Source organism: Lactuca saligna, chromosome 1 (assembly GCF_052625555.1).
Source record: "Lactuca saligna cultivar CGN05327 chromosome 1, ASM5262555v1, whole genome shotgun sequence".
Taxonomy (NCBI): domain Eukaryota; kingdom Viridiplantae; phylum Streptophyta; class Magnoliopsida; order Asterales; family Asteraceae; genus Lactuca; species Lactuca saligna.
Genome location: NC_136417.1, coordinates 20,046,678 through 20,118,766, shown reverse-complemented (window position 1 = coordinate 20,118,766; position 72,089 = coordinate 20,046,678). Strand labels below are relative to the sequence as shown.

The 72,089-nt window shown below is 35.7% G+C and overlaps 3 protein-coding genes and 1 pseudogene across 3 annotated transcripts; all 4 read right to left on the bottom strand.

Annotated features, from left to right (window-relative positions):
• Nucleotides 1–29,915: 29,915 nt before the first annotated feature.
• On the bottom strand, nucleotides 29,916–31,420 carry LOC145026551 (phospholipase A1-IIdelta pseudogene; annotated as a pseudogene).
• Nucleotides 31,421–33,541: 2,121 nt separating this feature from the next.
• On the bottom strand, nucleotides 33,542–37,504 carry LOC145026534 (nucleic acid binding protein). Its single transcript, XM_078976847.1, has 5 exons — nucleotides 37,189–37,504; nucleotides 34,415–36,635; nucleotides 34,250–34,331; nucleotides 34,111–34,158; nucleotides 33,542–34,041 (listed from the first exon to the last, which is right to left on the bottom strand). The coding sequence occupies exons 1-5, from the start codon at nucleotides 37,481–37,483 to the stop codon at nucleotides 33,838–33,840; spliced, it is 2,850 nt and encodes a 949-aa protein (XP_078832973.1). The 5' UTR covers nucleotides 37,484–37,504; the 3' UTR covers nucleotides 33,542–33,837.
• Nucleotides 37,505–37,927: 423 nt separating this feature from the next.
• On the bottom strand, nucleotides 37,928–40,417 carry LOC145026518 (perakine reductase-like). The gene is made up of 7 exons (XM_078976846.1): nucleotides 40,168–40,417; nucleotides 39,408–39,578; nucleotides 39,087–39,290; nucleotides 38,842–39,014; nucleotides 38,661–38,757; nucleotides 38,431–38,584; nucleotides 37,928–38,338 (listed from the first exon to the last, which is right to left on the bottom strand). The coding sequence occupies exons 1-7, from the start codon at nucleotides 40,228–40,230 to the stop codon at nucleotides 38,154–38,156; spliced, it is 1,047 nt and encodes a 348-aa protein (XP_078832972.1). The 5' UTR covers nucleotides 40,231–40,417; the 3' UTR covers nucleotides 37,928–38,153.
• An 18,591-nt stretch (nucleotides 40,418–59,008) lies between these two features.
• LOC145048519 (uncharacterized) lies at nucleotides 59,009–60,675 on the bottom strand. The gene is made up of 4 exons (XM_078997041.1): nucleotides 59,992–60,675; nucleotides 59,654–59,863; nucleotides 59,368–59,499; nucleotides 59,009–59,249 (listed from the first exon to the last, which is right to left on the bottom strand). Exons 1-4 carry the CDS (start codon nucleotides 60,640–60,642, stop codon nucleotides 59,157–59,159), a joined length of 1,086 nt encoding a protein of 361 aa, XP_078853167.1. The 5' UTR covers nucleotides 60,643–60,675; the 3' UTR covers nucleotides 59,009–59,156.
• Nucleotides 60,676–72,089: the final 11,414 nt, after the last annotated feature.

Genomic DNA, 72,089 nt, shown 5'->3' with positions numbered 1-72,089 from the left:
CATAAGTAACGGGCCCTGCCCAAGAAGTAAATGGGCCTAACCCAACCTCAACTGCCAGGAGTCATATCCTGGTATTCCTGCAAATGTTAGAGGTCATACCCTAGTCTTTCATATAATACATAAAGTTATATATAGTCGGGAATCTGATAGAAATTCGAACATATGATCCACCCAAGAGCGAACAATCAGATAAGAACCTTGCAATAAGGCATTAGACCAAGATTCTCAGCCTATCCAACTTAAACTACATAGAACCAAAACTATCACTACCACATAATCAAGTAACATAAACACATAATAGATACCAACAAATCCATATCCTTAGTAACTAGCCTTACCTAGTTACCATACCATTGACCACTTCTCAATTAAGTCCTTCACTAGTTAGCCATACATAATACTGATAACTAGCTACCCTACTTACAAGCATAACTTCTAACAGTACCATATGACCACATGCAAAATACTACCAGTTTAGCATACCAAGGCACCAAGTATCCTACACTGCATGAGCATATTAATGAGTTATCCTAGCCAACTAGCATACTTGTATTCTAATAGTACCTCTACCCTACCATGAAAATGATATACAATGGGATACATGACATAGTGCGTGAAACTAACAAATAAACCCACACACGCAAGTCCTCAAAGGAATTAACCAGTACAATACACCTGTAAACAAGTCATCTGAGAAACACTACAAACATGATCTATATGAGCTTGTATTTCTCCTAATGCCTACAACGCATCAATAACGCCTAATTAGTTCATTCCTCAAGTATCACTTAATAATACTTAATATATTACACTTTATTACTACTTCTTAAATCATTATCATAACCGAAACACAAACTGATTTACCCCTCTTAATCCCAACCCCATGAAAGGTTGATATTAATTATTAATAACATTCCCTTAGCCTTAAATATATGTAAAACACATGATTTAATTATTTTCCCATCAAATTCTAATGATTTAACAAATGAACTATAAAAATTGTCCCATGATCTAGACCACTCAGCGAAAATGGTCATCAACACCCTAGAAGGAATAATAATCATTCCATTGAAAAAGTATATGGAAAACTAAGCCATTTCACATAAACTCAACCCTTGGATTCATGTAATTTATAATTTTCTAGATTTATTTACTCATTTTAAAAAATGACCAATTAAAACAACATTTTTTAGACCAATCTGTAAGAAATTCCAATTCCATCCAACTTAGGAATGGAATAAGACCAAGCCCAATTTATCACAAAAACTAAACATAATTATTAACATTTATGGAAAAACCTCATTAAACATTAAGCTTCCTAGATTCATTTATAATTTTTACAAAAAGACTAAAGTGATTAGTAAAATTTTTGGACCAAAATGAATTCAAAGCCAAAATTATACAATTGAGCTCAAAATCAGGTTAATCCATTAATATGGGCGAAACTAGACATTCATACCTTTCCAATGATATATTTATTTCGCAATTTGGATGACGTAATTATTTTATATGATTTTTCAAAGCTAGTGAACAAATTTTAGAATTTTGCAAAACAATGAAGTTTGAGCTTACAATCCACTTAACTCATTAAGTCCTTAATGCTTAAGTCCAAAAACAATCAAAACAGTTAAATATGGTCTTAAACCAACTATTTTCAATACTAAAGAATAAATTACTCAATGGATTAAGAGCTTGAACAAATTGACTCTGAAACATTACTCTTCTTCAAATTAAGCTCATAAGAAGAGTTGGAGGGTTTATTCCTTAACCAAACATCATTAAACACTTTAATGAGAAAAAAACATGGCTGTAAATGCAAAGTTCATATCAACCCCCATTGATTGGTGGTGACATGGTGGTACTATGGTGGTCCTAGGGTGTTCAAAATCCTCACAACAAATCAAATCTAAAGAATAATGCAACTAGGACTTGAAAGAGGCACATAAACCAATATGAACCAAAGTATTGCACTTAATGGACCTCACTAATACCTAATTGACATCATGGTGGCAGTGATGGGGTATTTTACGGCGAAAGCAACCACCACAGGCAGTGGTGGCGGTGAGTGGTTGTTTGGAAAGCAAATGAAAAAGAAAGTTAGATATGGACTTAAATCTTCAAGCAACAAGCAACAACTTCTAAGACCTTATTCCTCTCCCTCCTTCGAATTTTCGGTGATAGTGGCCGCCTCTTCTAACCAGAGGCGGTGATTTTCTGGGCGGTAGCAACAAGATTTTGACAACTTCATCCTTTTCTTGATTTCTTTCTCAAACTCAGTCTCTCTCTCTCTCTCTCTCTCTCTCTCTCTCTAACTATTCAAACCCCCCCCCCCCCCCCCCCCCGATGCTCCTCAGTGTCATGATGCATGATGCAACGAACAAGGAGACAAAGTCTCTAAATTCGACACATATAGCCCCTAGAGTTTATAAAAAGTTGGCGCTTCTACCCTTATCTCAAACTTCATAACAATAAAATTATTATAATTTGACATAAACGATCACTGAACTTATAATCATTTGATTAACAGAATTAAATTATTATTATTATTATTATTATTGTTGATGTTATTATTATTATTATTGTTGTTGTTGTTATTATTTAACCATTTTTTATTAATCCTTAATAATATGTACTTAAAATGTTCGATTATTCTTCTTATTAAATAAATCCCTAGTTTTGTTATTAATTTACTCGGCAAAACTTAAAATTAGTCTTTAACTATATGATTATTTGCACTATTATTTGGAGTTAATTAATCGGGAATGGGGCGTTACAAAGAGCCACCAACTAATTTTACCAAATATGTACAAAGATAACAAACACTTATGGATCAAATAAAGATTTTTTAATAAGCTAATAATTATTTATTTATTTGAACCTCCTTATTATTAGAGTGTAAAGCTGAATTACTTATTTACCCATAACTAGGAATGTATCCCCATACTACACACGGGTTGGGGTTTATTTTAAAATTGTTATATGGGAAATGCACAATAGGAATTCATAATATTGGAATGTATTTGAAATACATAAGGTTGATGGAAATACAACATTTGAATGTAAGCAAAATTCGATAACTACTATTGCTACCAACCACACCAACTTTGTTTCCAACAGCTAAACAACTTATCATTTGTGAATGACACTTTTATTCTTTGAAGCAAATCCATTAACCTTCCAGAGAACTCTCCCACGTGGAGGTTTATCTACAAATGTGTTCAAACTCTTTAAAAAAATCCATAAAAATGTTCAAGTGTTATCCATTAACATCTTGTGATACATGTAACGTGTAAAATATAATGCACCAAAATGCATTCATATAACTTTGTACCGGGGGATGGTGAAACACATAGAGAAGAAAATCAAATAACATAAAAGGGACATACGAAAATCTATGAGAATAATAAGAGCATACTTTTTTAATCAAATCAATTATATGCTTTTCCATCTGTTCTTCATGCTTTAAGAGATCAGATTTCATAGGAAACACCTACAAAATTTATTTTCACACACTTCATTTTACTTTGTACAACGAAACAAAAATCTACTTTCATTTGTTTATGTTAGTGTAATGTGACACCTTATAATTTGATGAGTCATATACTTTATACGTTGACCACCAACGCCAACGCCTCAAGATTGTATCAACATAAGCGTGAGGATTATGATTTTATGTAATATTTGTATATTAGGCAATTATACAGATATGTATAGAATAAATAGCAGATCCGATATCTTGGTGATAATGATTAGTTCTTATTATAGATTAGATACAATCTCTTGATTGAAGAGATTCACTAGAATAATTTTGTATATAATCAACATTAGGGTGAAACCTTAATGTATTGTTTTTGTGATCGTCTTTGTGACCTTTATTCTCATGGAGAGAACACTCATTTCTTGGCGAAAGACATCTTTGTGATTACTCGTGCTCTTTATTTTTCTATTTGATATTTATTAGTTTGTTCTTCGTTAATTATACTTGAAGTGTATCCAATCGATACAAACCTTCAGTTACAAGTTACGTTATTATACTTACAAAAATCTACCTAACGATATCTAAATTTAAGAAATAGCAATGTACTGGTGGTTGATGTGTAATGGTAACATTCAGGGCCGGTCCTGAGTTATCTTAGGCCCGGTGCAAATACGGAAAAAAAGACCGCTAAAAGTAAGTTTATATGTATATATATATATATATATATATATATATATATATATATATATATATATATATATATATATATATATATATATATATATATATATAAAGGTTAACACGAAAAAAAAACCCTAAAATCAATTTATATAAAAATAATTATATATATATATATATATATATATATATATATATATATATATATATATATCTAAAGGTCACAATGAAATTGTACAAGTAAAAACAAAATTGTTAAATTACTCAAAATGTGAAATTATAAAAGTTTGGAAGGCTAAACTTGTAAGTTATGGAAGTTGATTTATTAAATGGAATTAACTACTAAATTTGAAGGGTTGATATGTAACTTCTATTTATTTAAAAAATGAAAAACAAATTTTTTAAATTACTCAAAATGTGAAATTATACAAATTTGGAAGGCCAAACTTGTAAGTTAAGGAAATTGATTTATTAAATAGAATTAACTACTAAATTTGAGGGGTTGATATATAACTTCTTTCTATTTATTTAAATAAAAAAAGATTGATTTTATTGAAAATATGAAAACTGCGGGGATCGAACCCACATCAAACAACAACAAGCACGCTTTAGGAATGTGGTTTTGCCGGCTAAGCTAACTTACATTTTTGATTTTCTTCTGAACAAAACGATATATATACATACTTATAACTATAGAATTTTTTTAAATTCGGGCCCTATTTTTTCCGAGGCCCTGTGCGGATGCACACCTTACACACCCTTAGGGCCGGCCCTGGTAACATTGTACATTAAACTTATTTAGAGTTAAAACTAAAGAAGTGGCAACATACTTTCATACAACACATGGCATTCATAAATTTGTAAGTTAAAAATAAATCAACTTTTACAATTAGAGGGCAATTTGACTCATTTACCAATAAGCTAAAAAATAAATCAGCTTTCATCATCGTAAGGGCCATTTTGACACTCCAACCAAAATTCGGGTCACATTTCATCACTAATGGGCTAATATTAATATGTTTTTATCATCATAAATAACGTTATTAAGAAAACATAGATTATTATTCTTATAGCACGGTATAAGAAAATTGCAAAATAGATTTACCCTGCTACCAATATAGGCAATCCACTTCATTAGTAACCTTACATTGCTATAATAGCAAACAACAAAAAGTTGAAAGTTGTATTAACCGAATCAACACAAGTACCTTGCTATTTAATATTTATTATCAAAAATATATTCCATAATTTTAGGATGGAAAAGTAGTGAAATGTACCTTGTTCTTTCAATAAAGTTGCTTCCAAACAAAATTGATGAAATCAACGATCACAAGAACCACTACATAGAATAGTATCATTGTCAAGTTGGAATTCTATCTATGCACACCTTACACAAAACATCTGCCAAAAGGAGTGGAAAAAATGCTGTTAAAATCAAAATAAGAAACAAAATCAATAATGATAATAATTGTAATAACTAGAAGCGTCCCCCCCGCATTGCGGGGGTTGGAAATTGTTGGTTTTGTGTACAAGTATAGTACTTTGTCTTAATTGGTAGCTATAATTAAGTATATTGCTATTCTCTACAATTCTGCCTTTTACAATTTGGATGCTTAAAATAATAAAAACTAAAGGACATTGCCCTTTCAAGAAAAGAAAATCTAAAAAACATAAAGCTAAACATTAAAATGAAAATACATTGACCTATTTTAGTATTTTGTTCTAAGATATGCCAAAAACCCACTTAACATCAGTCCAATGAAGCGCATTTGGATGGACCCAATTCAACTCTTCATGTTTCGGTTCCACACATATAAATCTGCCGATCAACCTTTCTATCTCACACGAACCCAATGGAAATATAATTGTTTTTGGGGAAAAATAAAAATATAATTGGTTTTGTGAGCCACACAGAAAGGTTGATGTGAGCCACATCAACCTTCATGTTTCATTTTCCAGAAATTTTACTGATCATTTTAGTCTTTTTGTAAAAATTATAACTAAATCTAGGAAGCTTAATTTTTAATGAGGTTTTTCCTTAAATGTTAATAATTATGTTTAGTTTTTGTGATAAATTGGGCTTGGTCTTATTCCATTCCTAAGTTGGATGGAATTGGAATTTCTTACAGATTGGTCCAAAAAATGTTGTTTTCATTGGTCATTTTTTAAAATGAGTAAATAAACTTAGAAAATTATAAATTGCATGAATCCAAGGGTTGAGTTTATGTGAGATGGTTTAGTTTGCCATATACTTTTTCAATGGAATGATTATCATTCCTTCTAGGGTGTTGATGACCATTTTCGCTGAGTGGTCTAGATCATGGGGCAATTTTTATAGTTAATTTGTTAAATCGTTAGAATTTGATTGGAAAATAATTAAATTATGTGTTTTACATATATGTAAGGCTAAGGGAATGTTATTAATAATTAATATCAACCTTTCACGGGGTTGGGATTAAGACGAGTAAATCAGTATGTGTGTCGGTTGTGATAATGATTTAAAAAGTAGTAATAAAGTGTAATATATTAAGTATTATTAAGTGATACTTGAGGAATGAACTAATTAAGGGTTATTGATGCGTTGTAGGTGTAACGCCCGTAGATCCGGGCTAGTCAATTTAGAGATAATAGGGGTCGAAAATGACTTTTCGACAAAATATTATTTAGAATAAATAATTTGAACCAAGTTGTAGTATATGTCAGAAGGTGTCCGTACATATAAAGAACGCCGAAATCCGAGTTATAACGAAGAAGTTATGAGTCGTTGAAGTTTCACGACGGAACCGGCACAGCACCAGGAAGCGTAAAAAGTGAATTTACAATAGAGCGAGATTTAGCCTTAGTGATCTAAACGAAAGTCGTAGAATATGTTAAACCGAGAAAATACATAAAAAGAATGCCCAAATCTGACTTCGTATGAAGAAGTTATGATTTTTCTAAGATTTGGCTTAGCAGTGTGCAGCCCGAAACTCGAATTTTAGTTCGAGCGGTTTTTGGCTTATGCGACCTAAATGAGAGTTGAAGATCTCATTAATAGGAACTCAACGGTAAAAAGACAGACGAAAATGGAGTCCGTATGAAGGAGTTACGAATTCTTCGCGATCATTTAACAGTCTAAACGCCTCGTACTGTTAAATTTAAGATCGGTCGAGAATTAGCCTACGGAGTCAAAATGAAAGTTATAGATATTATTTTTACCTACGCTTGGATATAAAGAACGTCAAAAACGAAGGTCGTATGTGAAAGTTACGGATTTTAGAAGTCGGAAGTGTGCTGTGCGAAAATGGATGATGTGGCACAATCTTGGCCATTGCTTTCTCCCAAAGTCTTGCCACTAGATGGTGACATGTGGCACCAAGTTCAGCCATTTTCACCCTATAAATACCACCTCTCCCACCCTCATTTTCTTCACAACTTTCCCATTCTTTCTTCTCTTTACTCTCTCTCTAGAACCTCTCTCTAGCCTCAAAATCCCCCGAAAAGCCTAGGGAACCTCCCTAGCACGAGACGGAAGCCCCGGAGTGCTCGACGGCTCCGAGAAGAAGAGCTTTTCGGCTCGGAAACGCTGCTCCAAGCAAATCTTGGTTTTCTATAAAACCCGCTGTAAGTGAGCGACGCCTACGCTATTTTTAATATAATTTTTATTTAATTATATTAACGTTATTAAGAACATATAATAAATACTTGGGCTATTATTATGAGTTATATAAGTATTTTTTAACGCTTATATAATAGTAATAATAGCTAGACTATTAATTAGTCTCGGCGAATAATAGACTAAAATCTATTGGTGATAATATTAGGTTTCGTCGAATGAAATTATTTTAAAGTAAACGAAGCGCTGTCCGAGTACCGAGTCACCACCTTCTCAGGTGAGTGCATGGTCCCTTTCATCTTACACATAGATATGAAGTATTTATTATATAATTTACGTGTTGTGAGTGCATAATTCCCTTTCATCTTACACATAGATATGAAGTATTTTAATATAAATTACGTGTTGTGTGTGCATATTGTCTGAATACTTGCTGTCTATGCTGGGTGAAAGATTTTTATACATGTTTTAAATGATTTAAACTGCATATGTATTTTATATCTACAAAATGTGTTGGGTAAAACATGGGTAGATGAAATAGTTGTTTTGTGATAACACGATGGGAGACATCAGTGTTGTCGGTGATCCAGTCATCTAGTGGAGTATAGATGACGACTATGGACGATACTAGACGGTCCAGTGGAACGATAGCAGGTTCGTAACATGTAGATATTTTTGAACTAGGTGCTCATTAGGTATTTTTGAACTGAGTGTGTTCACTACGTATCTTTGAACTGAGTGTGTTCACTAGGTATTTTGAACTAAGTGTGTTCACTAGTTACTTTTGATCTAAGTGTTTACTAGATGTTTCGGACTACGTGTTCACCAGATATATTCTATAAGCCTTGGTAATGATGGACTTCGTGTCGATTCCTTAGGATGATCCTTAGGAATAAATAAACGAGGAATAGCTGACTCTTAGGGTAGATCCTTAAGACTAAAGAAGACATTGGGGATGGGTAATTGGGTTGATTGTTTGATTGTTTAAATATAATAATTATATTATTGTGGGTTGAAAACCCTATGTACTCACCAGGTTTCCCAACCTGACCCCCTCAGTTTATTTATATCACAGGTGTTGATACGAAGTCACTTTACACTGAGAGATTTAAAGAGATGTAGATCACTAGTGTAAATAAATGTAAGTTCTGTTTATGCTTATGTTCCTGTATTGACGATGACATCCCAAACGTTTTAAAATGAATAAAGTACGTTTCTTCGGAAATGTTTTAATAACGTATTTATCATGTTTTTCTGGGAACAAATTCCGCAACATTTTTATTAAAAGAAGAACTCTGATTTTTATAAAGCATAAACAAAATCGGTCTTTTCTGGCCGTGAAAATGGGGATGTCACAGTAGGCATTAGGAGAAATACAAGCTCGTATAGATCATGTTTGTAGTGTTTCTCAGATGACTTGTTTACAGGTGGATCGTACTGGTTAATTCCTTCGAGGACTTGCGTGTGTGGGTTTATTTGTTAGTTTCACATGAGTTTCTCACTATGTCATGTATCCCATTGTATATCATTTACATGGTAGGGTACAGGTACTATTAGAATACAAGTATGCTAGTTGGCTAGGATAACTCATTGATATGCTCATGCAGTGTAGGATACTTGGTGCCTTGGTATGCTAAAGAGGTAGTGTTTTGCATGTGGTAATATGGTATTGTTAGAAGTTATCCTTGTAAGTAGGATGTCTTAATCACACTGATATGAAATAAACGTGAATCATTAACATTTATAACCCACCAGGAAGAGGTGGTTTAATCCTTGCATCATAGAGTTAGTTACAATCTAGAATCAAAGTTTCATCGTCAATTCATTCAATGGTACCTTGTCGTACCTTAGTCTAGGAGGTCAAGGGCATGAGAAGAAGATTGGATAAGAGAGAGGATAAAATCCTTGCCTTATAAGGCTTTTCATTTGTGACCAAACCAATACCTATAAGTGAAGAATAGACTTTGCTACTAGATTCAACACAAGAGATGGATGACTCATATTGAATTTAATAAAACTTTAATTTGAATAGAAAAAACACAAAAAAAATATCAGGATGACAATTTAGTCTTTTCAGTTTAGACAGGAACCAAAACCTCAAACAAACTTACTGAAAAGGACCACTAATCCAAAAATATAATGATTTGAATATTTTTCCTGAAAATATACATATCATAGAGACCATTTTTTCAGCTTTATCTATTCTTTTTCCCTAGTAACTATTTTATTTTCATTATCTAAATAGTATAGTATAGAGTGATTAATACCTTTTAGTTTGTTAATAAATTCATGTCGGCAAATATTTTTTCAATTTTTACTACTATTGATTTTATAAATAGTATTATTATAAATTTTAACTATATGATTTTATTCCTTGCAAGGCACGAACTAATTAAATAATAGTTAACCATATGTATAATACTACGGTGTAATCTTTCTTTTCTAATAAAAGAGTCCAATTTTGTCCATGTGTTATTATTCTTATAATTTTCATTTTTTTTCTTTTACTCTAAAAAAATGACATGTGTAATTTTCTTTGGCTTTGATTTTAAATTTAAATAAAATCATATTTATCAGCATTTATAAAACAAATCAAAATCTTAATCCCTAATTAATTGGAATTGATTCTAATCATTTTAAATCAATTCAAATTCATAACTCAGAGAAATCCATAAATCCTCTATTTATGAATTTAACAAATGATTACAACTACTGAAAATAATATAGCGTAAATTACACGGATGGTCCCTGTGGTTTGGGGTAACCTTCATGCCTAGTCCATGAGTAAGATTTTTAACTCAGATGATCCCTAATGGTAAAATTTGTAACTTGCCTGGTCCCTCACTTAACATTCCGTCTAGTTGCTCCGTTAAAACACCCCACGTGCAAGACATGCAGGGGCATTTTTGTCTTTTTAATATTCTAGAGTTACCGCCATGTTATATACGAAGAGGCGATCATTTTATCAGTAATCCATCTTTCTGTTTAGAAAATCCAGACAAAAATTTCACAACCGAGATAAGAAAACCCTAATCGTGATATCTTCGTCTATGAAACTCAATGGTGTTGTGCCGTATACGTGCAAATATGGAGGAAATCAATGTTGGACATCGTTACTGTAAGTATTCTTTCACTCGCAATCTTCTATAACTTCGATTTTGTTGAAACCTATCTGAAGTGGTTTATTTCCGACAATCTTTTCCATTAGCTTGTACCATGGTGGAGAGTCCATTAAATTTCCTGGAAGAAAGTACATCAAAGGAAAACAAACGTATGTGGACTTACTCGACATGGATACTTTCTCAGTGCATGACATTGATGAAATAATGGAACAGGTAGGCTATGTTGATGAAGGTATACCTTTGTACTATCACTTTAAACGACCTTTTCAGATTTAGATTTCGGGTTATTTGCTTTGGTTAGTGATCAGGATGTGAGACATCTAGATACCTTCATTTCCGAACATAAGTTGATTGAAGTCTATATTAAGCATGGAAAAACCCAATTACATACGTACAGAATGTCACCAAATCAATAAAAAATTCAAATAAAGGAAATTATTGAACCTCCAACATGTTCTCGTAGGCTTTTCTTAGATTGGTATGATAATGGGGGAAAAATGTTGTTAGAGATGCTTCTAAAGAGGCTAAGGTAGTGGACCTCATTGGAAATGACAATATGGACTTAACTTTTATTGATAATGGGGATAATAACAAGGAAGAAAATCCATGTGTTGAATTTGAAATTGGGAACAAATTTGAGCACACAAATGAAGTTGAATTTGGGGATGGTAAGAAGGATGGAGAAGATCCATGGTCTGAATTTGAAAGTGAGGATAAATTTGAGGACATAAATAAAGATGAATTTGGAAGTGATGACAAATTTGGGGATGATAGTGGTTATGAATCCAGTGTGTCTGATGACATAGACTTTTATGTTGATAATGACAACATCTTAGATGATGTAGAAGTTGACATGAATGATTTCAATGATAACATTGATATGGATGCAGATTGGGTTAGAGGTAAGAATGACAATGTGGTACAAGAAGAGAATGAAGTTGGGGAGCTTAATGAAGTGCTAAATAATGAGGTTCTTTTGTCAGGCTCATCTTCGGATGAAGGTCCAGTTGCTTAACGCAAGAAGAACATCAAAGCTATCCAAAGAGCTCATGAGAATGATGAAGCAAATGTTTTTGAACTATTTTATATCCTTCAAACCTTTAATACAGCCCAAAAGTTTAAAGAAATAGTTAAACTACATGCTATTGAGACAAGAAGGGAACTTGATTTTGAAAAAAATGACAAGAATAGGGTAAGAGTTGTGTGTAGGGGGGCAATACCAAAACTGGGAAACTTAGAAAGTAGTAGGGAAGGTCAACAAGAAGTCAACAATTAAGATGAAGAGAAGTCCCTGTGGAGCCTCTATGCTAGTAAATGGAAACGTGATATAAACTAGATGGTCAAATCTTTCAAAAAATAACATCGTTGTCTCCAAATTCGAAATGTTAAAGCTTGTACTTATAAGTTTCTCACCAAAAAAATTGCAACTCAGGTGGAATCTAACTCGACTGTTCCAATTCGTGCTTTACAAGAACAACTACAACGTGATTACCAAGTGGGACTTTCTAAGATGAAAGTGTTTAGGGCTAAAACGGAAGCTCTTAATTAGGTGCGGGGGTATTATGTTGTTAAGTATGCTCTATTGATAGATTATGTTCTAGAACTTCAAAAACATAACCCAGACACGATTGTGAAGATTGATGTAGAGAGTGGACCAAATCCAAATGAAGAAACTAGAACTTTCAAGCGCATATAAATGTGTCTTGGTCCTTTAAAAAAGGGATTTGCTGCTCGAAGAAGAGACTTTCTTGGTCTCGATGGTGCTTTTATGAAGGGTCCATACCCATGACAAATACTTTCAGCTGTGGTAACCATTTTTCATATGAACTACATTTATATTTTAAAAAAGTTGTATTTTAGGTTAATTGTGAAATGTTTAGTTATGTAGGGAATTGATGGTAATAATGGAACATATCCATTGGCTTATGTTGTTGTGGAATCTAAGAGTACCAACTCATGGACTTGGTTTCTAACTTGTCTAGGGGATGATTTGGGTTTAGGAACCAACTCGAATTTTACATTTATGACAGACAAAAAAAAGGTATTAATTTGAATATCAAATTAATAAATTATATATGATATACTTTTAATACATATTTTCCATGTATACGGAGTGTTACTTACTATAGCAAAGTTGTTTCCATGCGCTGAGCATCATTATTGTCTTTGTCATATCCATGAAAACATGAAAGCTAATTGGAGGGTAAAGCAATTCAAAGACATGTTATGGGATTGTCCAAAAGCATCTACTGTTCAATAGTTTCAACGTTCAATGGACGAACTTAGAAAACTTCATAACGATGCGTATGAGTGGCTTAAAAACATTCCTCCTCAACATTGGTCTCGTTCACACTTTACAAGTAGATTTTAATGTTAGATCATTAGTTTGTAACAATGATTGATGCATTATTAATGATTTATTAGGTAGAGCTCATACGGATACTATGCTTAACAATATGTGTGAATCTCTGAATAGCAAGATTGTTGAAGGTCATGATGTACCGATCATTACATGTTTGGAGTACATTAGAGAGTACTTAATGAAGAAAAATATCATAGAGATGATATGATTAACAACTGCAACTACATCAATTGATCTTAAACCTAACACTACAACTTGTAAACAATTATCCCAAAAAACAAAAATCAACTGATTATTAACAATGTCTTCAGATTCCGATTTTGGACCTCGAGTTCTTAAATTCGGATTTCAAGCCCCTCATTTTTTATTTCCACTACATGACCATGCTTTTCTTTATCTACCCACTTAATAAAGCCAGACCTTGGTCCCTGTACTATCATGTGACATCCCCAATTTCACGGCCAGAAAAGACCGATTTGTTTATGCTTTATTTTAAAATCAGAGTAATGGTTTAAAGAAAATGGTTGCGGAATTTGTTCCCAAAACAAGATATGATAAAAACTTATCAAAACATTTCTCAAAAAGAATGTATTTTCATTTAATAATAAAACCTCGGGATGTCATGTTCTGATACAGACATATAAGGATAAAGATAACTTACATATTATTTACACTAATGATTTATATCTCCTTTAAATCTCTCTGTGAAATATATCTTCGTATCGATACCTGTGATACAAAGAAAACTGAGTGGGTCAGGCTTGGGAGCCTGGTGAGCATATAGGGCTTTCATCCCACAATGTTATATCATATAAATATATATAGAACATCCAAAATTATATAATTTCACCATATAAAAAGCAACTCTTATCCCACCCCATCGATCCTCACAATGCCACGATCTAAACTCTCATATCTAAATTTTTCCTCTTTATCTGATCCCTACTCACGGATCTAAACTAATCTGTCCACCTGATCCATACTCTAGGACCTAATACTAACCTCTTGGTCTAATCCATACTCCCGGATCTAAACTAATCTCTTGGGTTGATCCATACTCCCGGACTAGGGACAATTTAATATCTCTTAATCCATACTCCCGGATTAATGACAAGTTTACCTATTGGTCTGATCCATACTCCCGGATCTAAAACTGTGCCCAATCCATACTCCCGGACTAGGGATAATTTACTATACCTAAATCCTGTTCTGTTCCATACTCCTGGATCTAAACTGTGCCCAATCCATACTCCCGGACTAGGGACAATTTACTATGTCTTAATCCATACTCCCGGATTAATAACAAGTTTATCTCTTTTCCTATTCCATATTCTCGGATCTAAATCCAATCTCTTGATCTAATCCATACTCACGGATCTAAAACTAACCTCTTGATGTGATCCATACTCACGGATCTCATCTATCCATGTCCTACCCAACATATTCGTAGATACAATATATATATATATATATATATATATATATATATATATATATATATATATATAGTTTAACTCGTTAAAACCTATATAGTTCATCAATTCCATACTCCATCTCAAATAAACAAACAATATATAAACACATAGCACGTATTTCATAACAAATACTTAATATTTATGTGTTAGAAGAAAGTGACCACACACTCACCCAAAACATATAGTTAATACATTCAAACAGTACTTGTATTATAATCGTGTTTATGAAAGGGACTATACACTCACTTGATCAGAAGATGATTGGACAGCACTACGGCTCTTCAAGTAGATATTCTTCGGTGAAACCGGGATCACTTCATACACCGGGTTTCTCGCGGGCAGAGCTTCGGTTTGGAAACTCTTTTCTTCTCGGGATCTTCGGGTTTCGGAACTTGCTTCGGGTCTCAGGGTTGATACTGGGGCTTTGGGGGGTTAAAATAGGGCTTAGATGGTGTATTGGGAGTGGGAGAGAAGGGATGGAGCAACCATAGTCGGCTGACCCTTCAAATCTATTTATAGGGCAAATTTGGCCCTTGCCACGTCGTGGGCTTGATCGTCACTGCATGCATCATCCCAAGTTGCATCTGGGGGTTTGCCACGTCGTGGCACTGCTTGCCACGTTGTGGTCTCTGACAGTTTTGGGGTTTCGCGCCCCGAACTTCAGAAATTCATAACTTTCGCATACGAACTCCGTTTTCGACGTTCTTTATATCGACGCGAAGGTGAGATTATGCTCTAAAACTCTCGTTTAGACTCCATTGGCTAATTTTGACTTTATTTTTAATATATTATAATTATATTACTTATATATTATTTTTAGTAGGCCGGGACAGGAAAACTCCGTTATAAACTCATAACTCCTTCATCTGAACTCCGTTTCGTCTGTCTTTTTATCGTTGGACTACTATCGAAGACATCTTCGAATCTCGTTTAGATAACTAAGGATAGATATATATCTACCTTAAATTCACTATTTACGTCGCGCTGGGTCATGCTGGTTCTGTTGCGAAACTTCGACAGGTCATAACTTCTTCGTTATAACTCGGATTTTGGCGTTCTTTATATGCACGGAAACCTTGTGACACATACTACAAATTGATTAAGATTAATCCTTCTAAATAATCTTCCATCAAAAATTCATTTTTGATGCTTATCGTCTCTAATTTGACTAGCCCAGATCTACGGGCGTTACAATTATCTCCCCCTTAGGATGATTACGTCCCAGAATCATCAACGAAATAGGGATTGCATAATGATTCCACACGTTATCTCTTCATCCTAGGTAATAACCGTAACTTCTATTTTTCCTCGATAGAGTATTTAACTCTATGGTTTTCTTGACCGCAGACTATGCCCAATCTTGCATCTGCTTATCGTACTATGTTGTACTTTCAATCATAACTTCCAAGTTACAAAATAAGTCCTTATTGTGGACTCCTTCTTCTTCTCAGGATAAATACTTTCATTTATCTATTGTAACAAACCGATGGGTCGTGTTCTAATGACCTCTCATCGTATGATGCAACGCTTAGACTCAAGTCTCTTAGAGTCAAATTCCAGAATGGAATATACCTTCTTTCATATTCTAATGTGATATAATCACATTTTTACATGTAGCATTTCTAGCTACAAGCTTCCTTAACAACGAACACGATGCTATCGATCACATTGATTTCAATCTTTTTACTTAGGTCAGATGTTACATCGAACTTGGTTCCATGAACCACGTAACAAACTCCTCGTAGTTGGACTCAATTTGATATGACCACTAGGGTCAGAATAACAACCATCTTACTAGTCACTATCGAAACAAGGGTAATGACACACTTAAACAAAACGGAATCAGTTACTAGCTTCTTGGTAACCTTGTGACTTTCCCTGATCCAAGTGCGAGTCCTGTGCTTCCGGTAGTATATGCATCTACTACCTTTCACACCTACTCATACTCGTCCCAAGTATTGTCCCGCAGTCGACCAATTCACCATACAAGAAAATCAGACAATCATTCAACACATCAGTTAGCAAAACTAGGGTTTATATTAATTCCTTGAAACAATTACACAAAAGTTCAAGTTCACCCTATACTATGCCTCTAATAGGCTACACCACATGTTACTTTTCATATCGCTACTTTATAACTTGATATTTGGATATAAAATCCGCATTCCTGATTCCTTGCATTGCCATCTGCTTCATCAAGGATCATTTGAAATGCTCTTGCCTTTGGCCTTGGCGGCACATTTGGCTTTGTAATTTCTTCCCTTCCTGGGCAGTTTTGTTTGAAGTGTCCTTCTTCACCACACTTAAAGCAGGCTTCTCTTTTGTTTAGGCATTTGCTGGCGTAATGACCCGTCTTCCCGTATTTGAAACAAGTCATTTCTTTAGAGCATTCCCCAATGTGCTTCCTTTTGCACTTGTCACACCATTATGCTCCTTCTTCGAGCTTCTTCGAATCAGACTTCGAAAATTTTCTCTTCTCATTGGACCTTGAAGATCCTTCAATCTTTCTTTTCTTTCCAACTTCAACCTTGTTGGCGGCTCTTCCCTTAATCATATCTTCAACAGACTTGGTAGCCCAGATAGCTGCCTCTAGAGTAGGAACCTGACGAACTGGCACTGCATACTCCCATGAGAGTCCCTTTGCGTACCGGTCAACCTTTGTCAGCTCATCTGGAATGATGCGCAAAGCAAACTCCATCTTGTCTATAAAGTTATTAGTGTATTCATCAACTGACATGCTGCCTTTCGTCAATGTCAGAAAGTTATTCTCCAATTCCAACAGATTTTGAGCCGAGCAGAACTTGCGCCTGAACTGCGCCAAGAACTCTGCCCATGACAATTGCAGTGGCTCATTAGGGTTTAAAGTCTTCCCTAGAGTTTTCCACCATCGAATGGCTCCACCTCGGAACTGACGCACTGCATAGGTAGTCTGCAACTTGCCTCTGCAGCCACAAGTCATGAAGGCTAACTCCATTTCGGAGATCCAATCCATCACTTCGATCGGATCCTCCTTTCCAGTGAAGGTCGATGGTTTGTAAGTTAGAAAGTCCTTGTACTTGCATCCCATTCCATCATTCCTTCCATCATGGTTGTTTTGCCTAACTATCGGTGGGTTGGCTTGACCAACCGATCCACTGAAGTTTCCACCTTCCGAGTGCCCTTCATTTAATACGGGCTCTTCCACTTGAATTGATAGTTCTTCACGATTCTGTTGAAGCAACCGTCTAGTCTCCTCCATTTGATGATCCAACATCGTTCGAATCATCAATTGTACACCAGCCATTGTTATCGACTCATGTGCTGCTGCTACGACAGGTATTTGCTCAATCACTGGTGGTTGATTCCTGTTTTCATCAGCGCTTCCAACTCCACTTCTTGTTCTCACCATTTTTTGATCTACACACCCAATAAGGTGAAATTAGATCCTTATTCACGATAGATATTCAAATCATCCTTATCACTCCGAAACGTTTACATGCTAGTTCTAATACCGTAGTTGTACGCTTAGAATCCTACACACATAAGGTTTCCAGATCCGGTCGGCAACAGACCATAGATCCGAACAAATAATAGCATCAATTTAGCTATCACACAAAACAATTAGCACATAAAAGCATTTTAGGCATCATTCATAAAATAAACTAGTGCTTGTGTCAATTTAAGTGTACTACCTAACATATTTTAGACACACTCCTCACAATCATTACTTAGCATTCTAGGTTTAAGTCTAGAAATTTCCTACAAATTCCTAGTTCGCTTAAACTAATGCTCTGATACCAACTGTGACATCCCCAATTTCACGGCCAGAAAAGACCGATTTGTTTATGCTTTATTTTAAAATCAGAGTAATGGTTTAAAGAAAATGGTTGCGGAATTTGTTCCCAAAACAAGATATGATAAAAACTTATCAAAACATTTCTCAAAAAGAATGTATTTTTCATTTAATAATAAAACCTCGGGATGTCATGTTCTGATACAGACATATAAGCATAAACAAAACTTACATATTATTTACACTAATGATTTATATCTCCTTTAAATCTCTCTGTGAAATATATCTTCGTATCGATACCTGTGATACAAAGAAAACTGAGTGGGTCAGGCTTGGGAGCTTGGTGAGCATATAGGGTTTTCATCCCACAATGTTATATCATATAAATATATATATATATATATGTTGAGTGTGTCAAACCCAACAAATAAAGGGGTAAAATAACTCCTTAAACACTACTACTTTGTACTAGAAATGTAATACAAGGTAAGTAGGGTCGATCCACAGAGACACGGAACAAATGTTTATACCTTTTTGCGGAAGGTACAATAATGGTCACATAAATGGGGGGTTGGTATGCAATGATTTAAACAAAAGACTAAAGCAATAAGTAAATGATCAATTAAATGAAACAAATTCAGGATTTGTGAGAACTCCAACTCTATGCAAGACAAATTAGCAATGTGATTCCATGGATGACAAGATATTTGTTTAATTCTATCTAAGTTAGTACTTGAAAGTGTTAACAAGCTCTAACACTTCCCATTCACCACAATAATTAACCAAAACAAGCTCTTTGATTAATCCTAACCTTACCAATCTAATCTAAACAAGCTCTTAGAATTAGGTTGAAAGATTGCATTAAACTTTATGTGAATGTTCCCAACAATAATCAATACTCCTCATAAGCTCGGGAGCATAAGAATGTGTGAATAGATTTACACTAATTTCATTCAATAGAAATCAGATTAGTGCTTGTTACCTAGTCCAATTTACAAAACAATTACGAATTTTGCAATTAGATAACTTGAATGATCTAACCCTAATCCAAATGGCCAATAAGAATCACAATTAGAATCAAACATTCAATTGAGACAAAATCAAATTCACTAGATAGAAAATTGAAAGCAAACATCAAGTCATATGATTGAAATCACATCCAAATGTCAAGACATAAAGTTGGAGAATTTAGGGTTCTAGCCACTCATGGCTAGAACAAGATCGCAAATTTAGAAAATGAAATTAAAGTTCTTACAAAATGAAATCAAATGTTCCCAAGTGTTAATCAACTTCAAAATCCTCAAGAAATTTGCCTTCTCTACTCCAAAAGTCGACCCCCTAAAGTAAAAATTCGGTTCCCCCCTTTAAGAATGGTGAAAAACTGCTTTAAAACCTACGTTTACGTTTACACAGCCCGTGTAAATTAACACTGTCATTTACACGGCCCGCGTAAACGCAAAAGTATACTGCGCAGAAATCTACGTTTACACGGCCCGCGTAAACGCAAGGCTTGCATTTACACGACTGTGTAAATCTCTGTAAAGCCAAAATGTTCTTTTCTTTGATATCTTGCTCCTCGGTGCTCCGCAAGTCCCGAAATTTTGTCCGCAACTTTTATTTACCTCCTCCAACAAGATCCTACCTCCAAAAGTCCCTGAAATATCACAAAAGTATTTGAATGAAATTGCCTCATGAAAAATCCCGAAAAACATGCAAAATTCATGAGTTTAAGCCTATATGCAATGTACTTTTATAAAATAAAGCTACAAAATGGGTACATGAAATGCACCTAACAAATCTCCCCAAGCTTAAACCTTTCTTGTCCTGAAGAAAGAACAAGAAGATTTAAACTGGAGAAAATAAAATAGAATAGATTAAAAGAAAATTAAAGTTCAAACTATTTGAAACTTAATGCATGAAATCAAAACTAACATGAAAGGATATATCCAACCCAATTAACCCTGTTTTGTGCCATAGTTGAGAATATACTTGTCGTGCCTTCAATCAACTTGGCTTTAGTCTCAAAATATTATATAACAATAGAAATAAGACCTTAGCCACTCCCTAATACAACTCAACAGAACCAAAGATCACCGCACTTATTCATTTTCAATATCATCAAGTCAATTCTTGGAACAAATTATGGTCTTACTCTCGTGAAATTATATGTGACAAAACATGCTCAACCATCTTTGTTTCATAAAATATAACAATGTCCGATTCCAGCTATTTGTTGGTCAGCAACAATCTTTTTCTTAAAAATCTTTTTTCTAAAAATTCCATAATATTTATCCAGATTGGTTACAAACTTCAAACCACTTACACCAGTCAAAGTAATTAACATTCAGTCCAATGTCATAAGTTCAAATCCAAGTCCAAGGGAATCTTTTGACAGCCAAGTATTTTTTTTAAACACAATATTCAATTAAACTATAAACACACTTATATATAAACTTCTTAATTATATTTTTTACAAATAAAGCTCATGGCTTTCTTTGAAATCCATGTAACGGGCTTCCAACCAACACATCCAAATCAAATGACCTTAGTGTGCTAGATTTAAAGAGATCCCTTGGGTTTACTTGCCCGAATCTCAAAGGCCACAGATTAGCTTTATTTGCTATTATTAAGTTCATGACTTTCTATGGAACCCGTGTAACGAATTTTCAACTCAATCACTCCCAAACAATTTAGCTTTAGGCGATTAGGTGTAAAAAAACCCCTCAGAGCTTACTTGTTCGAATCCCAAATATCACAGATTAACTTAATAATAGTTTATATATATATATATATATATATATATATATATATATATATATATATATATATATAAGTTACACAAATACAAATAACTAAGTTAACACATAACACTCTTATTAACTTATTTATTTGGCCAATTTCTTTATATTTCCGTCCTTGATTTTTCTATTATGGGACATCTCACGGTCTATTAGCGTGAGGACTTCTAAGACATTTTTCAGGGGACTAAAGGTTAACATGCAAAGACCCGTAAGTATAGTTGAAAGCTATGTCCTCAAGCAGGGTATATAAAAGGGAATGAGTAGAAAGGACTTTTAAGAGCGCTGGAAGACGGGACATTGAGATTTTGCATTCATTTTTATAAACTTTTGAATTTGGCATTTTAAGTTCAATTGAACATTACTACTCATAAGACCAGTCATATGTCCCAAAGAATCGACTCATACCTGCTGTTATGCTCCAGTGTAGACAATCTTCTCATTTTTTGTTTTGCACAAGTAGCTTCGGGAGATGTGCTCGTGTGTGATTAACTTGCTTTTAGATTTTTCAATAAAAAGACCAAGCCAATTTCAAGGCACACAACTCACTTACCATCTCAACTGTTTTGAAAAGATTCGGTTGCTTGGGATTGGATCAAATTTTTTTTTTAAATTTTTTTATGCAATGCAAAAATTTAGATGAAAACAAAATGCAAAGAAAATAATAAAAATTAGAATAGAAAGAAAATCTTTTTGGTTTTTGAAAAATTTTCCATGCAGAAAAAAAAAATGAAAAAGAAAATGAAATGAAAATTAATGCAATATGTACTTTTACATGCAACGGGATTTATACATGGATGGATTCCCCTCCCCAAGCTTAAAATATAGCATCGTCCTCGATGCTTGGAGAGAGGCATAGTCGGCCTATTAAGAGTCGGATGGTGGAGGATGGTAGCTGGGTTGGGAATGGGTCTAAAACAGTAACAAATGCACTATGATTGAATTTTAAGTAAAATATGAACGGTTAAAGATATGGAAAGAATTTACCGAATCGTTCTTGGAGCCTCACAATTATGGTGTGAACCTCCTCTTCATCCTCCCCAAGCTATCCGTGAAGTATTTTTGGATCCGGAGATTCATTTTCTAGGCATAAAAAATAAGTTCAAAACCATTTGGGACATTAAAAAACAATTGAAATTTACCAAAGACTAAGAAGTTTTAACAGAAAGGAAAAAAAAAACCCCCGGGTTGCCTCCCGGTTAGCTGCCCTTGTTTTAAGTCATTGGCTCGACTTGGCCCCTGAATGTGCTTTGTTCTAAGTAGGCGGGCCTTTACAACACATTAACCTTCTCGCCAATTCCTTCAACTGAAAACTTATCTTCTACCTGACCTTTTTTTTAAAGCACCTGCTCACAATATGCTTGGCATAAACAATTAGTAACACCGTGTCCCCGGCAACGGCGCCAATTTGTTGAGCGTGTCAAACCCAACAAATAAAGGGGTAAAATAACTCCTTAAACACTACTACTTTGTACTAGAAATGTAATACAAGGTAAGTAGGGTCGATCCACAAAGACACAGAACAAATGTTTATACCTTTTTGCGGAAGGTACAATAATGGTCACATAAATGGGGGGTTGGTATGCAATGATTTAAACAAAAGACTAAAGCAATAAGTAAATGATCAATTAAATGAAACAAATTCAGGATTTGTGAGAACTCCAACTCTATGCAAGACAAATTAGCAATGTGATTCCATGGATGATAAGATATTTGTTTAATTCTATCTAAGTTGGTACTTGAAAGTGTTAACAAGCTCTAACACTTCCCATTCACCACAATAATTAACCAAAACAAGCTCTTTGATTAATCCTAACCTTACCAATCTAATCTAAACAAGCTCTTAGAATTAGGTTGAAAGATTGCATTAAACTTTATGTGAATGTTCCCAACAATAATCAATACTCCTCATAAGCTCGGGAGCATAAGAATGTGTGAATAGATTTACACTAATTTCATTCAATAGAAATCAGATTAGTGCTTGTTACCTAGTCCAATTTACAAAACAATTACGGATTTTGCAATTAGATAACTTAAATGATCTAACCCTAATTCAAATGGCCAATAAGAATCACAATTAGAATCAAACATTCAATTGAGACAAAATCAAATTCACTAGATAGAAAATTGAAAGCAAACATCAAGTTATATGATTGAAATCACATCCAAATGTCAAGACATAAAGTTGGAGAATTTAGGGTTCTAGCCACTCAAGGCTAGAACAAGATCGCAAATTTAGAAAATGAAATTAAAGTTCTTACAAAATGAAATCAAATGTTCCCAAGTGTTAATCAACTTCAAAATCCTCAAGAAATTTGCCTTCTCTACTCCAAAAGTCGACCCCCCTAAAGTAAAAATTCGGTTCCCCCCTTTAAGAATGGTGAAAAACTGCTTTAAAACCTACGTTTACGTTTACACAGCCCGCGTAAATTAACACTGTCATTTACACGGCCCGCGTAAACGCAAAAGTATACTGCGCAGAAATCTACGTTTACACGGCCCGCGTAAACGCAAGGCTTGCATTTACACGGCCGTGTAAATCTCTGTAAAGCCAAAATGTTCTTTTCTTTGATATCTTGCTCCTCGGTGCTCCGCAAGTCCTGAAATTTTGTCCGCAACTTTTATTTACCTCCTCCAACAAGATCCTACCTCCAAAAGTCCCTGAAATATCACAAAAGTATTTGAATGAAATTGCCTCATGAAAAATCCCGAAAAACATGCAAAATTCATGAGTTTAAGCCTATATGCAATGTACTTTTATAAAATAAAGCTACAAAATGGGTACATGAAATGCACCTAACAATATAGAACATCCAAAATTATATAATTTCACCATATAAAAAGCAACTCTTATCCCACCCCATCGATCCTCACAATGCCACGATCTAAATTCTCGTATCTAAATTTTTCCTCTTTATCTGATCCCTACTCACGGATCTAAACTAATCTGTCCACCTGATCCATACTCTATAACCTAATACTAACCTCTTGGTCTAATCCATACTCCCAGATCTAAACTAATCTCTTGGGTTGATCCATACTCCCGGATCTAAAATTGTGCCCAATCCATACTCCCGGACTAGGGACAATTTACTATCTCTTAATCCATACTCCCAGATTAATGACAAGTTTACCTATTGGTCTGATCCATACTCCCGGATCTAAAACTGTGCCCAATCCATACTCCTGGACTAGGGATAATTTACTATACCTAAATCCTGTTCTGATCCATACTCCCGGATCTAAACTGTGCCCAATCCATACTCCCGGACTAGGGACAATTTACTATGTCTTAATCCATACTCCCGGATTAATAACAAGTTTATCTCTTTTCCTATTCCATATTCTCGGATCTAAATCCAACCTCTTGATGTGATCCATACTCACGGATCTAAAACTAACCTCTTGATGTGATCCATACTCACGGATCTCATCTACCCATGTCCTACCCAACATATTCGTAGATACAAAAATATATATATATATATATATATATATATATATATATATATATATATATATATATATAGTTTAACTCATTAAAACCTATATAGTTCATCCATTCCATACTCAATCTCAAATAAACAAACAATATATAAACACATAGCACGTATTTCATAACAAATACTTAATATTTATGTGTTAGAAGAAAGTGACCACACACTCACCCAAAACATATAGCTAATACATTCAAACAATACTTGTATTATAATCGTGTTTATGAAAGGGACTATACACTCACTTGATCAGAAGATGATCGGACAGCACTACTGCTCTTCAAGTAGATATTCTTCGGTGAAACCGGGATCACTTCATACACCGGGTTTCTCGCGGGCAGAGCTTTGGTTCGGAAACTCTTTTCTTCTCGGGATCTTCGGGTTTCGGAACTTGCTTCGGGTCTCGGGGTTGATACCGGGGCTTTGGGGGGTTAAAATAGGGCTTAGATGGTGTATTGGGAGTGGGAGAGAAGGGATGGAGTAACCATAGTCGGCTGACCCTTCAAATCTATTTATAGGGCAAATTTGGCCCTTGCCACGTCGTGGGATCCTTTTGCCACGTCGTGGGCTTGATCGTTACAGAATGCATCATCCCAAGTTGCATCTGGGGGACTCCCGGAGCTGTCAGGAGATTTGCCACGTCGTGGCACTGCTTTTCACGTCGTGGTCTCTGACAGTTTTGGGGTTTCGCGCCCCGAACTTCAGAAATTCATAACTTTCGCATACGAACTCTGTTTTTGACGTTCTTTATATCGACGCGAAGGTGAGATTATGCTCTACAACTCTCGTTTAGACTCCATTGGATCATTTTGACTTTATTTTTAATATATTATAATTATATTACTTATATATTATTTTTAGTAGGCCGGGAAAGGAAAACTCCGTTATAAACTCATAACTCCTTCATCTGAACTCCGTTTTCGTCTGTCTTTTTATCGTTGGACTAATATCGAAGACATCTTCGAATCTAGTTTAGATCACTAAGGATAGATATCTATCTACCTTAAATTCACTATTTACGTCGCGCTGGGTCATGCCGGTTCTGTTGCGAAACTTCGACAGGTCATAACTTCTTCGTTATAACTCGAATTTTGGCGTTCTTTATATGCTTGGAAACCTTGTGACATATACTACAACTTGGTTAAGATTAATCCTTATAAATAATCTTCCATCAAAAATTCATTTTTGATGCTTATCGTCTCTAATTTGACTAGCCCGGATCTACGGACGTTACATATCAATAGCTTCCATTAGCACATACATATATTAGGATTATAGTAGAAAATCCCCCAAAACAATTACATCATCATACCTCTAACGGGTAAGCATAAAATGCCCTACCTGGGTTTCTTTTCGTAGTTGAAGTCCGTATAATGCCTATCGCACCACAATTGCATTTCACCATATTTGATCGGCTGTGAGAAGAAAGGTGGGAGGAGAAGATTGCGATCGAGAAAGAAATGAGGAAGGAAGACGAATAAACCCTGTTTAAAGACTGGGTGATATGAAAAGACAAAATACCCCAACATGCTTATCACGTGGGGGGTTTCTAACCACAAAACAGACGGAATGTAAAGTGAGGGACCAGACGGGTTACAAATTTTATCATTAGGGATCATTCGAGTTAAAAATATTGCTTAGGGACTAGGCGTGCAGGTTACCCCAAACTACAGGGACCATCCATGTAATTTACCCAATAATATATAAGCTAATATAAGATAATACGAGAATTTTTGTTCATGGTTATAACCATGACTATTCTAACTTTGTGTTCATATTTCATAAGGTGTGTTGATCTAGCACTTAGAAATTTTGGTTATCTATAAAGATAAGTTTATTTTCTTGACTTTATTCTTAACAGCATTATTGTATTTTTATTTCGATTATGTGGGTATTGGATAATTATATACGTGGACAATTTTTTATTTATTTTTATTTCGGTATGAATAGACACATATGAAGTGGTATCCGTAAGAAAACTTTCTGCTTAGGTGTAAGAGATAATGATTTAAAAGGGTAATATATTTTTCGATTTTACACATTTAGTCACTGAGTTTTTTTTTCGTCTATATTTTACCCTTTCAATTTGTTAAACTGTACACATTAGTCCTTTGGACTAGCTACTCCAGGTTCACAGGTAAAAATGATTTAATAGGGTATTATATTTCTTATTTTGTACACATTTAGTCATTAATATTTTTTTTTTCATATTTAGTCCTTAATATTTTTGTTTTGTAAAATAAGTTATTTTTGTTTTTGTATTCATTAAATATTTATGAATGATTTCTTTATGTTTTTCTCACATCTTACGTGGGACGATCATTAATGAGATGTTTTGGGGCTTTTGATGTTTATGTCCATCACGATCTCAACTACTTGGTTGCTTAGGTCATATGTTCTGAACGTCATAACTTCTTCATACGATCTCGGGTTTTAATGATCTTTATATTCATGTGTTCGTATTTTAGTGTACTACAACTTTGTTTAGATTACTCCCGTTAAAAATAATATATTTTTACTTATGATCTTTATATCCATACGTTTTTTATGAATACATGTACGAATGTGTTTTTATAATATCGTAAGTAAAATATATTATATTTTAACGAGAGTAATTTTAACCCAAGTTATAGTAGACTCAAAAATGAACACATGGATATAAAGATCGTTAAAATATGATATCATATGAAAAGTTACGTCGTTCAGGACACAAGACCTAGCCAAACCATAAGACCTACGCAACCAAACAGTCGAGATCGCGATGTACATAAACATCAACAACCCCAAACAGATGATCAGTAATTGTCACACGTAAGATGTCGTGAGAAAACCTAATGAACTCATTCATATGTACTGAATGAGTACAAAAAAATGACTTATTTTGAAACAAAAAAATATTTAGGACTAAATATGTACAAAAATATTAAAGACTAAATGAAAAATATATTACTCTTTTAAGTCATTTTTCTCGGTTATCCTTGAGTAACCGGTCATAAAGACTGAATTTGTATAGTTTAACAAATTGAAGGAGTAAATGTGGATAAAAAAAAACTCAGTGATCAAATGTGTACAAATCGAAAAATATATTACCCTTTTAAGTCATTATCCCTATGTGTAAATATCATTGTAGTAGACTAAACTACAAAGACATGGATATAAAAATCGTTAACATCTGAGATCGTATGAAGAAATTATGACGTTCAGAATACATGACCTAAGCTACCAAGTAGTCGAGATTGTGCTGGACATAAGCATCAAAAGCCCCAAACACCTCATTAATGATTGTTCCATGTAATATGTCGTGAGAAAAAACTAAAGAAATCATTCTTAAGTACTGAATGAATATAAACACAAAAAAAAATTATTTTATAAAAAAAAATGAATGATTAAACGTGTATAAAAATATTAAGAACTAAATGTTTATAAAGTGAGAAATATATTACCTATTAAGTCATTTTTACCAACTAACCTACAGTATCCGGTCATAAGGACTGAACGTGTATATTTTAATAAGTTGAAGGAGTAATGTGGACGGAAAATAAAAACTCGGTGACCAAATGTGGAAAAATCGAAAAGTATATTATCCTTTAAAGTCATTATCTCTGTTGTATATACAAGAGCTGAACTTTTCACATATAATCGGATGAATTTTAACAAATATGATTCGAGTTTATGATATGTAATTCAAAATTTATATCATTTGATTTGAACATTTTTTTGTTGCCAATTTTTTTACGGAAAATGGAAAGCATTGTACATGTTAGTTTTGTTGAATTTTCATTGGTTTTCTTTGATGTTTTTCAGTGGAACAAAATAATCATGTTTGGAAAAGATGTCTTTTTTATATTTTATTATTATAAAGTTATGTATATCAAATTTAAATGTTTTATATTTTATTATTATGTTGTTTACATTAATCATTAAATTAAATAACATTATTAAAATTTTATAACCATTTTAAATATTATTATTATACATAAGAATCGTATCATGTCGTGTCGAGTTCGTGTCGTATCGAAACACTAAACGGGTTGAAAGTGTTTGACCCTAACCCGACTCATTTAATTAACGTGTCGTGTCGTGTCAACCCGTTTATTTTCGTGTCGAGTTCGTGTCGGGTTTCGGGTTAGGGTTATACCTTGAAATATGTCGTGTCATATGAGGTTAAAAGATTGAACATGTTAAAAGAGTAGGAGTTGGGTAGGCGGAGAGGAAAAACTAATAGTTTGGAGGCAGGATAGATGAAGTCATATCAAGTTCAGATGACAAAATTAAAAAAGTGGGAGTTGGGGAGGTGGATGAAAAGGTCGCGAGGATGTGAGAGTGGTGAAAGAAACTGGGTAGTTTAAAAGAGAATGGAAAAACTGAAATTAAGTCTTGATCTAGACGGCTAAGTCATTTCAACATTACAAAACGACTCAATTCGAAGGTTTTCTTTTACTTATGTTTTGGTTTTGTATCTTTCTAGTTTATTTAAATAATTCAAAAAATTTGCATATAAATAAACGGGTCATTTTCGAGTTGAAATTCCCAACCCTAACCTTACCCGTTTAATTTTCGTGTCGTGTCGTGTCAACCCGTTTATTTAAACGGGTTGAAATGTCTTACCCAAATCCATTTATTTCGTGTCGGGTTTCGTATCGTGTTAAGTTTTTTAGTTCTTAACCGTATATGTCATACGGGTTATAGTCTAATGATTGTATATAGTTAACAGTGCAGGTCATCAATGTATGGCCATCCATAAACATAAAAATAAAAATACGTTACAACTTAATTACCGACTTACTAATTATATTAACATATTATTGCATGAGTACAAGACGTATGGCTTCAAAAATTACAACCTCTTGTTTGGTGGGTTATCTTATCTCCCACAGTTTTGCTAGATTTTTGGATAAGGTGATATGTAGAATGATTACTCTTAGCCTTTAATTTCTAGTTGCATTTGGCGTCATTATAAGTAGAATAGAAGCAGAATTGTAGCAACCTGGTAATCTCCTTTCCTTATTGCATTTAGGTTTTTCCCTTATTTTTCCAAGCCTTCATAACCAATTTTTCTCTATTGCTATGAGCACTAAACTACAGCAAACATATTACTTCCAACAAAAATAAAGTTTGTAATACCAATAGTTAGAAACTTAGAATCACAACAAGCATTTATTTAACAATTTGAAATAACAATCTTTAAATTGCATAAAGAAATTCATTTTGAAAGAGTAACGACTGGATTCGTTAGTACACTGGTAGATCTTGATCATTCGGATCTATTGGTGACAAAACCCAATGACCATCATCATTAAGCACCATTCCTTTGTTCTTCTCACCCCACCAAGTCCCTGGTATCTTCAATTCATCCTTCAGATAATCAGTCGACATATTTACCAAACCTAAATCTCTCTTCTCCAAACTCCAATCAAATTCTCCATTCATTCCAATCCAACCACTCAAAGTATGCAAAACACCCTCCAAGTTATGGAAAACCATTGGATGTAGCATTCCATTCAACCCATTTTCCTCCTTCAAGTATGGTGACTTCTTGGTATCAATCAGTATCTCGATCCCAACATCAACGTACTCCAACAAATCACTTGGCACAGTCACCCAATGCTTTTCGTTAACCCATTTCAGTAGCTTGCTTGGCCAAAACGGGATAATATCGGGAACATTCTTTACCCTCAACACTTTAAGGTTAGCCATTTCCTCGATCTTTGATTTGAAAGCCTGGTTACCCACTTGAGGAGACTCGAAAACAAACGCAGATACATTGACACCAACGTTGGCAGCAAGGTCAACCGCAGATAAAGTTGCTAGGCATGCACCAAGGCTGTGTCCGGTGCATGTTATGCTTACTTTTTCATTCTTGTACTTGATCAGCAACTCATTGATTCGTCCCAAGAGCTGTGTTCTAGCACTTGTTTTAAGGAATTCAGAATTTGGGTCACTCGTGTTGTAAATAATAAGCCACCCACCCATGATTTGTGGTATCTTCTTAACTTCATCAGTTAGCGTAGCGCTACTACGATTTACAGGTGGAACTAGTGGCTCAGCTGACACAGGCGTTGCGCCTAAGATGTCATCCATCCACTCGTAAAGTCTAACAGTCCCGCGCCAAACGACACATATTTCACGACGACCAATGGATTTACTGTACTCATCGTTAGAAACTGCTACGTAACCCATCCAGTTTGAATCGAAGGCACTATCAGCTTCACGAGGCATGCGAGGAATGAGCAAAGAAAGCTCGATGCTTGAGGTGGCATAGATGAAAGAAGTGACTTGAAACTTAGATTCAGCCCAAGGGAGCATCAGGCCCTTGAAGAAGGAGCTCTTCCCGTAGTGGCAGTAGCCGCAGTACTTGGAGCCCTGATCGTCATTGAAGGCACGTTCAGCAGCGGAACAGAGGTCACCATAGCCGAGGATGAGAGAGCGTAGACTGTGATCTAAGGGGTCAAGAAGACCATCCCAGTCGTTGCTTCCATGTAGCTCGTCGTAGCTTTTTGAATCCATGAGTTTTCTTTAATTTGATGAACTTTGTTAAGCTGTGTTTATGGCTTTAGGCTGGTGTGGTATATTTTGTAGGATGACTCGCAATATATAGAAGTGTTGACGATGACAACTAGCTTTGATGAATTTCTTATTTCTTATAGTTATGTTTGGTATATGGAACTTTGAGTATATTGTAATTGCAAAAGCGTGTTACATGTGCAACCATAAATTTGGATGTATTTAATATAAATATAAAATATATCTATTTGTAAGTCAACAAAAGTTAAGACTGATCAATGAGCTTTTATCACTTTTAAAATTGAAGTTACGAGCTTAAGCCGATCCAAAATTATAAGCATTAGTTTTCTTAATTTAAAAAAAAAATAAAAAAATAAAAAATAAAAACTTATCATGTGGATGCATTTTAAACGTGCAAGTGGTGGGAGATAGTTTGCTGGCCTCTTATTCTTGATCCAAGTTTTGACCTTTTTGCACTTGGGGTTTGTTTGCTGCCTTGTTTACTCTTTGGTGCTTTTCGGTTTAGTTTTAGTTAATAGTTAGTTTCTCATGCGTTAATCTAGATCTGAAACCATCATGTTAATTTGAAGCACGTAAAACAAATAGAAAAGTGGTTGATTTCTTAAGCCCGACTCAGTTTAATTTTATGCATGTACGAGAAGTTTGTCTCACTAATGTTAGAAGTTTGTCTCACTAATGCTAGGTGAAAATATAAAATGGCCTCTACAACAATTTAGGTTGATCAAATTATAAAACAACACCTAGCTTCAGAAATTTAACAACCTACACCTAAAATCTAAATTCAATAGAAAATGCCGAGTTGTCAAAATCTCACATAGCCGATTATTGCAACAACTTGAGCCGCTGAAAACACCACAAACCTTTTAGAAATGGTTTAATAGAAATCCGACCTCCGCGTTGCGGGGTCACTTTTTCTAGTTATTAGTCATTAATTTTCTTACTTTGTATTATAGATTTAATTAGTGATTTTATTTGTTATACACTAGTTGTGAGACCCATGTATAATATAGGTTAATTTAAAAAAAATAAATAAAACTATCAAAATATTTGAGAACTTTGAATTTATAAGAAAATAAAAAAGATAATGAATTATTACAATGAAAATGTTTTTTTTTTTAATTTAAACAAATAATTTAAATAAATAAAAGAAGTTAATAAACTTTAATTTTGAGAATTTTGAAATTCAAAGGTAAGTTAATTAATGAGATTGATATTCATTTATTATTAGATTTATTGTAATTATTACATTAAAATATTAGATGAAATTTACTAAAATAGAAAAAAAAAAAAAAAAAAAAAAAACATATAAAATGACATTGAAAAAAAAATTAATTCCAAATAACTACGAAATAACATTTAACAAATTCAATGAGAATGTGATGGAAAAAAAATATTTATTTATTAGAAAATATTATTCTTTTAAATATTTTATTAGTAACATTTTGAAACTTTTATATTTATAACGCAAAGAAGTTAAATTTTTGGGCACTTAGTTTTAGGACAACCTCTCCTTACAAGGTTAGTTTAATGTTATTTTTTTTAACTCAATTGTTTGTGTAATTGTGTTAAATTTGTGAACTGTTGGAGTTTTAGAGTTGTTGAAGCTAGATTCTGTGATAATATTCATTCATAGTAGTACAATAATAGTTTATGTAATTTTATAAAAGTTTGTGAATTTTGGCTATAATATCCTATGATTGTTTAGATTTGAATGGAAAATTTTGTGAATCGTTGATATTTAAAAGTCTCTGAAGTTGATCTATTTGATAATACATAGAGAATCTATGAAATTGATCACTTTGTATACGACAAATATCCAAATTTGTACTAATGTTGCATTGGTAGCATGAGCCATTGAGCCTAAAAATTGCAAAAGAGAAAAGGGAGTGAAAAAATGATAACGGAAGCCACTTTTTATCAAAGCCAGGTTTCGATCCTGGGACCTGTGGGTTATGGGCCCACCACGCTTCCGCTGCGCCACTTTGATTGTTGATTTTTCATTCATGATACATTATTATAATCCTACTTAACAGCAGCTTTGGTTATTATTTAATTGGTGAATGTTTTACTCTAATACTAACTATTTAACAAAATATAACTATTAAGCTGCAAATGTTAGAAACTCATTCACTCTATAAATTTCGATTTTATCTCACCAAATACATCATATTTTTTATGAGGTGATTATTTGAATTCCGAGTAAAGTGTTCTTTTGGTTATCAACTAATCATAATAATGCTTTGTATAAGAAAAGCATTCTGTAGATGGTTATTACAATTTTAATCTTTAGAATCTCTACAATTGTCCTTTTCATCTTTCACTTCCAAACTTCAATAGGTGTGGTTAATCAGACTTTGTTAAGTCAAACCCAAAATTGATAAAAATGCATACCAACCTAAAATTGTACCCATTCTATTTGAACTTAAAATCTCTAAACGCATACATACAATGGCAGCTTTACGTATGTACAAAACAAGAACACAGTGAAAACCATTGTCCATCGTGTAGTAGCTAGAGTTAGTTGGTTAATTACTATTATACCCATTCAAAATTGGTTTCTTTAGGTAGAACAAGAGCAATGAGGCAGTCTGGTGTATCAGGGGCAATGGAGAGAAGAGAGCAAGTCTCATGCGAGTAAGGAAGAATGAACACAAGTCTTGACCATATGGTTCTAGTAGTCCCAATCTTAATCACTCCTGCACACTCCCTTTGCTTCAGGTATGATATAAAATCTTGAAACTGCAATTTCAAAAAAAAAATCATAAACATAGAAAGTTACAGTGGTAGTTAAGATCATAAGTTTGTTACCCCTTTGTGGTCAGCAGCAGAACTTGGGAGGAGTTGGCATACCTCTCTCTGTATATCACATCAACACACACCACAAGTATTAATAAATAATTTTATCGCCTTTAATAAAAAAATTATATAGAATTATTAATTATATGACCTTGTGTGGTGGGGTGCTAGAAAATGTTGACATCACATGTCTAAAATCAGTCCGCTTTGTTATATCTAGTTTAGCAGGCCATCTAAAAACCACCAACATAAATCAATACAAGTTAGTAATTTATATATATCCAAAACAGAATATATCAAATAAAAAAAAAATTACTCTGTAGGCTCTGAGATATTATTATCCGAATAATTGCAGACATCTGAATGCAGTTTCCGTGCATGTATTGTAGAGTAGTGAACCCCGCTTTTACTCAATGTCCCCTGCCAGTGACTTCCCATCATCGGAGACTCAACCGCCGGTGGCGGCGGAGGCGGTGGCTGAGACTCGAACGAAGGAGGTGGAGACGGTGGCAATGGTGGCGGTAATTCCGGATGAATCGGTAACAGAGGCGGCATATTTGGTTGTGGTGGTAATGGTAATGGCGGTGGCAGGGTTAACTGAGGAGGTAATGGAGGTGGTCCCACGTCAGGCTGAGGTGGCACATAATACATCTGATCATGATGCGGCGGTGGCAATGCATTATGAGTGAGTGGAGTTACAGAAGCAGGAGGAGGAGGCAAGAAAGGAGGAGGTGCTGCCACATGATGATGATGGATCATCCCATGTGGCTGTGGGTCCCCCCACGAGCTATTTGTCGGAGGAGGAGGATAATACATAGGTCTCATTTGTATCGGCTGTGAGTGTGATGGTGGTGGACCATAATGCCCCTGCATGTGTGATAGCGATACACTTTCCGGATTATTCCTATACGTCCAATTTTGGTATTGCATATTGTTTGATTGGAAAGTAACAGAATCCCTTTGGGTTTTATCTTTACGATAATGTCTAAGATGTCCAATAACTGTGGCAACCTCTTCAGGAGACCCAAACTCCATCAACAAAGCACCTTCACTCATAAGCTCATTAACTGCAACTGGGCCCTTAAAAACTACTTTCCTTACTTCATACAATATCTCATCTTTCTCCAACTGGCTTTGAATGTTTCCAACATACACATGACAGCTACACCCAACAGCCACACCATTTATATCGCCTCTTGTGCCTACGCCTATATCTAAAAACTTTATCACCCAAGGAGAACGCCCCCTCATAATTTCCCTACCCTTTATAGCATCCAAAATGTTATTATACTCAATAACTGCAAACCCTTTAAATGCTACGTATAAAAACTTATCTATTGGCCCAAATCTTTCAAATTGAAACCTTACATGTCCCTCAGATGAGTCGGGCCCACCTAACGACCCTACCCAAAGCTGTCTTGAAGCGGTGTAAACATCCATTGCGGCTCGGTCCCCGTCACCGAGCCAACTCGGTTGACCGGTCAACGGAGTTACATGATGTTTGTTAGGTGATTCGAATGTTCTATTATTCCCAGTTTGATTTCTTCCATCGAATGGGTCCCGGGGAGTTGATGAGCTGGCGTGGGGGAACTCTTTGTGGTCTACAGAGTCTAGGTCCATAGATTTTGGGCCTCCACTGTTGTTGGAACTTGTGTTGGATGTTATTGATCCTTCTCTAACAGAAGCTTCTGAGGTTCTAGGAACTAAAAACTGCCTAGGGGTATTTTTGGAAGAATTTGTATCGTCTCCATCGCTGTCCACTTGTTTGTCCCCTGACTTCACCTCTTCTAATATTTTCTCAAAAGCAGAGGTGATGTCAGACACAATGTTAGATGGAGTTGATTTGCTAATGCTTTTGACTGTTGAAAGTATCCATTTTTTTAATGATGGATCCTTATCAAGAACCAGACTCAATAAGCAGTTTTTGTCTGTTGAAACTTTATCATCACATGTGTCAAGTCCAGCTGTCACCTGATTAAGAAAATACAGTCCCCCATTGGGAACAGGAACAGCATCGGTTGAAATTGAATTAGAAGTACAAAGCTCAAAGCATGCTGCAAGTGAATTTCTAGGACAGGTAAAGAAAATCCATAGCATACATAATGCACGAAACTTGGATAATATGACAGATGGAGATTCATTTTCGTTAGAAACCTTTTCTTTGAGATCAGAGAATGTTTTTGGAGAATCAAAGATGTTTGCAACGTCTTTGTTTACAATCTGGAAGATTCCTTGTCCCTCAAATGATGAAATAAAGAAGGTTAGAACATTGAGAAATACAGCTGAACAGATGCCTTGAATAACAGAGGATGTTGGTGTCTCTGATGAAGCAGCTTGACAGATAGTAGCCAGACCAAATATACTGATTTTAGCAGTTCCAAATGAAAAACCATCAGCATCTTCACCTCTGTTTATGATTGCCATGCTCCAGTTATGTACATTGATACAAACTTTTGCTGCTGCTTCAAGAGCAGTAGGGCAACATGATGCATATTTGGGGACAAACTCTGCTACAAGGCGTTGAACACTCGTGCAACCTGTGTTAAAAACATTTTTTAAATGATGATCAAATGAGTTCTCTTACACTTCAAAACTGGTACCATTGGGATTTTGTAGAAGATAGCTTTTGTCTATTACAATCAAAAAAACAAAGTGGGTACAATGGTTAGTGAAAATGTTTTTATATATATGTTTGTAAATGTAAACCTCAAAATATGTTGTTGTCTTTGAATAAAACTAAGAGGTTATAAGATAACTTTGTTTGCCTTTCTTCTTTCTAAATACAACAATATAAGTACCAAAACATCAATAAGGTTGGTGGTATACAGGTGCATTTGAAGAGTGCTAGGTTTGAAATGGATAAAGCTTATTGCTTTCTTTGGATCAGAGGAGCACCTATTGCACATCAAATAAACAAATTCACGCACAGATTACATATACTGATAACTAGAATTTTTAGAGCCCGAATAAATAACGAATCGGATAGGTCTTGGTAGCAATTGTACCATGAATTACTAACATAGTCTCATTTTCATCATCTTAAAAGTTAATTTTAGGGTTTATAGATAGTTTTCTTTAAGAAATGTGTACCTCTGGAGGCGGTGATGAGGGAGAGATAAGCCTGTTCAAGTTCGGGCATGAGACGAGCATCCTTCTGAGAAATACAATACTTAAGACGCTTGTAAGACTCGTAGAAGTTGGCAATCTCCTCTTGATTTCTCCGCTTTCGGGCAATTTCTTCCTGCGATAGGGTTGTAGTAGGTACATTCGCACTCGTGTGAGGCGCCGGTGGCTGTGGCTCTGCCGTTGATGGCGGTTGCGGTGAAGATGGTTGCAGCAGGTCGTACAGTTTTCGCTTCTTCGGAGGCTGCTCCGTCGAAGCCATGGCAGTGGGGGTGGAACTTCTTTCGTCAGACAGTTGCTTCTGAAACAGTATTAAAGTGTGGCATAAAAACAAAAGAATGGTCAAAATTTTCTTTCAGCACCTCCAACTTTCAACTAATGTCATTAAAACTTCACACTAGAAATTGGGTTGCAAATATCACCCTTCATTTCTCAAGTTAAAGGTTAATCGATAAAAATAACAGCCTACATTCTTTTTTTATTTTTTCCACTTTTTAAAAAGCATGCTTTTCTTTTTATAAATCATATCCATATATGTATATCAAAGAGGGTGAATAGGTATAGCAGGCCATGCCCTTTAAGGGTTCATCACTTGTTAAACTTAGTATTTTGTATTTGCTTGGCATATTTTGCGAGGATTTAGACTTTAGAATGACAAAAAAACATTATTAAAGATGCAAAGAAAAATAAAGGGCACAAGAAATAATATGGTTCACACAATCAGGATAATCATGCTCATAAGAGATGTATTATTCCTTTTCTCAACAATACAAAACTTTCTCAACACATATAACCTTTAAAGAAAAACATAGCTGAAAACACATGTTTACATGACACACGGCTAATTCCCACAATTGCTAACATGAGGAAAATAAATCACGAGCAAAGGGGCACAAAAGGTATATAATAGGAACATTGGTACATTAAGGTGATCAAGTGTTATTCTTAGGGGGCGAATTTGCAAATTTCCACGAGATACGCAGAAGAGCTTCACCAGTTCTACAACCAGCAACTTCATTGATAGGAATCGCATTAGAAATTTCTTCAACGTCTTCTTTTGTAAGTTTCACTTTAACTGTTCCAACATTCTCATCAAGATTCGTAATCTTAGTTGTACCTATGTCAAAAAAAGAACCAATCAGAAATAGGAGTACATATATTTCTTTATAACGATAACAATTTTGAAAAAGCAAATTATTGTAAACTTACCAGGAATAGGCACTACATCCTCCCCCTGATGAAGAACCCACGCAAGAGCAAGCTGAATAGGGGTACATCCGTAATTTTTTGCCATTGCCTCTACACGATCATAAACAACCTTGTTTTTTGTAAAGTTTTCTCCAGTAAACCTCGGATGTGAACCCTAAGAGAGAATCTTCGATATCAAAAGCTTTTTATACTCCTAACTTTAATACAAATATATGTAGTTGATCAATTACCAATATACTATTTTCGGGTACACTTTCTTTAATTGCTTTGCCCCCAAAAAATCCACGCCCAACAGGACTGTATGGAACTATACCTATTCCAAGTTCCCTTTGCAACAAACAAATTCAGTGCAACATACAAAAACCCAAATGGGAAATAAATCAATACATTGAATAGACAATAGAAATACACCTGCACAACGGAGTCAGTTCTTCCTCAATATCGCGGGTCCAAAGGGAATATTCCATTTGTAAAGCAGTGATTGGATGAATGGCATGTGCTCTCCTGATTGTGTCTGCGTTAGCTTCAGATAGCCCGATGTACTTTATCTTACCTTCTTCCACCATCTTTTTAAGTTCTTCCATCTGTATTTCAAAAGAGGATGTAATGTCTGTATGTGAAACTCAAGAAATCAAGGTCCACAAGTGTAAACTTACAGTGTCTTCAATAGGAACAGTTGTGTCAATTCTATGTATGTAATAGAGATCAATGTAATCCACACCCAACCTCTTTAGGCTACCCTCACAACACGAACGTGCATATTCAGGGGTACCTTTGACTTTAATACCAGTGGGTTCAATCTTGAATATACCGAATTTTGTGGCTAATTGGATCCTTTCACGAGGTAATTCCTTTAATGCCTGCAGCATTCTAGTTTAATCAACTAGGATAAATGTTTGGAATGTGATTACATTGGCAAGAATTTCATGAAGATTATTTATATAGCTTTGTTGTTTTGTATAAGGAAATCCAATTACCTTCCCAACTAGTATCTCATTAGAATGCTGAACCCCATATACATCAGCAGTATCAAAGAATGTAATTCCTCTATTAAAAACTTCCTTGAGCACTTTGATGGCTTCTTCCTCAGGGAGAGGATTGTTATAGATACCTGTAAGCCCCATGCAGCCATACCCTAATCTTGAGACCTGTATAAAGGAAAATGCGGTTGAATGTCTAACAGATCCATATCTAATTTGCAACTTAGAATTATTCTCTCTGTCAGACAATCAGGGTTGATTTTTTGCAGAAAATGTTAAATTAAGGTACATGTTAAGTAGGCTATAAGAAGTTATAGAGTTTTATGGATCATAGTTCCGGATTTAACATACTCTCTGAGCAATGATCTGATCCGAAAAATGAGATTTGTTTAAAACAGATGAACAGGGTAACGCTAGGGTTTGAATGTTTGATAGAAGTGTTTTTTTAATTTTTTTCTAAATAGCTTCACAGGAATCTCTGCACCGAGGAGGCAGATCCTATTAGTCAAACCAAACGATCACACAAGTTTGGGAATGCAAGTAGCAACTAGATAGGAACTTAATCAGAGAATCGGATATGCTAGCAACATAATCCGACAAAATGCAAACAAGGTAAATACCAATTAGAATTATGCTACGATCAATGAAAGAGACCAAACAATCGTTTCTGATTTGTGCCAATGAACTAGGATGTGGTGAAACAATGCTGGCTGATCATATTTGAAACGGAAAAGGAAAAGATAAACGAGACTCTGACCTCAAGCCCCTGATTCCCAAGCTTCACTCTAGGCATCTCGAAGGTTGAATTACGCTCCGCCATTGTTGCAATGCTCAAGTCGGGAGTCGAGACTATCGAATGTGGTAGGTGAACTCAGTGATCTTCACCAAGTTTCATGGAAGCACGCGAGACGATTGATCAAGGTAGGTGACCTCAATGCTCGCGTCGCGTCGATAGTCTAGACTGTGGTAGGTAAACTGTAGGAACTGAATTCACTCAATTTCTAGACAAATTTGAAAATTTTCTAGACAAAATTGAAAAAAATGGTTGACAAATTTATACAGTTTTGATCCAAAATTATACACTGATGTACTGTTGGTTCAATTTTGGATTTTTTTTTTTTTTTTTTATTGTTTTTGGATTCTACACACTTAAAAAGACGATTATGTCTTTTTAATTTATATTTTTCATTTTTTTTAATTGTTAAAATACATAAATTAATTTAATCTATATTTTTATTTTTATTTTATTTGTTTTTTCTCTCTAAAAACACACACCCCGATGAAAGAAACGAAGAAAAAAATAGGGACAGCCAAGGGCTGCCACCCTCAACCACCCACCGATGACCCCCCACCGTCGTGAACCACCACAAACGGCCACTCTCTATCCCCTACTTGTATTGTAGAATCTATTGCACGACCCACCCTTCACGTTTTATGTTTTCCTTTTCTCATTTTACTGCCAAGAACAACCACCACCAAGGAGTGGTGGTGGTGGTGGTGTTGTTGTTGTTGTGACCATTGAACATCACTAGGAACCACTTTTGTTCACCAGTTTTGCCAATCAGCAATAACCCAAACACACCCTTTGACCACTGCCACCTCCCCTCTCTCTCCCTTGCTTCTTTTCTCAGATAACAATAGCCCCACCAGAGGTGGCATCAACCTCCAAAGAACCACTGGCTGCCACCCCGTCTTCCCCCATGTGATGATGACTGTGTTTTGCACTCTAGCTCCAATGGGAGGAAGGGACAGTGGAAGTAGGAAAGGTGATGCACCTCTTGTGCCAAGCTGGTTTGAAGAAGGAGGATATTGACCTCATCAACAGGTGGCTCGACGATGGCAATCGATCACAAAGAGGGGCAAAACAAGAGTTTGTTAGCTCTTGTCGTTCATAGAGTAAACACACCATCTCCAGTGAGGTATTTTGGCAAAATCAAAGAACGAAGGGGCACAAAAGCAATAAGGGCTACTCAGTTAGCGATCTGCAAATGAGAGGGAAGGAAAGCAGGTCCGTGGGAAGCAAAAAGCAGCTACCGATGGGCTTTCCGTTCCCGACCTGGAGCATTGAAAACTTCTAACAACCATTAACAACTGTTGGATCATGCAAATCAACTTCCCGACCTTTCTTTCTCTTACAGTACACCCACCTTACCAAATTCACACCTTCAACATCTTTAACCTTTATTCAATTGGCCTTTCCGTTCATCGATTCAAAAGGTATAGCTCCAAAGTCTTCCACTTCATCTTCCTCAAAACTAAAAAAAACCAAACAAAATCGAACATAATCATAGTTAGGTATATAAGGATGAAAGATTTATGGATTTTATTGCTCTCTTGTAGTGAAATTGCAAAATAGGATTAGGTTTAAGAGTTTATTCGTGAAAAAATACGAAGGAAAGAAAGAGGGAGACGACAGGGGAGGGAGGGATAAGAGGGGTGGTTTGGGGTTTTTTTTTCCTTTTTTCTTTTTTTAATTAGAATAATTAGAAAATGAATTAAATTAAATTAAAAAGGAAATTATTTAATGACGGATTTGTTATTTCAGGTGGAGTATGGACCAAAACTACATATATAACCCAACCATAAGGACCAAAAACAATAAAAAGATCCAAAATTGGACCAGTGATGCACCAAGGTATCATTTTGGACCAAAACTGTAAAAATTTGCCAACCACAAGGATAATTTTTGCAATTTTGTCCAATTTCTATGTTGGATTCTCTCTCGTTTGTAAGGTGCTTGTTTCGATTGGCTTTAAAACGTCGAGTTTTTTTTATGAAAACAAGGTTATTGAAATAACTATTTATTAGTGTATTTGAAAAGACAAAACTGCAAATTTGGTCCTTGTGGTTTGCCAAAACCTTTGGATGAGGTCCAAAAAGTTTCCAGCTTGCACCAAAGGTCCAAAATCAAGGTTTTCATGGGTTCTTAGTCCATTCCGTCATTGTCCGTTTGTTTGGAGTCGTTAATGCCATCACGTGCCCTCCATGTGAGGGCATATTGGTCATTTTAGGTCCTATCCTCCGTTGTCACCACTTCAATTAATAAGATTGCAGACTGTACCTCACTCCTTCGTCTTCTACTCATACCTCAATTATCCAGACACAAAAACCCTAACGATTGTCTGAGAATTGGCTTGTGTTAATGCTTTTGAAAATGTGGGGACTTAGAAATGTTGGAGAGAATGTTAACGTTCAAGAAGTTTATGGTAAGATTCATACTTTGAAAAAACTTTGAAAAACATTGTATTTGATGATCAAGCTTCAAACTTTGAAAAACTCTAACAATCGTCTCTTTCTGTTTTGAAGATGGTTACCCCAACATATTCTCTATTGAACTTCATCACGGAGGGAGTTTCACAAAGTTTCCAAATATCAGGTATATTAATGGCCAAGTAAGGTACTTTGATGTTGTCGACATTGATGAATTTTCTATTCATGAACTAGACTTGATGATGAGAGAATTAGGGTATGATGGTGCTGAAATCATGTATTACCATTTTCGTTTGCCTAATGAAGGATTTGACTTTGGACTCCGAGCATTAGGTAACGATGATGATGTACGTAATCTCTCATAGTATGTTACCCATAACAAAATGATGAAAGTGTACACAGAGCATGGTCAAACGAACTTGCTTACATATTTTATGTCCCCAACTGGTCCAAGAAGGGTTATAATATAAGACATGGACAATCAGGGTCCTCTTAGACCCTCATCACCTGTAGCTGCTCATGAAGTGGTAACTCCAATCCAAATTGATGTTGGTGAGGGTGATTTAGGGTTAGCATTTACCTTATACAAATCAGCAGCACTTGAATTTAGTAGGTCTAAAGGTTGGAAACATAGTAAAGGGGCATCATCTTGTAGTAGAAAGCTTAACTTGGATTGGGAAGGTGGTGAAAAAACAATGGCAAGTGGTGAAGTTGATAAAGGTAAGGGTGTAGTTGATGCATAAAAAGAGTTAAACAAAGAGTTAAACAAAGAGATTGATAGGAATGAAGAACTTGGCATGAACAAATCCAATGGTGAGGGTGTAGAAGGATTTGCAGATGAGGGGTATAGAGTTGTCATGGATAATGATACTTAAGGAGTCAATGAATTTTCAAATAACATCAACATAGATGATGAGTTAATGAGAAACTTTCAACCTTTTGAAGGGTTTGAAGACCACGATAGCATTCCATTTAATGGGTTTGAAGGACAAGATAATATTCCTTTCAATGATGAGTTGAGACAAGAGGAGCCTGATGACATTGAGTTTGAGAATCAAAATAGTGAAGATGAAGATAGTGACTTTATGATTGATGAGGACAACATAATTGAAGATGTTGAAGTTGACATGGAGGATTTCAATCTAAATATTGATATAGAAGTAGAGTTCAATGGATGTCAAAGTTTGGGTGGTCAAAGAAATGAAGATAGTGATGAAGAAGAGGATGTGGAGGTAATTGATAATGACGAGTGGGATTCACTAAGTGAGGACTCAGGGGACAACAGGAAAAGAAGAGGAATGATCAAAGAGCTGGGGAAACAAACATTATGTTCTGCTGGTGAGGTACACAAGGTAGCTTTTCATATTGGGCAAAAATATAAAGCCAAGAAAGAATTGAAAGATAAAGTTGACCTGCATGCTTTAGAGACAAGGAGGAATATTTCATTCACAAAAAATGAAAAGAGTAGATTAACAACTGTTTGTGATGGTATTGTAGTTTTAAATGCAAGTGGGGTAGGTGGACCTACCTCTGGGAAAAAGGTAAAGGGTAAAGATGTAAACCCAGATAAAGTTAAATGCACATGGAAACTTCATGCTTCTAGGTTAAGTGAACAGGACTATTGGTTTATTAAGACATATAATCAGAAACAAATCTGCCTCCAAACACGAAAAATCAGATCTTGCACAACCACATTTATTTCCAAACGTATTATGGATCAGATTGAAGCTAATCCTGGACTACTTGTTCGTGCCCTACAATAGCAACTCCAATCAACTTATGGAGTTAGTATTTCATAAGATAAAGCATTTAGGGCAAAAGCATTAGACACCAAAAATGTTGCAGGAGATTACGTAAAGCAATATGCAACTTTGAGAAACTATTTAGTAGAGCTACAAAAGACAAATGAAGGTACAACTGTAAAGATTGATGTGGTTTCTGAACCTATGGTTTCATCCCCAACCAACCAATTCAAAAGGATATACGTGTGTTTAGGTCCTTTAAAGAAAGGATTTAAGGCAGGTTTGAGATAATTTTTAGGCTTAGATGGAGCCTTCATGAAGGGACCTTTCCCAGGTTAAATAATAAGTGCAGTTGGTGTTGATTCCAACAATGGAACCTACCCATTGGCATATGCTGTTGTTGAAAGTGAAAACACTTCAAGTTGGAAATGGTTTCTTCAGTGTCTTGCAGAAGATCTTGACTTGTATTCAAATTCCAATTTCACCTTTATCAGTGATAGACAGAAGGTACTATAGTTACATTTAATATTGCATACTAGGTTTCATTACAGACTAATGCTAATTACTTATTTTGTTTTGGTGAAAACATGGTCTTTTACCAGCCATAAAACAATTGTTTCCTAATGCAAAACACATGTTCTGTATTAGACACATATACCAGAACATGAGGATCATATTTAAGAATACAAAGTACAAGGAGTATTTTTGGAGGTGTGCTACAGCCACCACCATACCAGAGTTTGAAGTTGTAATGGTAGAGCTAAAGAATTATGACATATAAGCATATCAGTGGCTCTTGAAAATCCCTCTACATCATTAGGCTAGAACTCATTTTTCAGGTATTTTCTCAATTTGTTGTCTTATCTTTTATTATAGTATAGATATACACTAACTGTTATTTTCTTAATGAACTACTAGGAAGGGCAATTTCAGACATGTTATTGAATAACCTTTGTGAAGTGTTCAATAGCAAACTTGTTAAAGGGAGAGACAAACTCATTATCAGTTGTTTGGAGTTCATCAGAGAGTACCTTATGAAAAGAGTATGTAATGTGATGAAGGTGTTAAACAAGTGTCAAGGTCCATTAACTCCAACTGGTACTAGGATTTTGGAAGCAAACACAACACTTGCTAGTAAGTATCATGCACGATGGAATGGGGGATAAAAGTATCAGGTTAAAGGTCCATGGAATGATCAACATGTGGTGGACATGGATAAAAGGGAGTGTAGTTGTAGAAAGTGGGAGCTTACTGGAATTCGTTGCAAGCATGCAATTGCAAGCCTAAATGAAATGGCAGACAATAATGAAAAGGTGGGAGAACTATACACCTATGTGCATAAGGTCTATTGGCTTGATACATGGAAAGAGATGTACTCCTTCAAGGTGGAGCCTATCAAAGGTAGAGCCATGTGGCCTAAGAGTGATTGCCCAACAACTCTTGTGCCTCCACCACACAACAAAGCTATAGGCAGGACAAAAAAGAAAAGGAGGATTACAGCAGAGGAAAGAATTAAAACCCAACAACGTAAGAGGCAAGCAAACAATCAAAGTCAAAATGATAATGAAACTCAATCACTAAGTAGGAATTTTTTGACAGTGACATGTAGTAAGTGTAAGCAAAAGGGTCACAATACCAGGACCTACAAGGCCAAAGATGGGAATTGATGTTTAAGTACTTAAGTTGTTTATGTTTGTGAAGTCTTGTTAATGCACTTTAGTTGGTACTTTGATGCCTTTTTTTTGGTTCCATTTTGATAATGTACTTTGATGCCCTTTTATGGAACAATGTACTCTAATGTTTTGGTAATGTACTTTAATGCCCTTTGTTGGTAATGATTGTGTTTTGGCATTAATCTGTTATGGTCCCCTTTTGGTAATGTAGTTTGTTATTGGTTTATGTTGTACTGTCAAAGCATGAAGATGTTATGGCAATGCACTTAATGTATGCATGTAAAACCATTACAATTGCATATTCAAGCGTATAGAAAAACCATTACACTTGCATATCATAAAAGGATAAAACCATTACACTTGCCATTGTCATAAAAGCATTACATATCCAATGAACCAAAAGACAACACTTACAACACTAGCACCAAAAGACAACATTTATAAGTGGTCATTACCAACAAAAAAGCCCTAAACTCTAATTCCTAATTCCAAAACAACACAAACAACAGAAACAAGACCCACGAGGCAAGCAAACACATCTTCAGCTGACCCACTTCAACCTCATACCTATTCATTATTCTCAACAGTCCTGGTATGATAACAGTTGATCTTTGACACATAGGGGATCGATCCACCCCAAAAATCCACATCTGGATCCCTACAAGAATACATTAAAGTAGAAGAGTTATTGCATAACTACCGAAATATCATAACCTAATATGAGTTTGCTTACCATTTTAGGGCATGCATAGAAACGACGACCAGGGTTTCATGAGGTCCATGAGGTTCGCACAACAACAACATTCCCACAGAAGCAGAGCACCATTTTTGAATCTCGTAGCAGTAGAAGTAAATGAGAGATGAAGAAGAAGAAGATCTTTGTTGCTCCTTCTTTATAAATAAAAATGAAGAAGAAGGGGATTGCGTATGAGTATGTATATAAAGGAGAAATATGATATTATTTAAAATAAGGACCTAAAATAACCAAAATGCCCTCACATGGAGGGCACGTGATGGCATTAACGGCTCCAAACAAACGGACAATGACGGAATGGATTAAAAACCCATGAAAACCTCGATTTTGGAACTTTGGTGCAAGCTGGAAACTTTTTGGATCCCATCCAAAGGTTTTGACAAACCACAAGGACCAAATTTGCAGTTTTGTCATTTGAAAAATATTTAAGGTAGTCACTTTCTCTTTTATTTGACCTTTTTACCATTTTATTGGGTGATAGAGATTGACTTTCTTCATTCTATTTTTATGTTACCTTTTTACTGTTATTTTCTTGTTTATATAAATAAATCTTTTTTTTTATCTCTGGACAAAAAACAAACATTTTGATGTTCGGTTCCTACTTGTTTTGCCATCACTTGTTGATGTTGTCGGTGGAACTTCTTAAAACACAAATCTCTATGGTTTCGTTTGGTAGTATTCGGTTTTCATTTATTACATTTAATAATTTCCTAATCAAATTATTACAATAAAATTAAAAGGAAATTTTACATTATAAAATAGATAGATAATTAAAAAGGCATGCATATTGCCAAATTACAATTTCAAAATCCAAAAACGACACCAAATAAACACCATATAGGTCTAGTTACGACAATGTGTTACCAAAGTCATACACCTTAATACAACACTTCTATACAATTAAAATGTATTTATGTGACAGCAACAAAGTGTCACAATGTAACAAATCAGCAACAATATAAATAAGATAAATACTCAGTAGCTTTAACAACAACTTCAAAGTGTCTCTATAACCCAGTAAACATTATTTTAGCTTTTTAATAAACTTCATCTGCATGCTGTGTAGTAAAAACATATTTTTTTAACAATGTTTTGATTTAGATCAATTGCATACACTTTGACACTTTAAAAATGATATTTACTATATACATGTTATACTGTCATTAAAAAACTAATTTGACAAAATATTAACATATTAAATATAATTATTTTTATACTTTTCATATGAAAACCGTCTAAACAATATATCTATAATAATGAATCTAAGCATCGATTTTTTATTTTTACTAAAATCAAACTATTTAATTTAAATTGATTTAAGAATAACATTAAAATATACTATATACATATATGTTTATCTTGATAAAAAGAATTTTGTACACCTTTTTTCCGTCCAACTCTTGAACAATAAAAAAGTTTACCTCCTTTTTTTTAATGCCAATAATAAGAGATTAAGATGTTGAAAAATAAAATCTTTTGTTGTGTCGAAATGATGATGTTAGAAAATAGAGGATGAATAGATTGTTTGGATTCTCTGAAAGTCGTGATTCACTATCAAAGTGAAGTATTTCAATGGTACAGATCGAACACTCAATTGGATAAAATTTAAAGAATAAAATGTGAGAATGTATATGAAAATGTTCTTCAAGATATACCAGAAAAATGACCAAAAAACGGATATATCATTCTTGTCTAAAAATTGTCAATAGAGAGTTACAAACTGTTATAAAACTACCAAAACCCGCTCCTAGGGGCGTTGCCTCCGGACCCCCGTTCGTTTAGGGGCTTCTCCCCTAAATAACAATGTACTTTGAATCTTGAAAAACTTGAACAAGTGTACACTCCTACACCATCCTAACTTGTTCAATATTCAACAATATCACTTTTGATCAACAATTTTAATCCTATTACACTTAAATAATATTGATGATATAAAATCACCAACAGATGATATCTAAAAAAAAAAAAACGGACAAAAGAATATTGTTATTTAAAAAAACAGCACACAAAAAATGTTATTTAAAATAAAAAAAAAACAATAAAAATGTGAAATAAAAGAGAAAGGGAGAAAAATCGGATATTTAAAATAAGAAAACATTAAGAAAAACTAAAAAAATAAAGAAAAAATGTTATGCTATTGGATTTTTGATATGGTTGGTCCATATTATTTTCATTTGTTGGATCTGTGGTTCCTCATCATATGAAAAGATCATCTTCCCTTTTAATATGTTTTTTCCTTTTCTTTTTTAGTTATTAATATATTCTAATAATAATATTAAAAAAATACCCCACACCCTATCCTTTCTTCCTTTCTCTCAAACATATGGTGGTAGCTTAGTGTTTTAGTTTTAGTTGCTCCGGTGATGATGGAAGGATGAAAGATGTTGGTAGCTCTGGTCTCCATGTCATCTCGGGGTAGTGTTTCATGGTGTTCGTTTGCCTTCTCATCATGTCAGTTGTCGGAGCTACTAACATATTTATTATATACTTTAGGGACATCAAATCCTCCCTTGGGTATGATCAAAGCACCCTTAATCTCCTTAGCACTTTCAAAGACTTGGTGACAATATTGGAATCATCTTCAGGTTAATTAATGAAATCTCACCAACATGGGTGGTCCTCCTCCTTGGCATCGACATGAACTTCTTTATGTACTTTCATGATTTGGATGGTAGTGACCAGAAAGATTACACAACTACATGTTTGAAAAATGTTTTTGTTCATTTTCATAGGTGCAAATTCACAAATGTTTGCTAATACATGAGTTTTAGTTACTTATGTACAAATTTTCGTAAGCAATCATCCGCGGGGTAGAACTTTTGAATGGTTTTGTAGGGTTAAGCAGTACAGTTATCACTTAACTATATCATGTTCATTAGGGCATGATCCAAGATCATTCATCTTGTTCATCGAATGGGTTTAAGGAGTTGTCTCTGTAGTTTTGTAGTCTTTATTCGGATTCTTAAAACCTCAAAAGTTATTAAATAGTCAAATAAGCTCAAAACTTTCTATGAATTTTTATATATTTCATTAAGACTAGTAGGGTTTCCTATGGTTAATAATCATAACTAAAAGAAAACTTAGATTTTTGGAGGTTAAGTATGCTGCGACCACTTTAGTTGCTTTGGTGCTACTCTTTGCTCTTATTGGTATTGTGTTCAAAGAAGAATTCCATATTTGGAAAAGAAATCAGGAAGTGGATCATCATTTTCTAGCGAAGGTCATAACTAAGAATCCAACCAGAAGAACTTTCACACACCACCATCACCCCAAACCTCATACCCTTTGGAACTTACCATAGAATCAAGCTCAAGGATCCTCATTAGAAACCTCATGAAAAGCCTCTAAACACCACATATACCCACAACCCACCCGGGGCATTATCGCTGCATGAAAATGGGTGATAGTGGGCATTTTTCGCCGACCAAGAGACAACATGATGATAGAATAAGAAACAAGTGATGTAGGGTGTTGGCATGCTTTTTTTCTCCAATTGACAGTAAAAAGAGATGGATAAAGGGTGTAGCGTAATTTTTTAAAATTTTAATTATTAAAATATATAAAAATAATAATAATATGGTCTTCTCATACAAACCACACCACCAATGTAAAAAATGCAAACCACAATGACCAACCATGTCAAAAATCCAATATTAGGACCAAATATGTGAATTTGGGTAAACTATATGGGCCAAATCTATAATTTACTAAAAAAATGGTAAACAATACCGTCTGAGCGGGCTACAACCCCTCCCCCAAATCCTATATTGGATACAATCCCAAAATACTAGGGGTAGCAATCATGTCAAGTCCAGGTTCGCGGGTCAGAAAGCATCAACCTGTAAATGATCCATATAATTATTCGTGTCGCAAGTTGGAGGGTTGAAAACATCAATCAGGACACGACTCGTTTAATTATACGAGTTTACAGGTTCTTGGGTCAGATTTGGGTCCACAGGTTAGTGGGTTGACCTATAATCCCATATATTATTTGCATAATAGTGAGGACTAGTTTAATTTATGGCACGCAACATGTATAGGCAGATAGTTGTAGTCGTATAACTTAAATCTACTATATTATACGGTGAACATATCTAAGGAGCATGCTTTAAAATAGTAATACCCTTTAAAAAATGTACCACCCACTTTTCAAGTATGAACTAATTGGATTATTTTAGATTATTAAGTTCTTGGTTTTGTTATTGTTAAGTTGCACCGAGACAAGGCTTAAGTCACATCGTAAGGAGGTGCGACGCACGTCACCGCCGTGACATTTAATGTTAGTGTCGTGAAGTCGATAGGACCCATAACCCTAAATCTCGAAGTTTGATCCATATTTAAAGAATGTGATTTCTAGGGTTTGCTCCACCCTCAACCCACATTACCCTCAGAGCATCCCCATCAAACCTTAGCCTCTCCCTTTGATCTTTGAGCTTATCATGCTTATTTATGCACCTTGAAGGAGAAGAGTATGCATTGGTGAAGTAAGGAGTCAATGATCAAGTTAGTTTCACCTTTTCAACACCTTTTGGACCTATGTAACTCTTCAAGCTTTGAGCTTTATAAGTTATTGGGTCTAGATCTAAGGTTTTATGCTTATATTGGTAGTTGGAATGATTTTGGGTTGTTGTTTGAATTTTTACAACCTTAAAGGTTGTGTTTTTATGCCTTCTGGATCCATTGCGAAAAGAAGATGAGAAGTTTATCTTTCCATTTGGCCCATGCATGAGTTTGCGAGCATTTTGGTCTCATTTTTTACCTAGACTTAGAATAATGGTGTTAAGGACATGAAAATGGATAAAATTGGAAAATTTATCCATTAAGACTACATTTTGACATGATCTGGAGGTTTAAAGCTTATATCTTAAAGGAATACGCCCTTGGATGGAAGTTGGATGAATTGCCAAAGTTACACAGTGATTTGTAGCAGTTGGCGCCACAAATTCTGAGCAGGTTGCGACTACTTTTTTGCCTAGCCGTTAGTGCCACAACTATGTGTTGGCAACGACATGATGACATTGATGGTTGACTTTTGACCAATTTTGACTTTTGGTCAACTGTGTTGGGTTTGAGTTTTAGACATGCAAAATGACCTTTTGCCCATAGAATAGATTTATTTAGACCTAGACTTGATAAGTAAGTATAGATGAATGTTTTACCTTAATTATTAAATTGGGGTTATCTATTGTGTAGTTTTGGGGAAGGCTTGATGCCACTAGCTTAAGTTGTGGATTTTATATTGTCTTCAATTCATGTGGGTTCTCATGAGCTTATTAATTATGTAGATTATGTATTACTCCCACCATCCCAAAATTATTGTCCATGTTTGATTTTTGAAGTCTTTCCATGTTAACTTTGAACATAAATAACTTTATTTGTGTTCTATAATTTTTTTATAAAACTTATAACAGTGAAAATGTATTTAAAAAACAATATATTCATATATCTTGCATAAAAAATTATATAACAAAAAGTAAATTATTTAATGTCATAGTTGAATAAAAGAGACTTAAAAAGTCAAACGTGGAAAACAATTTTGGGATAGAGGGAGTATATGTATGTTAACTAGAGATAGACCTCTCAGAGGTAATCTTGTAGCATTATAAGGATGTAAGACCATGATAGACCTCTTGGAGGGAAGTGGTCAATATTAGGTTGATTAGAGACAAACCTCTCAGAGGGAATCTAGTTGACTAAGATTATTTAGGCTATCATATGTTATGTAGTAGAATGTAAGTAATATGTGATTTATTACTTGAATTTTATGTGTTATCATGTATATTGCATATGATCTATAATGGGTGGGTGTTGTGATTACGCACTAAGCTTTAGGCTTATAGTTGCTACTTTATGTTTTAGTTGTAGGTCCTTCAGGTTCTACAGGGAAGAAGTTGACATGGTTGGGACATTTGAATATCCTCGGTGGGGCATGACATCTAGTTATTAAATCTATGTTACGTTACGGTTTTTAAAACAAGACTTAGCATACACATTTTGTTACCATGATTATGTTGATGTGATTTGAAAAGATGATTTTATGATTCATTAATAATTTTGAATAACTTTTTAGTAAACCTTACAATCTTACTTTCAAAACATTTATGGTTGGAATTTGGGATGTTACATAAAATATATAAAATAAAAAATAAAATTTTTTATACGATTTGGCGGGTTGACCCGTGAACGTAAATTCTAACCCACCTACTTTATTGCCTTTTGAATAAATATCAAAAAAGAAATAAGGATCTACACATGGTGTTCATTGACTTAGATGCGATGATTGTGTCCTTTGAGAGTTGGTTTAACGGACCTTAAAATCTAGAGAGGTCCATGTTGCTATGTGATCTTCCAGCCACTTTAATAAATGGAGTTCGCCCACTCTTCCTAACGAGTATTCCAAAAAATACGCTGCAAAAGTAGATAACTACTAGGTTAGAAAGCGACATCGATGGTTGGACCCTAGTGTTTCTCTCTGATACCTAAGTTAGACGTTGTATGATTCTTAAGGAATGAATTGCAAAAAGTCTTGGGTCCTCCTGAGAGCTTACCTTACTGTCTCATCTTCGGGGGGTTTTTATACGCCCCCTTTTATTTTGGTATTTGGATTTATCCAGTTTTTCTCTATAATCCATGTAAAGACAACTAACTGGTTGTGTACAACCTCTATAGTTTATTTCCAAGATCTTATGTATGCGCGAGTCATAATATATGTCTCATATATACATATATATATATATATATATATATATATATATATATATATATATAAAATCTGTTGTGCTTTGATATTGCCATCTAGGTCAATTTCCGATAATTGTCATTTGTCGATTTGTGGGATAGGTTGTGATCATTCGGGTTAGTATGAACCCATTGCCAACTGGGCAGGTATTCTTCATTTTTTCCGCTCCAACCTGTTGGATACGGGTCAATATTAAGCTAGGCTGGACGGCCGACCCGGATACACCATTAGTCCCCATGAAATATCTCATAGTATACACTAAGGGTGTGCAAAAAAACCGCAAAACTGAAACGAGCTAAACCAGCCAATCCAAAACCGAAAAAACGGATATCAGTTGGTCGATTTTTAGTTTTGATATTTAGGTATCCGTAGATACCCCGAACCGAACCGTTTAATATATATATATATATATATATATATATATATATATATATATATATATATATAAACTTAGGTTATTATATTTTAACTAATTATTGTATGGATGTAGGAATGATTGTGGGCCAATCATTTTACTTATTTTAAGAAAGTGATTAATACATATTATTGAATTAAATATAATTGAAAATTACAATCTAATTATTTACAAGGGTATATTAGTCAATTAATATATATTTAATAAATGAAAATTACATATTTTAAGAGATCATAGATTATATTAATTTTAAAATTCCGATTTTACGAATTATAACTCTTTTAATTCGGATATTCTGACAGAATATGTTTATGCGTATATCCAATAATTAAAATATTGTTGAACCATAAAAAAAATATATTCTTGAGCCTATTTATTGATCATGACTTTAAACACCTTTTGTAGAATAAAAAATTCTCAAACCATCAATTGAAGAATAAAAAACAAAAATTACATTAATTGTTATAGAATGCGAGTAACGATTACTAAGAATTACATTTTTATAAAGAATAAAACTAAAAAAACTTTCAAATCGGGAAAAAAACATCAAAATCTAACAAAGACACTAAGGTGCAGTTTGTTTTTTCGAAAGGAAAATTCATGAAGTCTGCAGACCACCTCTACAATCCTCTGTAGCAGAGGAGGTGGAACAAACGGCTGCAGCCTATAATAAGAAGCATGTTTGTTTTTTAACATCTCTAGACTGCTGCAGTAAACTAAAATTTAAATAAACTAATTTTATAAACTGAAATAATTCTCAACATTGAAATTTAATAATTCTAGTCTTAAAACATTGAAATAATAATAATAAAAACAGGTAAAAACAAATATATAAAACTTTTTTTAAAAAAAAAACATAAAAAAATGTAAAAGAAGCTAATAGTTTTATTTTAGAAAAAAAAAACTAATTTAAAAAAAAACATTAAAAAAGAAAATAATAAAAAAATTAAGAAAGTATTGTAAACGTTGTCTACAAAGTTCGTAAAAAATTAACACGTTAAAAAAATGTAACTGAAATTGAAAATATTATTAATAAAACGGTAAAAAAAATTTAAAAAAAAAAAAATTAAAAAAATCGTGGAAATTATAAAAATAAATTGTATCACCTCCGTAAATAAAAATTTAAGAAAATCAAAGTTTTAAAAAAAAATTTAAAAAAAAAGTTATAAAAAAATTCTTAAAAAAACACTTAGAAAAAATGAAAGTTGAAGAGGTTAGAAGAGGCAAGTCAAGTGCTGCGTCACGCAGCACACGCGCAGAGGTTTTGTAGTCTGAAGTCTTCCAAAAAACAAACTGCTGCGAAAGGGAAAGTGTTGCGCGTGTGCTGCGCCGCGCAACAATAAGTGGTTTGAAGAGGTTTTTATAGAAAAACAAACAACACCTAATACATTTTATAAGAATAATGTTGCTAGGAATCACTTTCAGTTTTGATGTCCGTTCTTCAAGCATCAACTTCTATGAAAACAAATCCAATTTAGTTTAGAATCCAACAACACATTAACAAATGAAAAATAAAAAACTAAATTTTTTTAGAAAAATATCCGGACTTATGAATTGCACAATAACCAAGAATTGTAGAATATGCATAAATCAGTGATAAAATATCCATATTCCATTCCAATAGAATTGTAATTCGTGATTCCATTCCGATAAAATTGGAATTTAAGATTTAATTACCGTATGCAATGTGTTGGAAAATATCAAAGTAAAAAAATGCATAAATCAGTAAATCAATAGAAAAAAAGTAAGAATTTGTAATCACATTTCAAAACAAAACAATAGTACTTTCGAAGCAAATCAAAATGTATAGATACAAATGCAACCAAACAAAACAAAGAATATACTACTTAAAACAAATTGATTGGTATGGAATGATCAAATAAGAGAAATAGATATAAAAATTACCAAATTTCTTTGGATGGCAGTTCTAACTTTTAGTTCACCCTCTATTATGGGGTTGCTGTCAAAAGTCCTTCCTGAAATCAACCAACCGATACAATTAAATCACACCTCTCAATAAAACCCACCAAAAATAAAAACAAAGTCCTATCAAAAGGAGTAATGTGTAAATGGAGAACAAACCTATAAACAGTTCGATTTCCCCATTTATTCAACCCACACCTTCCTTCCTAATCTTTTTTACAGAAACAACAAAACCCATTTCCTGGAGTATTTTACTCGATCTTGTAGGCAACAAAAAACATCTTCCTTCATGATCTTTTTGACAGCAACATCAAAACCTATTTCTTGAAGTATTTTACTCGATGATGTAAGCAACAATAACACCTTCCTTCATGATCTTTTCTCATATATAATGATCAAGTTGCAGAACATCAGCAGGCAAATTTAAAAAAAAAAAAAAAAATCTAAAACTAAGAACAATAATTTTAAAGAAGAAGAAGAAGATGGTTGATGAAGTGATTATTAGCATTATAGATGAAGAGATTGAGCCAGTAATTGAAACGGGAAGTAAACATAACACTTGTTCGAACATCTGCTCATCGTTGTTAAGGAACCAGATTCCGGTTTTCCAGGTAATGCTAAATCCACAGTCCCCAATTTCAACAAGGGAGTTGAATGTCCTAATGAAAAAATCATAATTAACAAAGAGCTTACCAATAATTCGATCTTGAGAATTAATAGATAAACGAGGTTGGTTGCCAAGTGTCCAAACGAGTTGTATTTCATCGGAGAAGGAAAAGAGAAGGCGTCACATATGGGTTAATCTACAAAAGAGACGACGGATGACGAGAAAGAGAAGATGGGAGGGTTGATGCAGCGGACAGGTGAGCAGGTGAAGAGCAAGGATCAAGGCGCTGCTGATAAGATGAAGTAGTCATTTGGTATGGTCGGCAACTCCGATACTGCTTCTCCCTCATGCATCATCTACTTCCCAGTTCTTGACTTCAATTTCACAAGCCCAATTCTTGACTTCAATTTCACGAGCACACATAATCTTCAGCTTTGGTTTGTGATCGGGTATTTAGCTGATAGATAAATGGGAGATGGTTTGGTGCACCCATGAACCGAACCGTGGTTACGCACCTTTATATGGTTAGGTTCTGTTTCGGTTAGTGCGCACGAGTTACCCGCCCCGCGGTCACAATTTTATTACTATCTAAACTAAACTGTCCCGTGAACACCCGTAGTATACACAACATGTATTTGCGGTTATGACCTATGTTTGGACTTTATTTAGAGAAACGAATTCCTTCTTGGTTGAAACTGAACTTTATTGGGATGCGACTCTCATTTTATATATAATTTTCTTGCTCTTGGATGGGATTTCACACAAGATCCAAAAGGAAAGGACTTAGTGTAATTTTTTTGCTGATAACATTGTTTTTTTTTTTTTTTTTTTTTTTCGATTCTAGGATTGAGTTGAATGCTCGGTTAGACTCTTGGAGGTTGATATTAGAAGAAATGGTTGGTAGATAAACATTGTTAAAATAGAGTTTATTTTGTGCAAGTTCAGTGGGGAGACTGATGATGAAGAAATAGATATATGTATAGGAAAACAAGCTTTCCTCCTAAAGAATAGCTTCAAGTATTTATGATCCACAATCCATAAAAAGGGTGTGGTTCTAAATGCCACCCCATCACATAAATATGTGTTAGTTATAGTTGAGGATGGTCGTATGAGTCTTATGTGACAGGAATTTCTGGTTGAAACCGAAGGGGAAGTTTTATAGGATTATCATTAGGCCTTCCATGATGTATGGATCTATATGTTGGCCAAGAAAAAAAAGACCATGATAAGAAGATGGAAGTAGCATAAATGAGGATGTTGAGATGGTCTTGCGATATAACTTTGCTGCATAAGATACCAATGGCTCTAAGAAACAAGTTAAGAGTGATATAAATCACCGAAAAATTGAAGGAAGGCGATTAAGGAGGTACTACAAACATGTTCAAAGGAAGCCAACATCAGTAACTATAAGGAGGGGAGATTCAATGATGTTATATGGTTAGAGTAGAAGACGTCATAGAATAAAGAGGGAGGCTAATGAGAGGTATGACATGGAGGAGCTTTGCTCTTTTTTAGGGTATGGCATTAGATAAGAATATTTTGAGGCTAAGTATCAGAGTATATGAGTAGCATATCCCCAAATTTGTTTTGTTTTATGATCTTTATTATCAACATCTATCCCCTCTATCTTTTTAATACTATCCGTGCAGTTTTTTGATGTAATGTTTCACCAGTAAATTAAACATCTACCAATAGATTTTATAATGCTAGGGCCAACACTGAGGCAGTGTTGGGTGTAAAGCCGCACAAGTCCGTATGGTGAAGGTGCCGGAATTTTAATTTGTTGATAATCCTTCATTAATCCATTGCTAATCCGACATATATGTGCTAATACGCTGCTATTACGTCACTGTCTGTCATTAATATGTATCTAATCCATCGCTATATGTGCTAATTCGTTGCTAATATGTCATTATTTGTTGATAATCCGTCATTATCCATTCCTAATTCGCCGATATCCGAAATTGTAGGGACCCAAAGTTTACTCTTCGAACGGACATCTATAATCAATGGACAGGCATGTATAGTCCTTGATTAGAATGAGGTTAGCGTTAACAATTTTCCTAAGCGTGTCTTTTTGCATTTCAAAAAATAGGATAGGTATATGATTAAAATGTGAATTTGTGAAATATCATTCCAATAGTTTAATAGTGTTAGATTTATATTTTGCGTCATTAAAGGTATTGACTTTAAATATGTACCTTCGCCGCATATATAATAAAAAGGATTAATGACCACAACATGCAACAATGTCACCATGTTGCATGACTATTTTTCACTTTGTTGTACTCGTGTATATACATCATGGATGTAAGGAGAGACTAATATACTAGATATTTTGCAATATTTAATTATGTATATTCATATGTTTAATGGAAATAGAAATAGAAATAGAAATCTAATATCTAAATTTGTTTTTACCTACATCCATAATATCTAAAAAATGGACACTTACATTTGTATTGGTAAACAACCCAAAATCAAACATCTTAATTCATCCGTACTAATCATTATAATTATGGTTTAAATTTAATTACTTTACATCATCCTGAAATTAACATGAGTCTTATAATTACATGATTAACAATTACAAGTCATATATAGTCTACTGAATTATTCGTATTTTTTTATTTTAATTATATATTAAATCGTTAATGAACTAAGTCTGAAAAACCAATCAGAATCATAAATTGGGTGCGATATTTTGGTAGAGACCCATGTCCATTCCATTGTAAGCAATTGGAGCATACATCCACATATCATCAGAGCTCAACAACTGCAATAAATATCACACAGAAAAACAATGATTAGGTGTTGATTATTTATAAACATAAAATTATGTCACTATAATAACTGAAATTATATTTGTTTTATATATTAATAATCTCAATTACCTGAATTTGAAGCTTTAAGAACTTCACATATTCAACTGCTTCTTCAAGCATTGTGCTAATGTCAACCTTTGTACCATTGGGTACGAGGTTCTGAAGGATTCTTAGTCTCTCATTAATTCTTTCTCTTCTTTTCTGCAAAACCAGAAGTTCCAAAGATCATCAATTAATTGAAGTTTAAATAAATAAAAAAAAAAAACTGGATTGGTTTTTGTTCATAATTTTGCTCTTTTTCTTGCATAATTTAATGTTGTTTTTTGCATATTTCATCAAGAACCGAAGTGCTTACCCTTGCATAAAGGCTTTGGGGATCAGTTGCAGTGCCTCTACTAGCTCTTGTTTTTCCATTAATCGGGTTAATAGCTCCATTCAAGTCCTGAGATCCAGTTAGATTATCATCAGAGCTGCAAGAACTTGAACTTTGTCCATTGTTGTTGTTGCACTCTTCTGCATCATTCATCTTTTGATTCTTCTTTGGTTGCAGATTCTTCTTACTTTTCTATTAAACACACACAACAAAGGTAATATTCTATAAGATTTTCTTCTTGGGTTACATATTTTTAATGTTCTTGAAGATAAACAAATGATTCCACATTCTCACAATTACACATAAAATAATAAACTTACATTTTCTTTTGAAACTCGCGATCTCTTCTTGGGGTTCTTATTGGTTTTCTCATTGTTAACTTCATCATCATCTCGCATTTCAAGGTTCCTCTTCAGAGGGATACCCCTGTCCAGAACAAGTGAATTGTCGATTTTAACCTTCTCCACTGCCACATCTTGTGTCATGTAGAGACTTCTGCTCATTGCATCATTAGCAAAAGCGTGGGTTGGTAGTGGTGAGTTGTTGATCTCGTCCAACATATAAAAAGGGATGGATTGATCACACGCATCGTTTGATGGTGAAGGAGGAATAATAGAAGGGCAAAGCTGGAAATTTTCATGGCTTGGGTAGGGTAGAGAGACCGTGTCAGTACTAGCACCGCTGCTACAAATGCTACTTTCTTGAGAGAAAAAATGGTAGAAATTAGGGTTAACATTGTCAGAAACATAGACTAAACTCTCATCGTCGGCGATAAATGATTTAGCATTGCTAAATACATGCTCACTAGAAGGAAAATATATGGTTTCACGTTCAACGTTTGAACAATGATCATGATCATGTTCACTTGACAACAACCCTTGCCCAGAAAACCTATCATAATCTTGATCTTCTACGAACATTTTGCTCAAACTGTGCCATTCTTCATCAAAGAAATTTCCAAAAGACTCCATCTTTTTATTTCTTGTTCACTTTTGGTTATCAAAGGAGGCTTTGAAATGACTTGGGATATCGAGAAAAAAGGAACCTATTTATACCCTTTTTTCAAGAATGTTAGTGAGGTTTGACTTGATTAATTAATTACCAATCATATAGTTATGTGGATGTTCGAAACCAAGAGTCCACTGTAGGGCCAAGTTAAACAGCCAAAGTACAGCTCATATAAGTGGGATCCACTCATATGTAAACAAATAAAAAAAAATCGTTTTGAATCCTTAAAAAATATATAGCATACCACCCCTTTTATGATGAAACCCATAATTAAATTTCATATATAATGTGGTGACGATGGAAGGGTATCTTAAGTCTCTAGTCCAATCATTGGATTGTAACCAATTAACCCTGATCAATTAGTTTTAGTAGATTGTTGATTGCTCTCTGCGTTCCAAACAAATAGCATGACATGTTCAATAATAAAAATTAGAATATATAATTAACTAAAAACTAATGTATAGTGAATTGACAAGTGATTTTTATTTTGATGAAGAGAATTTCTAACTGATATTTTTTTAGGGTTTTGATATTTTCACTTAGGTTATGTTTAACGTACTAACTGAAAAGTTAGTTGTTAAATAAAATTTAGCTGATAACTGAAAAACTAGCTGATAAAAAATATCGTTTGATAAAACTAACTGAAAATTTTAAAATGACTTAAAATGACATTTAAAAGAATGTATTTTCTATAATTAAATAAGGAGTATATTTGGAAAATTAAAAAAAAAACTAGTCTAAGTAGGTTTTTAAAAAACTTATAAGTTAAAAAATTTCGAAAAATAAACTAGATATGACGCATCAAACACAACCTTAATAATTTTATCCTTCCATTTAAAAAATAAATTTATGTACCTTTTTACCACTCAATTAATATTGGTGAGATAAAAGAAAGATAGTGAGTTCAAGGATTCATACTTGAATTTAGATAAATAAATTATTCTTTTTCCACAAAAGAAATATTTGTTGCTTATTCATCACACAAACACATGCGTTTGTTATTCTGTTTTTATTTATTTATTTTCTATTTCATTTGGGTCAAGAACTCTTCAATATATCCTCGTTATTCGTCCAAGACATTTTTAATTGTCTAAGAGTTCATAAACAAGGTGTAACATACACGTTTTGAAATTGTGTTTTAAGTAAATAATATTATGAAATATTATGTGAATTTGAATGTTGAGTTCTAACAGATAGTTTTTACTATAAATGAAGTAAAACTATGTTTAACATCACTTATAAAATATTGAAAATCTTATGAGATTCCAATTAAAAGCCAAATAATGAAATATAACGAAAATATAAAACTTGAAATAAGTAAAATTTTATTATTGAAATTTGTAGATAATCTTGTTAGAAACATTTAGACGAAAACCTCATCGAAATCCAAGTTATAACGAAGAAGTTATGACCAATCGAAGATCCGCGACAAAACCGGTACGACGCCGAATGACGTAAAAAGTGAGTTTTTGATAAACTACTTTTTAGCCTTAGTAATCTAAATGAAAGTCGTAGTATTCGTTAAACCGAGAAGTTCGATAAAAAGAACGCAAAAATCTGACTTCGTATGAGGAAGTTATGATTTTTCAAAGTTTCAGCTTAGTAGTAGACAACTAAAAACTCGAATTTTAGATAGATTGATTTTTAGCCGACACAACCTAAACGAGAATTGAAGGTCTCATCATTAGTAGTACAACAGTAAAAAGTGTGACAAAAACGGACGTCGGAGGAAGAAGTTATGAATTTTTAACGGATTTTCATGTCCCGATCTGTTAAAAATAATAATATTAAAATTAATGTCAAAATTAGCAGACGAAGTCTAAACCAAAAGTTTTGGAACATAATTTTAGCTACGCGTGCATATGAAGAACGTCAAAAACGGAGCTCGTATGCGAAAGTTATGAATTTTGGAAACTTTTGGTTCAATTTCCGAGAAAATTCGCATGAATAGTGCCAGACACGTCACCTCGCATGAACAATAGCCGGTCTACCCGGATCCGATGCGTGTTGCCTTCCGATTGGACCGAAGCCGCGGCCCAACCAGCTTCCGACGCGACTCGCATCGCTGGAGCCAAGTCCGAGCCTCGCCGAAGCCGCCACCTGTTCCGAGCCTCGCAAACAGCTGCCCTTTTCCCCCTCGTGTGTCTCTCTCCCTCGCTGCCGCGTGTATTCGCACCAACTACCTCCTCGCATGCGATCCACGTGCTCTCTTCTCATTGCCTCGGATCCGAGCCTCCGGATCTCCTCCCCTATAAATAGTGGGCCTGCAAGACCTCTCGGGTAGTTTGAGAAATTTGGCACTTTCACCCCCCCTTTTTGATATTTTTACTATTCCGACTTCCCTCGAAGCCCCGATACTGATTCCAAAGCCCGAAACACGCCCCGAGACTCTCGAGAAGCCCGAAAAAATTATTTTTTCGATTTTGAAGCTCTACATTCGCAGACGCCGATTTTCAACGACGAAAGTCATATTTAGAGCCGAAGTACTGCCCAAATTAATATTTTAGCCCCCGATTATTTCACAATGAGTTTAATATATAGAAACAATTGTATGTTATGTGTTATATGTGCTATGTGCTTTTCAGTGTTATTATTTCCGGTCATTTTCCCAGGTTATTTTTATTCGCTATTTTTAATAGCAAAGAAATACCTTTGACCATGTGATCAGTGAAAGGACTTAGATTCACGTTGGTACTGGTATGTAGCTTCTGGCCATGTGGAACATGTCTCTGTAAAAGAATGGTTTCTATTCTATGGTATTGGCAGAAGGTTAGACAGGACTATAAGCCTGAAATCTACCAAAATGTCAATCCGAAGTTGTATATCTTTTGTGCCGTTTGGGCCAAAGCTTTATTGATGCATATCAAGCATGGAAATTGTTATGTCTCATTGATTGTATATCTTTAAATCAAATCAATGATTGATATGGAATGTTTGTCACATGATTCACATATGCCCTTGTTGTTCCTTGTTTCTCTTTGCTTCTGCCATATTGAAGTATATATATGGCATAACGTTATATTGTATCTATTATTGAACTCACTAAGCGTCACCGCTTACCCTCTCAATGTTTAACAAATTGCAGGAGATAAGCATCCAGTATAGTTATATACTGGTAGAAGATTTTTGAATAGTTTGAAACTATTGTATCGATAGAAGCTTATGAATAGTTTGAAACTATTTTATTTTGCATTCCCATATGTATAAAACTATAGAATCCTGGGAAGTAATGTAATATATAACACTTTAAAATAGTCGGTTTGTATCCAGTAGTTTGTAACCTCTTTATCAATGTAAAATATTGTTTTTATGAATATGCAAGTACCATGTTTTGGGGTAACTATATTGTTATGTATAAAAGTTTGGGTCTTTCATAAATACGAAAGTTAGGGTCTTTCAGTTGACATCCCATGTTGACCCAACTCATTGAGTGTAGTCCACTGACTCGTCAAGTTCCTCCAGAACTCGAGAAATCGTGAAAACCCTAGTTGACTCGCCGAGTTTCCAGACAACTCGTCGAGTCCATGCGGTCTCCAAATGTCAGGAAAGCCCTAACGAACTCGTCGAATCATCTCACTGACTCGCCAAGTCCATGCAGAAACCAAAAACAACCAATATTTATCTGACTCGTCGAGTCCTTTTAGTCCATTTCTCATTCAGACGATTTTAAGCTACCCTAAAGCTCTAAATTGTAGATCTCGCTTCATAAGGCATATTTACCACGTAAATTTGCAAACTTTACATGCATGCAAGGACTTAAAAGCCAAAACCAAGCTAAAGAAGGATTTCTAGGTAAAGAGAAGCCCATAAATTGCTAAAGAGTAGAACTTTATTGCTATAAGGACTTAGAGGAGTCCAGATATGAAGTTACAACTTCAGATCATGCCCCATACCCAAATTAACCCACAACTAACTAGAAATGGCCCTAAACCTTTACATGAAGAGATCTAGCTAGAGAGATGTAACACCATGAAATTTCAAAACAATTTTTCATTTTAAATTAATAAAATACTCCAATCACAATTCTCAAAAACATGTATCAACTATTTTTACATAACATAAGTGCGAATAAAAATCCCTAGAATCTCAAAACATTTCCACCATAAGTGTGTACTGATCATGCCGGCGCCTTCCCGCGATCATCGCTCGTACCTGAAACACATAACACGCAAACGGTAAGCAATAATTCTTAGTGAGTTCCCCAAAATACCATGTACAACACATACGCCTTTCCAGGCCATAACTCTATGGTATCTTCCAATCCAAGCGTCTCAGGGGATTTCCATCCCATAACTCTATTGACCTTCTGATTCATGCTCTGTTGACCTTCCGGTCCATATCATCATACTCATATCATAACATATTACATATACAATATACATCACATTTTCACCATACACATAAGACCTTCCGGTCACACATAATCACCCCATCGAGTAAGGTATAGTGAGAAGACTCACCTTGAATATGTCGGATAATCACTCGCGCTCAATCCACCAACCTATCTTCCTCCTATAGCATAAATACATCTCTAATTAATACCTTCCTGAATTAATTTGACTAATGCCCTTAAGTCAACACAAGTCAACTCTGGTCAATGTTGGTCAATGGCCACCCCTTTGACCCAACTCGTCGAGTCAGGCACTGACTCAGCGAGTTTAGACGTGAAATCAACTCCCCTAAATCCCCCTATGACTTACTGAGTCACTCTCCCAACTCGGCGAGTCATCAGCTGTGTGAGTCACGGGACAACCTGGTCAGACTCGTCGAGTCTGCTCATGGACTCGGCGATTTCATTCCATGCTCGAACTCAAATGGTCTTCTGAGGTCAGATCTGTTCCTCTAATCCATACATTTGACCTTCCCAAGCTCAATAAACACGTAAAGGTTCAAACTTGATACTCATGCATCGTCCAAATAACTCTGATTGAAGCATTTGCCCCAAATACAACATCCTAAGCCCATTTCTTCCATAACTCATCATAAAGAAAGATAGATAAAGCTCTCTGGACCACTATGGGTCCAAATCAGAAGTCTAAACATGATAAGGGACCATATATCCAACAGTGATCCCAATAAAGGGTATAGAAAACCCTAGATCCATGGATTCTTCAACAAAACATAAAAAGGATCGATATGCTACCTCAAGGATGATGTCCTTTGCTCAAGATCCACAGATATGCAACCTTCTTGACCTCCTCTAAGTTGGAACCACCTTCTTCTTGCAAAACCAACCCACAAAGATCAAATAATGGCTTCCTTCCTCTCACAAACGCTCAAGCACTCTTAGGGTTTCTCTCAAGGGTCTGGTAGCCGCAAATGGTGGCTATAAGGGTCCTTAAATAGGGCCCAAACCCGAGAAATTAGGTTTTCTTTCGCCAGCTCTGACTCGGCAAGTGCTTTCCCCTGACTTGTCGAGTCTAGTCATTTTCCACGTCACCCATTCGCAACCTGACTCAACGAGTCTAAGCACCAACTCATCGAGTCACCTCAACATAATTCAAATTATAATATTAATTAATGTACCTGGGAAACCGGGCGTTATAGTTCTCCCCCACTAGAATCAGACTTCGCCCCCAAAGTCTCTCTCTACAAACAATTCTTGATACTGCTCCCGCATCTCTAACTACGGCTCCCAAGTAAGCTCAGACCCCTTCCAATGTTGCCACTGGACCTGAACTAGGGACACTTCCTTGTTCCTCAGAACCTTGATCCTCCTATCTCGGATCGCGATCGGCCTCTCAACATAGTTCAGGCTTGCGTCCACCTAAATGTCCTCTAATGGAACCACTACTAACTCATCGGCAATACACTTCCTTAACCAAGACACGTGGAAGGTATCATGAATCTGACTCAGCTCGGTAGGTAGCTCCAAACGATACGCTACTCTGCCCACCCTAACTATCACCCTAAATGGACCGATATATCAAGGCCCCAACTTGCCTCTCTTTCTTAATCGAATCACACCTTTCCAAGGTGTTACCTTCAGGAGAACGAAATCACCAACCTGAAACTCGAGCTCTGAGCGACGCCTATCAGCGTAGCTCTTCTGGCGACTTTGGGTTGTCAGCAACCTCTGCCTGACCTATTGAATCTGCTCAGTCGTCTGGAGCACTATCTTCGTACTAACCATCACACGCAGTCCTACCTCTCCCCAACAAATGGGAGTCCGACACCTCCTTCCATACAACAGATCGAAGAGAGGAATACCGATGCTCGAATGGTGGCTTTTGTTATAGGAAAACTCAGCCAAAGGCAAATACGTGTCCCAACTTCCTCCGAAGTCTAATACACATACCCGAAGTATGTCCTCAAGTGTGTGGATAGTCCGCTCACTCTGACCGTCGGTCTAAGGGTGATAAGCAGTGTTTAAATGCAATCTCATACCCAACTCCTCATGAAACTTCTTCCAGAACCTGGAAGTAAAACGTACATCTGGATCTGACACAATCGAGATCGGCACCCCATGTCGAGACACCACCTCCCTCACATATATTTCTGCCAACTTCTCTACAAAGGAGCTCTCACTGATAGCAAGGAAGTGAGCACTTTTCGTCAACCGATCCACAATCACCCAAATTACATCGACACCCCTTGGGGTTCTTGGCAGTTTGGTAATAATATCCATAGAAATTTATTCCCACTTCCACTGGGGAACCTCAAGTGGCTGCAACTTGCCATGTGGACGCTGGTGCTTGGCCTTAACTTGATGACAGGTCAAGCACCTCTCTACAATCCACACAACATCTCTCTTCATACAAGGCCACCAATAGTCTCTCTTCAGATCCAAATACATTTTTGTGGCCCCGGGATGGATCGAGAATCTCAATCTATGCGCCTCCTCCATCAAAACACTACATGCCCCGCCTTTGAACGACACCCTAATCCGACCATGAAAAGTCATAAGCCCTCGGCTATCAGTCACAAACTCAAATACCTGGCAAAACACTCGCTCCTTATTGCGATTCTCCGGTCTCACAGTCTCTGCCTGGGCCTCACGAATGGTGTCTACACCGGAGTCATCACGCTCATTCTCTTACACATACCTCGTATCGGGGCACTCTCTGCCCTACGACTCAGGGCATCAGCTACCACATTCACCTTGCCCGGGTGGTACAGGATCTCACAATTGTAATCCTTCACCACATCCAACCATCTCCTCTGCCGCATATTCAGGTTGGGCTGATCCATCAAATACATCAAACTCTTGTGTTCCGTGTAAATGGTACACCGAACTCCATACAAATAGTAGCGCCATATCTTGAGAGCGAACACTACCGCTCCAAGCTCCATATTGTGGGTGGGATATCTCGCCTCATGAGGCTTCAGTTGCCTCGATGCATATGCTATCACATGCCCCCTCTGCATAAGCACTGCACCCAACCCTGATATTGATGCATCACAGTAGTATACCACAAAATCCTCAACTCCCTCTGGAAGGGATAACACCGGGGCTTCGCACAACTTCTGGCGAAGAGTCTCAAGCGAGGTCTGCTGCTCCGGACCCCATGAAAAAGCAACACCTTTCTGGGTTAACCTAGTGACTGGCACTGCAATCTTGGAGAAATCCTGAATGAATCTCCGATAATAACCGGCCAACCCTAGAAAACTTCTGATCTCTGTGTCGGACTTCGTCACTTCCTAACTCATCACCGCCTCAATCTTGGCCGGGTCAACCAATATCCCATTTTGATTAACAAGATGCCCCAAGAATTGGACCTCTCGTAACCAAAAATCACACTTGGAGAATTTGGCATAAAGCCTCTCCGACCTCAATACCCCGAGGATCTCCCTCAAATGCTCCTCATGCTGCTCTCGGGATCTAGAATACACTACAATATCATCAATAAATATGATCACCAATCGATCCAACATCGGCCGACATACTCTGTTCATTATATCCATGAACGTTGCTGGTGCATTGGTGAGCCCAAAAGGCATCACTACAAACTCATAGTGCCCATATTGCATCCTGAACTCTGTCTTCTAGATATACTCATCACGCACCCTCATCTGGTGATATCCAGACCTCAAGTCTATCTTGGTAAACCAAGATGCCCCCTGAAGCTGATCGAACAAATCATGAATCCTCGGCAACGGATAACGGTTCTTGACCGTTAACTTGTTCAACTCCCGATAGTCGATGCACATCCGGTGCGAACCATCCTTTTTCTTGACAAAAATGATCGGCGCTCCCCAAGGCGAGCTGCTCGGTCGAATAAACCCTTTCCCCAACAGCTCCTGAAGCTGTGAGGATAACTCCTACATCTCGGGTGGTACAAGGTGATAAGACGCCTTAGCGATAGGCGCTGCCCCTGGAACCAAATCAATGCGAAACTCCACCTGCCTCTCGGGAGGCACACCCCGCAACTCCTTGGGAAGTACATCCGGGAACCCACGTACTATCGGAACATCATCAACTAAACTTGGCCTTCCCGCGGCCTCCCGGGTATCCATCACATAAGCTACGAACCCCTTGCAACCCTGCTGCAATCTCTGCCTCGCTCTGGCAGCTGAAGAGAATGCTGACCCACTTCGAGTTCCCTCGCCATAAACTGTCAGTACTCCCCCACTAGGATCTCAAATCATCACCAATTGTTGATCGCAGTCTATCACAGCCCCAAATTGGCTCAACCAATCCATGCCCACGATGACACATACGTCCCCCATCGCAATCGGGACCAGATCTAATGGAAACCCAACGCTGAAAATCTCAAGCACACACCATCCAATCACGTCCGTGGCATACACTGCTCGCTCGTTAGCTATAGAAACTCGTAGAGGTCGACTCATCACCTCTCATTGGATACTGATGTGTCTACTGAATGCTAATTAAACAAATAACCGACTCACACCCGAGTCAAACAACACCAAAGTAGGTACAGATTTCACATGGAAAGTACCTACGGATATATTAATATAAACGCAAAATCTCATTATAAATAAATAATAACAGAATACATACCAACCACGATGTCGGGTGTCGCGCGGACGTCCTCCGCTGTCAACTGGAAGGCTCTCCCGCAAGCCTTCGGTGCCTCGGCCTACACTGGCCAAACCTCAGTAGCGCGCACGGCGGTAGGGGCAGATCCTTGTTGTACTCCCTGTGCTGTCCCCTGTAGCTGCGGACACTCGGCCTTCTGATGGCCCATCCTGGTTGCAATGAAAGCAAACCATGAATCCCTTGGGGCAGTCCTTAGCTATATGCCTTTCCTTGCCACCTTTGTAGCATGCACCAGATCAACAAACTCCATCGTGTCCCTTACTGCACTTTCCGCAAGTGCGGCCCTTCTGGCCTCCAGATCTCGAATCGGTGGGCTTTACCCGCTTGGTTGTCGGCTGAGACTGTGCCGGCCTCCTATCCAACCCCTGAGACTCGGCCTCCTCCCTAGCCTGAGTCTCCAACTCAATCTCCCTTTTCCGGGCATTTGCCTGAAGCTCAGCAAATGTACGATAAGTCGAGTTCGATACGAACTCCCGAATGTCCCTCCTCAGAATGCTCAAGTACCGGCTCATGCGCGCCTGCTCAGACGACAGGTGCTCAGGGCAGAACATCGCCCTCTCATGAAACTTCCTGGTGATCACAGTCACTGACTCAGTACCCTGCTTGAGGGTCAAGAAATCCTGGGCCAACCGTTCCCTTTCCACCGGGGGAACGTACTCGTCTCTGAACATAGTAGTGAACCTTTACCAGGTCACCGTTGAGATCTCCGCAAAAGTAAGATGCGCCGTCACAAATTTCCCCCAGTCCTTCGCTCCCAAGCGAAGCTGGTTCAATGCAAACCGAACCCTCAGATGATATGTACACGAACATGTGTAGAAGCATCCCTCGATATTAGATATCCATCTCATTGCAGCAATCGGATCCTGCATCCCATCAAACTCTAGTGGCTTTGTGTTGCTGAACTCTCGATACAGCAATGAGTCACCCCCTTGCGGCCTGGAAGCAGAGACGACTGCAGTGGCTGCGGCAACAGCAGCGTCAGTAAGAGTGCCGTACTGCTCATCAAAGGTCTCAATCAGCGTGGTCTTGATAGACCCGAACATCTTTGGTATCTCAGCTCGGATGACCGTAGCCACCTCATCATGAATCATCTGGTGGAGCTCCTCATCGCTCACACCCCCTAGATAGTCCCCGGTCTGTGGCGTGTCACAACCATGATGTCTCTGAAATACAACATAAAAACATCAGGGACTCACTTGAGCGTACTCGCACTCGCTAACTCAACCCTACTTGTTTCCTAGTATCCTAAGGATTCCTACTTGGACTGCACACTGATCTGGTGTTTCTAGTAGTACGGGCCCTATACTAACTTCCATACTAAATCAATATTCATTTCAAGCCATCCTCCAAGGATCCCAAGTCACAAGTACTCTATCTCTTGCCACAGATAAGCTACCCTTCGGTAGATCCTCATAGCACCTCACTGCTACCTATTTACTCACAAGCATCTCATAGCAGCAGAAATATCCCTAGGCTAAGGCATCACAAATCAGGCCGTTCTAGTCCTAATATGAATACCTAGCCTACTCTATCATGCATAACACATTACAAAATATTTCTTAACACATAATGTAAGGGTAATTTGGGAAATCATAGTTCGGGCGCTGGCTAATCGTATACACTGCTTTCTTCTGTTTTCTCAATTCGTTTTTATTCTTTTAGGAAAAATTGTTTATTTATGAAAACTTCCTCAAATCCTCAGTTTGAGTTCAAATACACCCGAAGGTGAATCCGAATCTCTCAAACCAGGGCTCTGATACCAACTTGTAACACAGTGAAATTTCAAAACCATTTTTCATTTTAAGTTAATAAAATACTCCAATCACAATTCTCAAAAATGTGTATCAATTGTTTTTACATAACATAAGTGCAAATCAAAATCCCCAAAATCTCAAAACATCTCCACCATAAGTGTGTACTGATCGTGCCGACGCCTTCCCGCGATCATCGCTGGTACCTGAAACACATAACACGCAAACGGTAAGAAATAATGCTTAGTAAGTTCCCTAAAATACCACGTACAACACATACGCCTTTCCAGGCCATAGCTCTATGGGATCTTCCAATCCAAGTGTCTAAGAGGATTTCCATCCCATAACTCTGTTGACCTTCCGGTCCATGCTCTGTTGACCTTCCGGTCCATATCATCATACTCATATCATAACATATTACATATACAGTATACATCACATTTTCATCATACACATAAGACCTTCCGGTCACACATAATCACCCCATCGGGTAAGGTATAGTGAGAAGACTCACCTTGAAGATGTCAGATAATCACTCACGCTCAATCCACCGACCTATCTTCCTCCTATAGCATAAATACATCTCTAATTAATACTTTCCTGACTTAATTTGACTAATGCCCTTAAGTCAACACAAGTCAACTCTGGTCAATGT

Bases quoted from the DNA above. Each gene is read 5' to 3' on its own strand.
- LOC145026534 (XM_078976847.1), bottom strand. From the start codon at position 37,483: ATGGCTTCGACGGAGCAGCCTCCGAAGAAGCGAAAACTGTACGACCTG. The intron at 36,636-37,188 runs GTACACATTTCT...TTTTTAACACAG, and splicing joins CCTCATCACCGCCTCCAGAG to GTTGCACGAGTGTTCAACGC. The intron at 34,159-34,249 runs GTCATATAATTA...TGTGATATACAG, and splicing joins CTAGCACCCCACCACACAAG to AGAGAGGTATGCCAACTCCT.
- LOC145026518 (XM_078976846.1), bottom strand. From the start codon at position 40,230: ATGGCGGAGCGTAATTCAACCTTCGAGATGCCTAGAGTGAAGCTTGGG. The intron at 39,291-39,407 runs GTAATTGGATTT...AGAATGCTGCAG, and splicing joins ATGAGATACTAGTTGGGAAG to GCATTAAAGGAATTACCTCG. The intron at 38,758-38,841 runs GTGTATTTCTAT...TTTGTTGCAAAG, and splicing joins GAACTGACTCCGTTGTGCAG to GGAACTTGGAATAGGTATAG.
- LOC145048519 (XM_078997041.1), bottom strand. From the start codon at position 60,642: ATGGAGTCTTTTGGAAATTTCTTTGATGAAGAATGGCACAGTTTGAGC. The intron at 59,500-59,653 runs GTAAGCACTTCG...CTGGTTTTGCAG, and splicing joins CCCAAAGCCTTTATGCAAGG to AAAAGAAGAGAAAGAATTAA. The intron at 59,250-59,367 runs GTAATTGAGATT...TATTTATTGCAG, and splicing joins TCTTAAAGCTTCAAATTCAG to TTGTTGAGCTCTGATGATAT.